The 72,089-nt window shown below is 38.2% G+C and overlaps 1 protein-coding gene and 2 long non-coding RNA genes across 3 annotated transcripts; 1 reads left to right on the forward strand and 2 right to left on the reverse strand.

Moving 5' to 3' along the window:
* Positions 1–29,887: 29,887 nt before the first annotated feature.
* LOC117279519 (uncharacterized) lies at positions 29,888–34,278 on the reverse strand. Its single transcript, XR_011415361.1, has 2 exons — positions 34,130–34,278; positions 29,888–30,216 (listed from the first exon to the last, which is right to left on the reverse strand). It is a non-coding gene; the product is annotated as an uncharacterized lncRNA (long non-coding RNA).
* A 570-nt stretch (positions 34,279–34,848) lies between these two features.
* LOC117279520 (uncharacterized) lies at positions 34,849–39,665 on the forward strand. The gene is made up of 3 exons (XR_011415753.1): positions 34,849–36,883; positions 37,228–37,295; positions 39,410–39,665. It is a non-coding gene; the product is annotated as an uncharacterized lncRNA (long non-coding RNA).
* Positions 39,666–47,526: 7,861 nt separating this feature from the next.
* On the reverse strand, positions 47,527–58,432 carry LOC104107812 (phosphoenolpyruvate carboxylase 4). Its single transcript, XM_009616716.4, has 20 exons — positions 58,143–58,432; positions 56,861–57,024; positions 56,526–56,640; positions 56,355–56,432; positions 56,185–56,253; positions 56,024–56,102; positions 55,862–55,938; positions 55,686–55,781; positions 55,228–55,369; positions 54,268–54,399; positions 53,429–53,496; positions 53,045–53,290; positions 52,528–52,653; positions 52,284–52,385; positions 52,068–52,214; positions 50,775–50,873; positions 50,518–50,606; positions 49,528–49,654; positions 49,246–49,452; positions 47,527–48,582 (listed from the first exon to the last, which is right to left on the reverse strand). Exons 1-20 carry the CDS (start codon positions 58,296–58,298, stop codon positions 47,758–47,760), a joined length of 3,144 nt encoding a protein of 1,047 aa, XP_009615011.1. The 5' UTR covers positions 58,299–58,432; the 3' UTR covers positions 47,527–47,757.
* Between the last annotated feature and the right edge of the window lie 13,657 nt (positions 58,433–72,089).

The following is a 72,089-nucleotide window of genomic DNA, read 5'->3' on the forward strand; positions in this document are numbered from 1 at the left end:
ATAGGGGCATCATGTGTCGACTTGTGAGCATGGCTTTGGTTCAGCCATGCAAGCAAGGGTCCGTTGGCCTAAAGGTGCAGGTGTGGGCGACACTGCACTACTTCGGAATGGAAGCGTGCTGCAAGAGGGCTATGTATGGGCATGGCACGAAAGAGGCGCATGACAATGGCCAAGGACTAAAGGTTGCCTTACTCGGGCGAGGCACGAGCTAGTCGCGGATGCACTAGACGAGTGTAAGCTTGAGGATTGGGCTGTGCACGCGGGAGCGATGCTCAGTCTCGGGCTAAGGACAAGACATGTCCTAAGCCAAGTCCCCAGGGCGCGCAAGGATTGAGATCCTAAGATGGAGCGTCACGACATGCGTATGGCCAAGGACCTAGGCATCTTATGGGCGGCACAAGTTGGGGCGAGCCCCCAACCGACAGGCACAGGATCGTGCTTGGGAAATCCTGGGACGGATAGGAAGGCTGGCCCGCAGCGAGGGAAACTACGGGTGCCGCACGGGCGAGCAGGTGCCGCTACCCAATGTAAGGAAATGGGCCCGTGACACTTGGTATCAGAGCTAATTAAGGCCATACTATGCCATGGCACAACGTCAAGGCAAAGGGTGGATATGGCTAGTGCATTTTGGATGTCAGTGCCGAGATCACGTCAAAGCAGAGATTGATGTTCATATGCCAACAAAGATCGAGAACCAGATACTAATGGTCGACGAAAGGAATGGGTGATTCCATTGTCTTTCGTCAGTCTAAGGTCCTATTGAATGAGGTGATATGCCGATGAGTCGGATGGCCAAGAGAATGCCATGTTTGCCAGCTCACGCAACTATATTACGAAAGAGTAGGCCATGGACCATAAACTTGGGCATGATCATAGCGGAGATCTTGCCAAGGATGCATGTAACGCATCAAGCTGAGTGTCTTTCCTTCGGGAGAAGACTTTGGGTTGCCTGAGGGCATTGCTAAGGTTAGGAAAAGAATTTGAAGCTATAGCGAAGCAGCGGAATGGGACGAGTCCCAAGTTTGGAAGGTGTCATCATTCTTGAAAGGGGTATGTCGAATGATCGGGGACCGAGAGTGTCCAAGTGCGTGGCACACCGAACCGGGAAGCCGTGCTAGCAGGACCAAGAGAGTACCTGTCTATAGGGCAAGTATTGAAGTACTACCGGGAACATTGGCTACTTGCTGAGGAAGTGACGGCCGGAGAACAAAGAACTCTGTTCGGAAAGGCGGCGATGCTATGACTTTGGGAATGTAGTACTCACCGAGGGTCGTCTCAAGAGCTGGCCGAGTGCCAAGTAAGACGACAGTGCTAAAATGTATCCTCCACATTTAGTGTGGGAGGATCCCGCCTATGCAAGAGGCATATGGGCGAAGTCGTGGGTCTGGAAGCGAACACATCTTCAAGGTAGTGGGAAAAGAGAGCCGCGGGAGCATAATGCTACGTGAGCTATGCCAAAGGCGTTTGAAGGCCAAGTGAGCGAATGAGCTACTAGGGCTGCTCCGAAGAGGGCGTCTTAATGCTACGGGAGCGAAAGGCTACGGGAGCCATGCCAAAGGCATCTTAGGGCTACGCGAGCGAAAGGCTGCGGGAGCTATGCCAAAGAGGGCATCTTGAGGCTACGGAAGCGGATGGCTACGGGAGCGACGTCAAAATAGCACATTGATGTGCTAACCTGTGAAGGAAAGCTTCAGATGGACATGAAGGCCGTAAGGGTCATGGTGTGATTTGACTAGTGTGGGTCAATCACAAAGTTAGACACCAGAGGGTGCAAGTGCGGAGGCACTTTCCAAGTGAACACCGAATAGAGGTGATGTGCAGAGGCACGCTTGGAAGATACTTGGGAGGAGGAGTGCATGGGGAACGACTCCTTTTTGAGAAAGGACTTCGAGGAAGTCCAACCCACAGGACAAAGGGAGCTTAAATGGGCATACCTGAGGGGGCAGACTCCGGGATGTCTTAAGCCATGATGTGTCATCGGGGCGATGACATTATGAGTGTGGGAGGATGTTACAACCCAGAATTTGGGGTTGTAATTTCGGCCAAGAACTGGTGAGAAAGGAGCCTTCTGATGGTCTGACGTAGAACAGTCTACTCGGGCAACTTGGGCTTTTTAATTTTAAGCATATATAAGGGGGGTATAGGTGATGAAAGCTCTGACCTGCCTCCCCCATACGCGCTGCCACCGAGCCGTATAGAACGAGCTGCCTTGGGGGCGAACCCCAAGGGCCTGCCTAGATGACTCAAGGGAGTGTCAAAGGTATCCATACGAGTTTGGGAACTCGTATGGGCTGCGCAACGCCTTAGGGCCTGCGTTGGGCATCAAAAGGGCAGTGGAGGCTGCTATTGTGGAACGGCCAGCCCCGCGGGCTGCCGAGTGTTGGAAAGAGACCTCCACGCCGATTGGATACTTGACGCACCTGTCATAGGGGCATCATGTGTCGACTTGTGAGCATGGCTTTGGTTCAGCCATGCAAGCAAGGGTCCGTTGGCCTAAAGGTGCAGGTGTGGGCGACACTGCACTACTTCGGAATGGAAGCGTGCTACAAGAGGGCTATGTATGGGCCTGGCACGAAAGAGGCGCATGACAATGGCCAAGGACTAAAGGTTGCCTTACTCGGGCGAGGCACGAGCTAGTCGCGGATGCACTAGACGAGTGTAAGCTTGAGGATTGGGCTGTGCAAGCGGGAGCGATGCTCAGTCTCGGGCTAAGGACAAGACATGTCCTAAGCCAAGTCCCCAGGGCACGCAAGGATTGAGATCCTAAGATGGAGCGCCACAACATGCCTATGGCCAAGGACCTAGGCATCTTATGGGCGGCACAAGTTGGGGCAAGCCCCCAACCGACAGGCACAGGATCGTGCTTGGGAAATCATGGGACGGATAGGAAGGCTGGCCCGCAGCGAGGGGAACTGCGGGCGCCGCACGGGCGAGCAGGTGCCGCTACCCAATGTAAGGAAATGGGCCCGTGACATAATGACTATTGCATGTATAAGCAAATCAAATCACATACTCTTCTTAAAAATTAACATGTTCTTTTAATCTTATCTTATTTGTATTATCATGGTATAAATCAAATCACAGGTGTTCGATTAATCAAAGAACAAACATTCACCACTACAACTTACAAGCTTAATTAAGAGTAGGGGTATTATGGAAAACCAAAAAATTGAACCAAACTGAAAATCGACTCAAACCGAAAAAATCGATATTCTTTTGGTTTGATTTGATTTTGCTTTTTAATTTTAAAAACCAACAGTTTGATTTTGGTTTTAAGCAAAAACAAATCGAAAATCAAACCAAATCGACTATATAAATACCTATTTAAAAATTATAATTACACATATATAAGTATATTTTGATGTAAATCTTATAAAATTTTATATTATATTAATCTTTTGCACTATTGGTTTGTAATCTAGTTCTTTGTCTTTATAGTAATTTATATATTTGCCTTACTTTCTAGTTTGATTTGAAGTCCTTCTTTTGATAAGTCCAAGAATATATTTCTATGTTAAAAATAACTAATGTTTAATTGAGTGATTAAATTATTCATTACTTTTTAATTCAATTCTCATAGAGATACCCTCGTAAATGATAATTTTTCTCAATGAGTAAGTGGCTTGGTAGTATTATCCTAGAATATAGTCGGTAGAATATATTTTTGATAGTGTTTGTAACATATTTTAGAAAAAAAAATCGATTAAGAACTGAAAAAATCAATAAACCAATAAAGCGCGAACCGATGAAAAAATCGGATCAATTGATTTAGTTTGGTTCCCATATTTGAAAAATTAACTTAATTGGTTTTATGTTCTTTTAGGAAAATACCCACCTATATGGAACCGTGAGTACTCCTAATTAAAAAAGTCACTAAATGTCATTGTCAAAGCGTGACACGTATTGTCCGCGTCGGGAAAACATAACTTACGAATTTATCATTTAGGTAATGACACAACAAGTCCAATAGCGTCAATATCATATGAACTTATGCTATGTTTTGTATATTATTTCACATTTCTATCTCTTTTTTATGTGGGTATATTTCTCTAAAATGTTATATGCACTCTTTCTTCGAAAGTTACCACTTTTGAAGCCAACACGCTCACCAGGCCGCTCTTCGTCATGAACGTCACATTATACACCTCCTGCCGTGACCTGAAAAGTGTGTTTCAAAGTTATGACAGGGGCGACTACGGACATTACACACTAACATCTTATCATATAATAGGGAAGGTTGATGCATCAAAACCCTACTCTTAGCATGGGACAAACACTAACATCAATTACAAGATTATACTTCAACTACAACGTCTTGTTGAACCCTAGTGTGCGATATAGTGGGCCCTCCCCTAAGCTTATTCCTTTACCCCTTTTAGATTTAGTGCATGCCTGCAAATAGGTAGATAATTGCAAGAAATGTGTCCTCACTGCTTGACAGTACTATCATATTTGGTTCCCTTCAGTGTCTTTTCAGTTTGAACTTCATTCAGCATAAACCCCAATGAAATCTAAACACACTGTCCAAAGTTCAATATTATTAACTGAAAAAAGCATAATGTTAATGGGAACTATAATTTTGGTCCAGCATCATGGTTATGTCATTGTTTTGTTTCTTTTGTCCTCTTTCTTCTGTTGGAAAAATATTGGTTACGAGGAATAAGAATTAGCTTTAAGCGTGTCAAGTACGTTGTCGTTAAGAATATTCCGTCCACACTGTGATAAATAAAATTAGACGTATCCCCCAGGATTCAACAAGCTCTTCCAGTTATTAAACTTGAAACGAAACTAGTAGAAAACTCAAGAAAGAAACCCAGCATATAGGAGGAAAAGATGATTCAAAAAGTTGTATTAGAAAAGTATCTTTAGCTTTCCAAAGACCATGTTTATATACTCCAACGGCTAGTTTGACTTTATTAATTGTAAAATAACTTACTAAATAATAAGTAAATGTAAATAATATTTCAAAGAGAAATGATTTTCCAAGTCAAGATGAACATTACCTTTTTAGATATCACTAATTTTCCAACAATCCCCCAAATATCTCAAAAGGGATATAAAAAAATAAATAGTGAATAAAGAAAGAAAGAAAGAGAGTATAATTTGTTGGGTTTTTGGTATAATAAAATTCATTTGATGTCTTATAGACTATGAACCGGATATAAATAAAATAAAATTTAACTTACAGAATAGTTGGTGAAGTTTACAACTTTTATGAACTAAACAATTCTTATTGTAAGCTTAGGAATCTTATTTATCATATTACACCCCCACAATTTCTGCTGTTATCGCGGTTTTGCGCTAATAGGCCATGCGCGCGCCTGGTATTCATGAATGCTCTAGAAATTTTGCCACAAATTTTATAGGAACGGCCCCACTCCATACTCATATATATCCATCTATCAAGTGTATTCTGCTGCACAATATACCACCTACAATAGGCTATGGATTATTGGATTAAAAATTTAATAACCCAACCTCACATTCCTTGCGGTCTTTCATTACATACACACACCATAGGAAGAGACATAATTTATTGTGCATATTTGATTAAATAATGATTTGTTATTACCCATATGAACCTACTTCATAGGATCTCCAATCACATAGGTTGGGTTACCATCATTGTTGATACATCTCAAATTGGCAAAAGTCTCAACTCTTCGATATTTCACTTATAAGTCAAAGGATCGGCCAAATCCTCTTTTGAATACACATAATATGTATACAACTTTTCTCTCTAAGTAATTGATTTATCACATTATATCTCAAGAGAATGTGTCTATTCTTCCCATTGAAAGATTTATTTTCTTACAATGGCTATTGCGCCTTGGCAATCACAATTCATCGACACAAATATTGTCAGCTTAATTCCTAGTGAAATATTCACCAAGAGGTTGCTTAATCAGCCTCACTGCCAGGCAATTTTAATACCATAACACCCTACCAAAAGGTAATCATACAATCATCAATGAACTTTTTCTCATTTGAATCAAAGATGCAATATCATCATTGTGTCCTTCTAATATAGTGAAAAATTCACATACAAAATACTAACTCATAGTACTTCTCAAGTAAGGTATAAATTCATCTCAAATGCAGTGTAACTTGATTTCCATACAAGTGCCTTTTGAAAAATCTTTCAACACATATAAGTATTTATTTTCTTTTGATATCTTCCATATTCAAATACCAAAATAAAGTTTTCTGAACATAGCAATTTTAACTTCTACTGAAATATCTTAAATTAATTTAGAACATGCCATAATTCAATAATTTCTTCACCCAAATTACTAAGAGACCCAACACAGGCTAATATTTTAGAGCAAGAAATATAATATATTTTTGATCTTCCAATATAAATTTTCACTACAAAAAATCTCAATTTTGTAAGGTCTCGTTATAATTTTAACAAACAAATTTTCTTAAGTTTTTCCTTCTTAGGAACATGATATATAACTCTGGACACCACGGACCCCCACATTTTTAAAAATTTCAGGTTAAGGAGATAATCTTTTCACAAATCATAAAAAGTTCTACTCTATAAATAACAAGCTAATAATATAGCTTCACCCTGAAGATTATTCTTCTATTTAGCTATATCTTTAAATTCAGAAGAATATACATAGACATACCACTAATTTTGATGTTTTCTAGCGTGATCATTAAGTATTCATCGACCATTGACATATATATGATAGTTATGCTAAAACAAATTAGGCAAATAAATTTTACCTCATAAAAAATATTTCTATGCCATAACTTTTCATGGTGGTAGACAGATAGATTATAAATTTTATCGAAAAAAATATTTAGATATGGGGAACTTACTTAAGGTTCCTACTTTCCATGATATATGCCATGACATTACCAGTGTGCCATCGAATGAACTAAAAGAAGTAAGATATGCCTTTATGAACATGAATTACACTGTATTTCACGATTATTCACTTGCAAAAAGATTTGCAGAATCTACCTTTCATGATCCTTATTATATGTATGTAAATTATTGTTGAGTTGAATCATCCATTTTATCTTAATCTATCAAATTGATCACACGGGTTATGCTGAAGTTGAATACATTAATTCTCGAAGAAAATACAGTGAGGTACGGATGCAAATAGAAAACATAAAAGAATATTTTCTTGAGAGCTTTTAGAATAAAGTGGGTTCTTAAGTAAATATAATTTTTTACCCCTAATTGAATTACATAACTACACAAAATCTACACTTACATAGAATTAGGTACATTTAAATACTAGAAAAGGGTAGTTTAATTTTGTTGTGCATTTTGTCCTCCAAAATGTAATAGGCTATCAAATTGAAGCAGCAACTTGCGAAGAGTGCAGTCCAAAATAGAACCAACAATATACGATACTAATATAATAATAGTATTTATTCACATATCATCTACTACTCTCGAGATTCTAGAATTGATGGAGAAAGCTTATGTTTCTTTCGCTTTAGCCATTTTGAATAGCATGTAACAACCATTAGAATCGATATTTCTACAAGCACAATGTAGAAATATCCTTAAGATTGTTGGAAATATATTCGTTATGGAAAATAAGAATTAGCTTGAGGTTAAGGATATTTTGCCCACATCGTGATAAATAAAATTAGGCGTATTCCCCGGGATTCAACAAGTTATAACGACCCGACCGATCGTTTTGAGCATTTGTACTTCGCTCGGTAGTTTAAGGGCATGAGTAGCTCCGTATGATGTATTATGACTTGTGTGAATCGTCAGTTTTGATTTTCAGGTTATTCGAAATTGATTTGGAAGAATGAATTTTATGTTTGAAGCTTTAAGTCGAAAGGGTTGACCAGTTTGACTTTCATGAATTTGACCCCGGAACGGAGTTACGATATTTTTGTTAGGTCCGGATGGTGATTTTGGACTCAGGCATATGCCCGGACTCGTATTTGGATATTTCTAAAACGTTTCGGCGCTAATTGGCGAAAGTTAGAAATTTAAAGGTTTGGAAAGTTCATAAGTTTGACTGGAAGTTGACTTTGATGAAATCGGGTTCAGATTATTGTTTCGAGAATTGAAATAGATTCATTATGTCATTTGAGATTTGTGTGCAAAATTTGGGTTCATTCCGGATTGATTTCATATGTTTCGGCGCGAGTTTTGGAAGTTGGAAGTTTAAAATTTATTTAAGTTTGAATTGAGGTACGATTCGTCATTTCAATATTGTTATGTGTGATTCGAGACTTCAAGTATGTCCTTGTTATGTTATGGGACTTGTTGGTATATTTAAACGGGATTCCGAGGGGCTCGGGTGAGTTTCAGACAAGGTTCAGATCATTTTCGTCTCATGTTGCATTACTGAAGAGGAGCTGGTTCTGGTGTTGCGCACCTGTGATTGGTTTTGCGCAGGTGCGGTGGCTGCAGAAGCTAGGGAATTGGCGCACCTGCGAAGAAGGTTAGGCTGGGGAACCATCGCATATGTGGAGTAAGAAGCGCACCTGCGTGCGCACAGAAGCGTGATCGTTGGATCAAAAGCGAAGTCCTGGCCTGGGAGCAGAGTCCGTAGGTGCGGAAGTTGGGCGCAGAAGCACGACCGCAGAAGCAGAGAAATGACCACAAGAGCGGTGGCTGCTAAGTTTTAGCCTGTTCGCAGAAGCGAAGGTTGGGTCGCACATGCGATTCCGCAGAAGCGGGAGTTTGTTCGCAAATGCGAAAATTGCTGGACAGAAGCTATAAACTCGAGGTTTTAGGTCTTTTATCATATTTTGAGATTTGGGGCTCGGATTGAGGCGACTTTTGAAACGATTTTTATCACATGCATTGGGGTAAGTGTTCTACACTCGGTTTTGATTATATTTCACGAATCTATCTTCATTTTGGAAATTGGTTGATGAATTCAAAAGAGAAATTGGGGATTTTTATCTAAAGTTTCATAGAGTGATTTTTTGAGTTGTGAACATTGATTTTCGGTCGGATTTGAGTGAAACTAGTATGATTGGACTCGTAACTGAATGGGTTATCGGATTTTATGAGTTTGGTTGAGTTATGAAGTGCAGATCCGGGTTTGACTTTTTGATTGACTTTGGGATTTTGATTAAATATTCGACCTTTATCATTTAAAATTGTTTCCTTAGGCATGATTTGATATTCTTGAGCTGTTTTTGGCTAGTTTTGAGTCGTTCGGAGGTCGGTACGCGCAGGATGGCATTTTTGGAGTATCACTTGGCTTGCTCGGTATTGGGTTTAGCTTGTTCGAGGTAAGTAACACTTCTAAACTTGGTGCTGAGGGTATGAACTCCTGAATATACGTTATATATGTTTGGTGTTGAGGTGATGCACATGCTAGGTGACAGGTGTGTAGGCGTGCACCGTGTGAATTGTGACTCCGTTATTTCTGCGGTACTGTGTAATTACCTAATCTTATCAATAACCATGAAATCTCTACGTGCTAGAGTAATTGAGTTATGACCCATGTTAGAAACCATGTCTAGGCTACATGCTTATCCTATTGGGACCCACTAAGGTCATTTTTGTTGTTGAGTTATTTGCTTAGATTGCAACTACATACTCAGTCATACGCATTCATTTGCATATCATACATCAGTCTCTGTCATCATTTATTGATACATCACATTATTATTTTGGGCTGATTTTCATGACATTATAAGCCCGAGAGACTGGAGAGATTGATGACTGAGTGAGGCCGATGGCCTGATTGTGAGGATATTTATGGGATCAGGTTGCACGCCGCAGCATGTTGCTTTGATTCATGCCATGATTGGCTTATTATAGCGCTTTGGCTAGAATTGCCCCTCCGGAGTCTGCACATTCACAGTGAGCGTAGATACCTACTGAGTGCGAGTGCCGAGCGCGAGTGCTGAGTGATTGTGAGGACTGAGTGATTGGGAGGACTGAGTGAATAGGAGGACTAAGTGAATTGATACTTTGGGAGTATGCATATGGTTTTATCATTGAGTTGCATTGCATTCGACATGCACACTTGACATATAGGCATAGAGATGTATTTTTCTCATAATGTACTGTATTCCGTCATTCATGACTTCACATACACATTGACAGGTAGGCCTAGAGATGTATTTTCCTCATGCCATTCGAAAATGAAACATTTACCTGTTGAAAGCTTTGGGAAAAATCACAATTTTACAAACTTACTCATATTTTTGGTGATTTCTATAAATGATTTGGGTTTTCACTGATATACTTGAAAAATATGCCTATTTTTCCGGAACTATGAATGAGCTGACATTTTATCTCTGAATTATTTCTTTTAGCACTTTTATTATGTCGTTATGAACTGTTGTTGGCTATTAGTGTTAGACTCCGACTTTTTTTTCAGCTCGTCACTACTTTCAACCTAAGGTTAGGTTTGTTATTTATTGAGTATATGGGGTCGGTTGTACTCAAACTACACTTATGCACCTTGCGTTAGGGGTTCTTATCGGGCGGATAATACGCTTAACGGTTTGGCTTATCGGTTATCGATTTTTAAATGTACTAATCTGTTAGCCAACCAATAAGATAGCGGGCGGTTCGGTATTGGATTAGTAATTATCGGACAGTTATCAAGCGGTGGATCAGTTAAATCTAAGACTAAGTGACAATGAAAATTAAAATTACATATAGTTCAACTTCAACCGGTAAAATTAAAATAACAGCTTCTAGTATGAAAGTCATCCTCATATTTGTATCGTAGGACATCATTCTTATTTAAAAGTACATGCTTTTTACTTTAATGGAATAATCATTTTTCCAGACCATCTTATTTCATATTTTTTAATTGTATTGTTTGAAATTTGGACATATATAAAGCTAAAAATTGTACCATACATTGTTAGCTAAAATAAAATATTTTTGCAGAATCAAAAGAGGCTGAATAAAGAGTGGAAGCCTCGTTTCAGATCATAATACATATCGTTTGGTGGGTAAAGAATATGTAGGATTCATTTTTATGCTTTGAATTACAATTATATAAACCTCACTTGTTTTTAAAGGTATTTTTTAATGAGATTAAATCTTGTAACATAGAAAAAAATTTAATTACTTTTCACAATATGCTGTAAAACTTTATTTAATAAGAATTAAGAATAAGGGAGAAATAGTATAGCGAGAAATACCCTCCATAAATGCACAACAAGACACACTAGGTTGATGTAACACATGTATATAAGAAATTTAAATAATTCTTAATGGGTTAACCATTTATCCGATAAGAAAATTGAGTAATCCGCCCCTAAACCATTAAGTCGTTAATTATAAAATCTCAATCCGTTCACCATCCATTACCCCGAGAACCCGATACCAATAAGCCAATAAGCCATCGGTTCGATTTGGTTAATGGTTATGGTTCGGTTTTGAATATCCCTACCTTGCGTGCAGATGTTGGATGCAGATGTTGCTACGTAGGACAGGAGTTGGATCTGAAGATGTACCTGCGTTCCAGTTATGACTATCACTAGTCCTTGGTAGCATTAGATTCGAATTCTGTTCATTTACATTTCAAACAGAAGTTGTAATTATTATAGTTTAGTCTTATAAAAATCTAAATCTTAGAAGCTCATAATTTGTACTACCAGTCCTTGGGAATTCTTTGTATAATAGTTCAGTTGTATTATCATTTGTTCTCTTAATAAATCTCATTTGAACTGGTTTATTATTAACTGGCTTACCTAGCGGGTTGGATTAGGTGCCATCACGGCTAGTTGGATTTTGGGTCGTGACAAGTTGGTATCAAATCTCTAGGTTCATAGGTTCTACGAGTCATGAGCAAGTGTCTAGTAGAGTTTTGCGGATCGATATGATGACGTCCATACCTATCTTCGAGAGGCTACAGGGTATTTAGGATAAACTTTCCATCTTTCTTTCCTTATCGTGTGGTATTGATTCAGCTTGAAGCGTAACTCTTTGAATTCCTTCCACACATTCGTATGGGCATGTGAGCGCTCGATATCGGTTATACATTGACGACTTGTGATTCTATGGATGAGGTACGAGATGTGATTTCTGTGTGTTGATGATGGGCATGGCTTGAGAACTTGAGGCCGGGTTTTGACTGTAGCTTGAGCACGGGGATTTAGGTTGTGTGAGCACGTGCTTTTGGACTTATAAGTTTGGTAGCGTTCCTATTAGTGGAATTTGTGGCTCGATGAGTGGTTGGATGGCTATGTGATGAGAAAGATGTGGTTGCGGGATGTGTTTAGATGGTTTGAGTGTGACGAGAAGGGTTTGCTTGAGATATAAAAAGGACTATTGGGTGCTTGAATTCTGTCTTGATGTGATGTATAGTCTCGAGTTATGAGTGTACTGAAGGATCTTTTCATGTTGTTTAATTGTGAAACGAAGTATATTTTCATGTCTTGTTGATGGGTTCAGACTCAGGAAGATTAATTGATGGCATAGTAGTTGTGGCTGTGAAAGGGTATAGAGAAATGTCAGTTTGAGGCTAAGTAGGTGGGTTATAATCTGCGGGGTAATCTACGGGTATGTGATCCTTATGATGTTTGGTGGAGTCTTTCTTTCCTACCAGTGGATTATATTTGTGCGATTTGAGTTCAGATCGGTTGTAATGGTTGACCTGACCATCACGAGGAGGAATGCGAGCTTAGAAGATGATTTGAGGTATTATATAGTTTGTGTAACATGAGCTTATGAAGGACTTAGTTGAATCTCACTGCGGTATTATGACAATAATAGAGTATGGTCATTGTGAGTTATCAAGTATTTTGACCTATAGCTTTGAGCCAAGTGGGGGAGTCTACTATCAACGATTTGATTGTATGGTTACGTGTTTTCTTGGTTTTGGTCTGAGGCATACTTATGGATCAGTCATGACTTGCATAGGCTGGTTTTGAGGATGGCATAAGCACGGAAATTTCTGGACGCGTGGTGTATTATACTCTATAGGTATATAGGAATCATGGAATGATTGAGTTGTTATTCATGAAGGATGTAGTGCACATGGAGTAGGAAATTGCTCGATTGCATTAAGGCGGGGTTACTTCTTTGGGTGTAGTCGTGCTAATGGGGCACATATCGTTCGTCCCATTTAGGCCGTGCAATTGAGATTTGAGCAGAGTGGATGACTCTCGAGAAGGTTCTAATGGGCTCAGGATTTATATATGGCAATTAAGAATTTTTTAGACTTGTATATGGCTAGAATCTGAGATTTGCATCGGATAGTATCGGGACTTACGGTATTTCTATATCATTGTGGACTATACATTTCAGTATCAGGAAGGTGAAGGAAATGTCTTTAGATTCACAGAAGGTCTCTTCGGAGGAGTGGGTGCCTCGGTTGTGGTACTTTTGGGGTGCTTAAGAGGGAAAGCAATGACTTATGGGCCTTAGGGCGGTGTGGTTTTATGCTAGAATTTCTTGTGGTGAGCTGTGGGTAAGGATCGTTGTGTTCTGGAAAGGAGAATTGTCAACTTGATGGTAATTCAGAAGGAACTCAGAAAAATAGGGCAGCTTGATAGTAGGTTGGATCAATGTGGTAATGGTATGCTTGGTTCTTTTTGTTCTCATGATGTAGTGAGTCTCTATAGGTATTTTGTGGCAGTACTCTTGGGTTTGGCGACTCGCGTGGCTTGATTGAATTAGATAAATTCAGTTCTGACGGCTTGATTGTGTGTAAATGGATTTCAAAGTGCTCTCGAGGATTTCTACCACGGTTCGAGGTGTATATTTCCTACTGGTGTGAGAAACATGTTGCATATTGTAATTTTCTTCTGGATGAGATCAAATGGAAGGTTCCTAGCTAATTGAGTATGTAGTTTTTTTGTGACTCAGAGTTGATTATGAAATTCTTGTACTTTTCATATGATGACATATTAGATGCGGTGTGTTGTGTAGGATTGAAATTTGCATGTGCAAGGTCACGGTTTAGTTTTGAAGGGAAGGTCATGAATTCTTAGTCAACATGGACGGTTTCAGATGTCTAGATGAATGTTATTACTACTTGGTATTGCATGAGAAGGGTGTGCATTTTAGAAGGCACATTGTGTTTTGACTTACGAATGCTCCATTGGTATTGCGGTGCTCGCCTGGTTGATCGACTGCTGATATTCAGATTTTGCTATGTGGCATCGAAGAATTATAGAAGTATTCCTCATGGGATGATTATGTATAAGAGATGTGTTAGACATTCGGGCGGTGGAGTTCGGATCGGATATGGTGATTCGTGTATTCTATGGATTTGGAGACTAGGAGTTCTTAGAAGCAGATTATTTCATGGTTGTGGAATGTGAAAATATGGCCAAAGCTAGGCAGATGATGGTATGTATTATGGTTAGATTGTTGTGGACTTTTGGAGGGCTATTTGTCCATTCGGGGATGACCGGAGTTGATTTGGGGGCTCATTGGTAGGCCTAATGAGGATGTGTATTCTATATCGGGTCGGATTGGTTGACTTCGTAGTGCTATTATTGAGGGTTGTGCCATTCGGTTAGAATTGATCTCATTCGTATCTAGTATGTTCTATGTGTTACTCTTCTATGCTGCGAGGGGTGGTGATTTGTTGGTTATATGCACCCCCGATGCGGTTTTGTTTGGGCCTTGTAGCGGAATTTAAACGAGATAGTTATTGGGGTGTTGAATGGTTGGTTGCTCCTGGGTTATGTCATCTTCGGGCTGTGGTATATTGTGGTATTTGCTTCTCCATGGTTATAGTCATATGCTTTGTGTACTTGATGTCAAATTGCGTGTGGTTGTTGATTTAGAGCATCGTGGCTTGAGGTATTTCATATGGACCAGTGTTTGGATGGGGTCACGCATTGCAGCGAAATTATGTTGAGATATGATCCTTTGTGTTAGATTAGAGTATTTTGATTCTACTATGTATGATGGGTTCATAGCATTGCGGTTGTGGTGGTAGTTGTTGAGTTTGCGGGACAACTCTCTCATTTGAGTCATTTTCCATTTTGAGTACATTTGAATTGTTGCTTATTGGTGCACGGATTGCACAGGTTGTGATTCTAGATAGTATTGGTATGGCATGTCAATAGAATAGTTGTGCTTGATAAGGTAAGGGCATTGGACCTAGAATGGGTGCTATCGGATTTGATTGCAGTATATTTGGAAGGATAATGTCGCTGATCGGCTTAGAAATTGACTATAGTTCTTGTCGGGGGAGAGGAAGATCCATGACTTGTTGATCTGATGAATGGTTATGAGTTCTGCATGTTTCTTTCATCATTTGCAGTGTATAAGGTTTTAGAATGAGGTTTTGTTTGATATGGGGTTTATTACCAGTATCGGGTTTATTTTTAAGCAGCTACGGTGATTTGAAATTATTGCTATGAGTATTTGAGTTATGTGGTATATCATGTGATTGAGTCTTGGGTTATGGTTATGGCTTGATACAGCTTGTTCAGACTTATGCAGTGTGTAGATGTGAGATTCGGGTCTTATAAAAAATTTCGGATGTTGGAAATTAGATTCTAAGATTTATGGTCTAAGGTTGAATTAAGGATCTTCAGTAAGGTTGTGTCATCAGGCTTATATGGATCAGGGTGATATGGGATCACCCCCAGGTTTGTGCATCGTAAAGTTACGACAGTTTGATGGCTTTGGAATGATCTTGGCACGTTCGACGACGAACATATGTTTAAGTGGGGGAGAATGTAACGACCCGACCGGTCGTTTTAAGAATTTTCACGTCGATCGGTAGTTTGAGGGCATGAGTAGCTCCGTATGATGTATTTATGACTTGTGTGAATCGTCGGTTTTGGTTTTCAGGTTATTCGAAATTGATTTAGAAGAATGAATTTCATGTTTGAAGCTTTAAGTTGAAAGGGTTGACCAAGTTTGACTTTCATGAATTTGACACTAGAATGGGGTTTCAATGTTTACGTTAGGTCCGGATGGTATTTTGGACTCAGGCCTATGCCCGGATTTGCATTTGGATATTTCTAAAAGGTTTTGGCACTAATTGGAGAAAGTTGGAAATTTGAAGGTTTGGAAAGTTCATAAGTTTGACCGGGAGCTTATGATGAAATTGGGTTCGGATTGTGGTTCGAGGAATTGAAATAGCTTCATTATGTCATTTGAGGCTTGTGTGCAAAATTTGGGTTAATTCCGGATTGATTTGATATGTTTCGGCGCGAGTTTTGGAAGTTAAAAGTTCAAAATTTATTTAAGTTTGAATTGAGACGCGATTCGTCGTTTCGATGTTGTTATGTGTGATTCGAGGCCTTGAGTAGGTCCGTGTTATATTATGGGACTTGTTGGTATATTTGGACGGGGTCTCGAGGGGCTCGGGTGAGTTTCAAATCATTTTTGTCTCATGTTGCATTGCTGAAGAGGAGCTGGTTCTGGTGTTGTGTACCTGCGATTGGTTATGCACATGTGCGGTGGCCGCAGAAGCGAGGGAATTAGCGCACCTGCGAAGAAGGTTAGGCTGGGGAACCATCGCGGATGCGGAGTAGGAAGCGCACCTGCGTGCGCGTAGAAGCGTGATCGTTGGCGCAGAAGCGAAGTCCTGGCCTGGGAGCAGAGTTTGCAGGTGTGGAAGTTGGGCGCAAAATGCGCGACCGCAGAAGCGGAGAAATGACCACAAAGGTGGTGGCTGCTAAGTTTGGGCATGTTCGCAGAAGGGAAGGCTGGGTCGCACATGCGATTCTAAAGAAGCGGGAGTTTGTTTGCAAATGCAAAAATTGCTAGGCAGAAGCTATAAAATCGAGGTTTTGGTTCTTTTATCATATTTTGAGATTTGGGGCTCGGATTGAGGCAATTTTCATCACATGGATTGGGATAAGTGTTCTACACTCAGTTTTGATTATATTTCGCGAATCTATCTTAATTTTTGACAATTGGTTGATGAAATCAAAAGAGAAATTGGGGATTTTTGTCTAAAGTTTCATAGAGTGAATTTTTGAGTTTTGATCATCGATTTGGTATCGAATTTGAGTGAAACTAGTATAGTTGGACTCGTAATTTAATGGGTTATCGTATTTTATGAGTTTTGTCGGGTTCTAAGGTGCGGGCCCGGGTTTGACTTTTTGGTTAACTTTGGTGTTTTGATTAAAGATTCGACCTTTATCATTTGAAATTGTTTCCTTATGCATGATTTGATGTTCTTGAGTTGCTTTCGGATAGTTTCAAATTGTTCGGAGGTCGGTACGCGCGGGATGGCATTTTTGGAGCATCGCTTGGCTTGCTCGGTATTGGATTTGGCTTGTTCGAGGTAAGTAATACTTCTAAAGTTGGTGCTGAAGGTATGAACCCCTGAATATGCGTGATATGTGTTTGGTGTTGAGGTGACGCACATGCTAGGTGACGGGCGTGTGGGCGTGCATCATGTGAATTGTGACTCAGTTACTTCTGTGGTACTGTGTAGTTACCTAATCTTATCTATAACCATGAAATCTCTACATGCTAGAGTAATTGAGATGTGATCCATGTTAAAAACCATATCTAGGCTACATGCTTATCCTGTTGGGACCCACTGAGGTCATTTCTATTGTTGAGTTATTTTTTTACATTGAAACTACATATTCAGTCATACGCATTTATTTGCATATCATATCTCATTCTGTGTTACCATTTATTGATACATCACATCATTATTTTGGATTGATTTTCATGACATTGTGAGCCCGAGAGCTTGGAGAGATTGATAACTGAGTGAGGTCGAGGGCCTGATTGTGAGGATATTTATGGGATCGGGTTGCACGCCACAACATGTTTATTTGATTCATGCCATGATTGGCTTATTATAGCGCTTGGGTTGGAATTGCCCCTCCGGAGTCTGCACATCCGCAGTGAGCGCAGGTACCTACTGAGTGCAAATGCAAGTGCCGAGCGCGAGTGCTAAGTGACTGTGAGGGTTGAGTGATTGGGAGGACTGAGTGACTAGGAGGACTGAGTGAATTGATACTCTGGGAGTATGCATATGGTTTTATTACTGAGTTGCATTGCATTCGACATGCACACTTGACATACAAGCATAGAGATGCATTTTCCTCATGATGTACGGTATTGCGTCATTTATGACTTCACATACACATTGACAGGTAGGCCTAGAGATGTATTTTCCTCATGCCATTAGAAAATGTAACATTTACCTATTAAAAGCTTTGGAAAAAATCACAGTTTTACAAACTTAATCATATTTTTGGTGATTTCGATAAAAGATTTGAGTTCACTTATATACTTAAAAAGCATGCCTATTTTTCCGGAACTATGAACGAACTGATATTTTATCTCTGAATTATTTCTTTTAGTACTTTTATTATGTTGTTATGAACTATTGTTGGCTATTGATGTTGGACTCCGACTTTTGTTCCAGCTCGTCACTACTTTCAACCTAAGGTTAGGTTTATTACTTATTGAGTACGTGAGGCCGGTTGTACTCATACTACACTTATGCACCTTGCGTGCAGATGTTGGATGTTGATGTTGCTGCGTACGACAAGAGTTGGATCTGAAGAAGTACTCGCGTTTTAGTTATGGCTATCACTTGTCCTTGGTAGCATTAGATTCGAATTCTGTTCATTTACATTTCAAACAGAAGTTGTAATTATTTCAGTTCATTCTTGTAAAAATCTAAATCTTAGAAGCTCATGATTTGTACTACCAATCCTTGAGAATTTTTTGTATAATAGTTCAGTTGTATTATCATTTCTTCTCTTAATAAATCTCATTTGAATTGGTTTATTGTTAATTGGCTTACCTAGAGGGTTGGATTAGGTATCATCATGGCTAGTTAGATTTTGGGTCGTGACACAAGCTCTTCCAGTTATTAAACTATGAACAGAACTAGTAGAAAACTCAAGAAAGAAACCCAACATATAGGAGAAAAAGATGATTCAGAAAGTTGTATTAGAAAAGTGTGTATGTATTTAGCTCTCCAAAGACCATATTTATATAGGCGTTGCTCCAACGGCTAGGTAACGGCTAGTTTGACTCTATTAATTATAAAATAACTTACTAAATAATAAATAAATGTAAATAATATTTCAAAGAGAAAAGATTTTTCAAGTCAAGATGAACATTACCTTTTGAGATATCACTAATTTTCTTTATATATATATATATATATATATATATATATATATATATATATATATATATATATGATTTCGATTTGTAGTAGGGGATATAAGAACTTGCAGCTTAAAAATTATAATTCCTGGCCTGGCAACAAAGATCATTATAATATTTGTGACCATTATGCCAAGAGAAAAATCTTCTCCTTTTAAGATTTAGAGTTATAGATCAGTTGGGGATTATCTGATTATCTCCATTTCCTTCTTTTGCCAGAAACTGAATGACTGAATGGTGGAAAGTTAATTGCCTGTTGGGGTCAGAAACAAGAATTCAAGAAAAGAAATGGCTTCCCACAACCCTATTATGTAAAGCACTCTGTAATTTTATCGTACATGTACATGCATGAAAGATGAAACACTTGGAAAGGAGAAGAATTTAGGGGCGATTTAGAGTATCATATATGGGTTCACATGGACCCAATAACTTTTATTAAAATTTACTAAATATTTATAAATATATATATTTGACTGCGAACCTAGTTATTATTATATACTCTTTACGTTTCAATTTATGTGAACTTATTTGACTGGGTACGGAATTTAAGAAAAGAAAGAAGACTTTTGAACTTGTGATGCAAAATGAGGCACGTATATTTTGCATGACTATAAATCATTGCATAAAGGTAAATTGTTTTCAAATAAAAAAATGAGTCATTCTTTTTTATATGGACTAAAAAAAAATAAGTTCATATAAATTAAAACGGATGGAGTATTATATTAACTTAAGATCAACTAATAAAATTAAGTCTTGAATCGGCGTGTTCACCAGAAAAACATCAGTAGTCACTCTATGAGTAGGGTACATTCCTTGAGGAAAGACTGGAAAAAGAAAGCTGTACAGCACCAAGTTTTTTACCAAAATGAAAGCGTTCTAATGCTGCTTGACAATTTCTCAATTATACGTTGTTTTTTTAAAGATGATTGAACCTCACTCATTTTTGCTGGAGATAGAATCTTTTTAAAGAACATATTGTTGGGCTATGGGCTAAAAATTGTCATAATTTTATGCAGTAGCGGCTCAACGGATTTCGTGGTCTAAGGCGAAATCATATTGAGAGGCCCTTAAATTTATTTTATAAAATATTTACACTAACAACAAAATTTGCTTGTTAATCACTTAAGACAAAAAAGTGAATTTCAAAAAAATAAAAATAAAAAATAGGAAGAAGAGTACAAAAAATAAAGTGGACTATCGGATGTCGAAGTCCAAACTCAAAGTGAAAATTTTGATTTGGCTTTCATCACAGACAAGAAAAAGAAATAAACTTACATAGCATAATAGCTTAAGTTTTGATCATTGACGGAGTCAAAAACATTTACTCCTTCTGATAAATTTAAATGATAATTATAGTTCATTCTATTAAGTAGCACTTAATGGTGAATATCTAAAATAAATTGTAAATAACCTAATATAATATATCGAATTACACTACAAGAAAACCGGTGCATGAATGCTTTTGTGTTCATGCAGTTTCAGCGTACATTGTAAAAGAAATTCATTATGTTGTCAATATATATAACTTAATTCCTATACAAAAAGGAAAAAAAATTAAAATTAAAGAATGAAGCAAATATACTAATTAATGAGGGAGGAAATAATCATAATTTATAAATTTATTGGTATAAAATAACCTCAATCGAGTAACAAAAAAATATATTGTAAAATGTTTCTTTATACTAATTATTTATATAAATTATATACTCTATAGTAATAATAAGAATTTAAAATAAAAGTAGGGCCTTCAAATTTTAGGGGCCTAAGGCAACCGCCTCACTAGCCAAAGCCTTAGAGCCGTCCCTGATTATACGTGAGCCTAATCAATATTAAGAAATCCTTCGAAGGCCGTCACGTGTCATCAATTTGATTTCAACACAGAATGAAGACGAGGTCGACTACTCAATGGAGGACGAAGGCAAGGTCGAGGGCTCAACGAAGGTCGAAGATGAGGACGAGTACTCCCTTTAGTACAATAATGGTTAGATTTAGAAATAAGACCTTACAGAGAATATTTCAGTAAATATTCCTCCCATTTGTACTATTAGGGTTTTTGTGGCCCATCTGCCCCTATAAATAGAAAGATATGTAGCTATAGGGGGGATTGGACACTCATTGTGAAAAATAACACATTGACATTCTCTGAAAATTCTTGTTTTATCATACACATACAAAATATACCTTTTTTCATATCTTTATCTATCTTTTCTCCCACAATCCAAGAAGAATGTGAATATTCAAAGGTTTATCACCCTCTATCTTTGTCAGAAGGAATATCAAAGAATCTCACACTTTTCTGGTGACTCACATGTATTTATTTACATAAATATCATTCATTATTATTTAATGTTATTTAATTCTACCTCCTTTATTTTTGGATCATTGAATATAGAATTATTGTTGCCATTTATTGCTACTCAAATAGTATCCATGATATCTCGCTAGAAAATCGACTAATCTATCTTTTGGATATTAATATTGGCTAAGATTAACTCTATTTTATTAGAAAATATGATTGTTTAAACATATATCTAAATTTTGGGTCAAACAGTTTGGCACCGTGTGTGGAGATTTTCTCAGCCAATTTTGTAGCTTTCATTAAATCACAACTCACGTGACTTGTTAACCTAACAAACCACCAAGTTTTATCTCTTTTCTCTGTGTGTACAAAAGTCTCCATGGCAGGTAACCAACGAAACGGCACCAAAGCAGCATATAATGTTCCCCTTGACCTCATGAAAGCTATCAACAAAGACTATGACACCCATGATGAGGAGATAAACGCCCACGGCCTCTCCCATATGATAAAGTTCACCTCCACCTTTCTGCAACACAACAAAACCAAATGGGAAACGAGCCTCCACGTCCACGGGAGAGGGGGCGCCGCCCACTATGAAAAAGCTCCTTGAAGCATGACTAACTGATACTCTAGTCAGCGTGCTCAGTAAACAAGCTCCATGCACGGCCATTGAAATCATGAGAGTCCATGCAACACAATGCGGGAACGAACAGGACGACCAACCAGACCCTACGACTTCAAGTAAAACTCACAATGTTACAGACAATGCAGGTGACAATGTCCTCGCTGCCATGCTGAAATAAATTGAGGAAATGAAAAATGAAAAAAAGGCATTCAGAGACCAAATGAAAGAGCACCAGGAACGGTTAGATAAAATACCAGGTGCTCCCAAATTGTTACCAAAAAGAGATGCTGGCAGTTTTGTAGAACAGTCGTATAGAGAAGAAGCGACTCCACATGACATACCAAAGACCTTCAAGATGCCCCCATATCTCAGAATTTATGACAGAATGACCGATACCGAAGACCATGTAACCCACTACGTCACCTCGTGAAAGTCAACGACCTCACCAAAGAGCAGGTGTCCTCCATCTTACTGAAAATGTTCGTGTGAGACTCTCACTGGAAGAGCTTTGACGTGGTACTCACAACTGCCAGCTTATTCCATAGAAATGTTTGAAGATATGGACGATAAGTTCATAACGGCGCACGTCGGGGCCAAGAAAGTTGAAACGAGAGTGAACGATATCTTTGCCATCAAACAATCCCCAAGAGAGGGATTGAGGGACTTCCTCCCCCGATTCAGCAGAGTGAGGATGACTTTGCCAACGCCTATTACGCCGAGGTCAGAGTAGATGATGACCTTAATGGACCAACTCGACGACTCACCTCGGTACAAATCGAGCCCAGAAAAGAACGCAGATATAGCACAAGGAGGGACTATCCAATATCAAGGCCCGGTAGGGAACGACACCAGCCCTATGTTAGGAAACCCGTCCCTTATTTTTGCTATGAAGACGCACTACTAAATAATCTAATTTTAGCGACGGATAAATTCTGTAGCTAAACAGAAAAATCCGTCGCTAATCTCATTTAGCGACAAATTATCAAGAAATTCTGCTAGCTACGGGCGATTTAGCGACAGATTAGCGACAACATTCGTAGCTAATTCTAATTTTTTTTGTAGTGACGGCCCATCTAGGCCAAGATCAGGCACTCACGAGAATGATCGAGGTATGCCCCTTTACTATCTACTCACAATTTTTGTGTATCTTCTACAGAGGTAGTTTACACTCTTGAGAAGCTCGAAATGAAGGTAATGTGGCCACCAAAGATGAGGTCTGATCCAAGTACCAGGAAATCTGATGCCCTCTGCGAGTTCCACCAAGAACGTGGACACAAAACAGAAGATTACATTGCCCTAAGACTAGAGGTAGAAAACTTTCAGCAGCAAGGGAACCTCAAAGAACTACTCAACGACAAAGGAAGAAACACCTTAGCAAGAGGTCGAGAACATCCAGGCCCACCAAAGCCACATTTACCAGCTCGTACCATCAATATGATTATTGGTGGTAGTGATGAAACCTCTATCAACGACCTCAAATTCACTGCCACCCACAAGCTCAAAAGATCGATCACCCATGAATGGTATGACAGACTCGAAGAAAGTATCATCTTCGATGAGTCAGATGCCAATGGTTTGACTTTCCCTCATAACGATGCACTTGTTATTACTTTACGAATTTTAGATACTAATGTTAAAAGAATTATGGTAGATGACAGAAGTGGAACGTGCATCATCCATCCTCGAGTCCTCGCATAGATGAGACTCGAGGATACGATAATGCCATGTTAGACTAACCGATTTTTACAATACAATTGAACGGACTTCAGGAGAAATTACACTCCCCATTCTTGCTAGTGGAGTAACTCTAGAGATAACATTCCATATCATGGACCCGGATAGCGCATATAACGCCATTATGGGATGACCATGGATACACCTCATGAGAGTCGTCCCCTCTAGATTATACCAAGTGATCAAATTCCCAACACCTTGGGGAATATTCTACATACGAGGGGAATAACGTACATCCTGGGAGTGCTACCGAATTGTCATGGACGACACGACAACTCAATAAAAGAAAGATAAGGAAAAAGATGCATATAAATCAGCAGGGTCGAGGTCGCTATAAGGCAAAGCCAAGGAAGTCATTATGGACCCCGAGATGGTCAAAGCCACTAAATCAACCATAGAAGACCTCGACCCTATCCAACTAGATCACAATGACCTTAGAAAAATGGCCTACATCGGCTACAAACTCTGAGATCCAAGAAAATTTAGTCAATTCTTAGTAACTAACGTAGATTTATTTTCCTTTAGTCATGCAGATATGATAGGCATCCCCAAAGAAATAGCCACACATAAGCTGAATGTCGACCCCTTCTACCCCCGGTAAGGAAGGTCAGACTTTCAACCCCACCATCAATGAGACCGTCCACAAAGAAGTAAAACAATTATTGGAAAATGGCTATATCAGGGAATCGAAGTACCACGAATGTATTGCCAATGTAGTGATGTTTAAAAAGCAAAAAAAGGAAATGGAGGAAGTTCGTGGACTTCACATACTTGAACAAAGGATGCCCGAAAGATTTATTCCCATTGCCACATATAGACCAACTCATAGATGCGACGGCTGGCCACGAGATGTTAAGTTTCCCGGATGCCTATTCAGGAGAAGACCAAGAGAAAACTGCGTCCATCACCCACTGGGGAACATATTGTTATAGGTTCATGCCATTTAGGTTGAAGAACGCATGGGCTATCTATCAAAGGTTGGTCACAAAAATGTTCAAAGATCAACTCGGCAAAACCATAGAGGTATATATCGACATCATGTTGGTCAAGTCCGTGAAGGCAGAGGATCATATCGACCACCTAAAGGAAGCTTTCGATATACTAAGAAAGTATGAAATGAAACTAAACCCCGAGAAATGCTTGTTTAGTGTAGCCTTGGGAAAATATTTGGGCGTTTTGGTATCACAGCGAGGGATTGAGTTCAACCCAGATCAAATTAAGGCTATCGACGAGATACCAGAGCAATTGACTACTAAGAAGCAAGTCCAGAGACTGATCGGTCGAATTTTTGCCCTATCCATATTCATCTCGTGATCGTTTGATAGGTGTCACAAGTTCTTTAGCGTTCTCAAAAAGGACAACGGCCTCGAGTAGACGCCCGAGTGCATAAAAGCATTACAATAACTAAAGGAGTACATGTCTTGACCGCCCTTGCTCTCAAAGCAGGGAGAGCCTTCTCATTTACCTTGCCATCTCCGAAGTAGTAGTAAGTACGCTCCTAGTTCGGAAAAATAAAGGTACATAATCTCCTATTTATTATATCAATAAAACACTTGTCGATGCCGAGACGAGATACCCACACCTTAGGAAACTGGGCCTGGCTCTGGTCATAGTTTCGCGAAAGCTCATACTATACTTTTAGTGCCACCCAATCTCGGTCGTCGCCATTTTCCCTTTAAGAAGCATAATGCTCAAACCCGATTTTTCGGGGAGGTTGGCTAAGTGGGCCATTGAATTAAGTGAGCACGACACCCCTTATCAGCTTCGTACAACAATAAAGTCACAAGTTCTCACCAACTTTGTCGTAGACTTTAGCGCAAAACTAATGCATGAGGCCGAGAAGGAAGGCGCCCAAGTTTCTCTTCAAACACAGGACCTCTGGGTCCTATACACCAATGGCGCATCCAATGCTTCCGATTCAGACAGGGACTCGTGCTCGAGGTTACCACCGATAAAATAATTTGTCAATCCATATGGTGCCCGGATATGATTAACAATGAGGCCTTAATTGTGGGGTTATGACTAGCACTCAAATATGGGGTGAAGCGGTTAAATTTCCATTGTGATTCTCAGCTCGTAGTCAACGAATTACTACCCAAGCGGTTAAATATGGGGTGAAGCGGTTAAACCAAGTTGTGCAAATTACTACCCAATTTCAACGAATGCCAACTCGACCAAGTTTCACGAACGCAGAACATTGAAGTAGACGACCTTGCTAAATTGGCCGCCGCCACCAAAAGCATAACAGTCGGGGACAAGAGCGTAGTTTATCTCCTCAACTTAGCATTAGACCAAATCGAGGTAAAATCTGTAAATTTAACTTGGGACTAGCACAATTGTACTATTACTTATTTGTAGGACGACATCCTCCCAAGCGACAAAAAAGAAGTTAAAAAGCTAAGGATGCAAGCCAATAGATACAACCTCCTCCACAATGACTTAAACAAAACAACATACGGTGACCCCTTGGCAAAATTCTTAGGCCCAAACCAAACCCAATGCGTTCTCGAGGAAATCCACGAAGGTCATTGCAGCACTCATTCTAGCGATTGAGCACTCGTTAGGTGCCTCATACGGGCCGGGTATTATTGCCCCACCATGAAGAAAGATGCCTCAGAATTCGTGAAGAAGTGCGAGCAGTGTCAGAAGTACGCCCCCAATAATCCACCAAGCAGGCGAACACCTCCACTCTGTCACCTCTCCATGGCCATTATTAAATAGGGAATGGACATCGTGGGCCCACTTCCGCCGGAACGAGGTAATGTAAGTTTTCTTTTAGTTTTAACTGTCTATTTCTCTAAGTGGATGGAAGCAGGGGCATTCTCCCAAGTTGGTGAGCAAGAGGTAAACCTTCATATGGAAAAACATCATCTTTCTATTCGGCCTACCTAAAGAAATAAGTTGTGACAACAGGCCCCAGTTCACGGGATTATGTGAAATCAATTTTCATTGCGTATTTTTCATTTGGCCAATTATTTATCTGTCCAAATTTCATGACAGATTTGAGCTCAAGATCCTCGTCAATATTAATAATATTGAGCGCTACATTATATTAACAATATCGTCGACGATCATTTTATATCGGTTCTACTATTATTCAATAAAGACATAACTTATTGAGATCTCTTTATCTTATTATTTTCAGGTACCTGAGCCTCTCCCATGAGGTCTTATGAAGTGTTATGTCGTGGTGCTCTTCTAGAGCACTTGCCTCCTTATTATGACCATCTTGAACATTTGCTCCTCTCCTTTTTCAAGGAGTTTTATCTTTGGAACCGATTAGTCTATTATGCTTTATGCATGCCATGGACTCTATTCATTATAGACTTTATTTTATTTGGAGCATTAGCAGCTGAATATGACATTTAGCTTTGGGTCAGCAAATACGCCCGACAATATTTTGCAAATGAATTATCACTTGAACTTCAAGTTCACATTTTCTCGTACGAGGATCTCGATGTACTCATAATAATTCATTACATGCATTACTTTTTCAGCTGCCCATTTTCTCCCCCTATTGTTGGGATCACCAACACATATTCCTAGCCTTATTTGGGGATCCATCTTTGTGCAATGTGGTGGAACAATTAAATCATATAGCACATTCATATTTGTAGATGAAAATTATTTGGTTCCTAACCCTGAACCGATTGTGATAGGGAGAACTTATCATAACTTGGCTAGATGCTTACAAGTGCTGTTGTATATTAAATAATACATCAAATACCAAATTTTATTTTGGCAATTTTGTTCTCATAACCAATGGTTTAGATATAATTGGAGGCATACAATTTCTACTAAACCAACTTGGATTTAAACCAGTATTATCAAGATAAATCATCATAATTTATATTCTGGAACTGTGCTCTAATAATTTGAGCAATCAATCTTGCAAAAGCCAAACTACAAGTTGATAACAAATGCACATGTGACCATAAAATAGATGCATCTATGAAAATCATATAATAGTAAACGGTCCACATGGAAGGTGACTTGGCCCATATATTTATCACCTTTTATTCATTCCAGAAATCAAGGGATTCAATCCCTAACCTTAACTGGTATATCATGAGAATAAGCAGCACAAGAGAATTCTTGAAGAATCTTATATTTCTTCAATATATGCCAATGTAATTCTCAATTAATTTTTTCGCATCATAATTGAACCGAGATGGTCAACCGGTCATGCCAACTAATATTTATTTCAGTAAACCTCTAGTTTACTTGTGGCTTGTGATTGCATCATCATGCTTATACTTGTGTAGTACAAATAAAAGAAAAGTCAGGTAACCTTTCATATTTACCCGGTATGATTATAGTAATATAAAGATATTCAATCTTCTTTTCATTTATAGTCTCAATATGCCAACCACTTTGGCTAATATATTTGTAAATCAAAATATTTCTTTTGAGACTTACTACAATATTAATGTTATGAACAATTTCATTCATCCGGGTAGTAACAAATTAGTTCTTTCAGAGCTCTTAACTGTTTTTGTACTACAAGATCTTTTGTCACACCATCCATATAATGAATGTCTCCTTCACAAAGAGAATCATATCATAATAATTGTAATGTTCAAAATCATCACAAGCAAAATAATTTTTTTTGCTTTAATTTTGCTTTTAATAACTTTCATAAGGCATGACAAAATATATTTTGGCGTATCATATGCATGCGACCAATAATATATTTATGTAACTACACAATAATATTCATTATCTTTCTTTGTCTCAAACCTCCCTTAGAGGTGAGTTGTAGTATTTATCCAACTATGCACAAGTACATTATTATGCATAATCTTTATCATATATATATTTTCACATTCACTTTCAGGAATGAGTATGCAATCTCAATGTTTATCACAAGTCACATTCTCTTCAAAGAATTTCTCCCTTTTTATAATTATCATAGTGATAACTATTATTATTTTGGCCTTTCGCACACCCACATTCATTGGTCAACCACTTGTCTTTATTTAGACTTATCATGCACTGCTATCACATTCACTTCAAGAATGGAGCAAATCAAGTAGGACAAGCTTCATGCTTTTTCATGAAAATTACATTATTTTTTTCTTTAGTTATTATTATTATCAATATGGTGCATTAGGACTCAAACCCAATGCCTTACCCATATAAAGGCATGCTAGGCCATAATGCGTTGGAACTTGAATCCAACGTCTTTTCATCAACATAGTGCGTTGGGACATGAACCCATTGTCTTACCCTCAAACTTTGGCATAATGGGCCAAAATTCACTAGGACTCGCACTCGAGCCTTTAAAATATTATTACTTCATAATTATAGGCATAAGTAAATTAACTTTCAAGAAGACATATATAACTATTTCAATCTTTAAACAGTTCCTCTGCAACAAAAATGCTAATTAGGATATATGCCATTTTGTTTTCAAATGATACAATCACTTTTACATTTTAAGAAATTAATTAGGAGAAAGGTACAGATAACCTATAACCACTTATATTTCAAAGACTATAAGAACTTCACCAAAAAAATCCAATACGGAGGAATGAGCCTTATGTTTCCAGCAAAAATATTTAAGGCTTAATGCATAACTGTAACTATTATAAATTATAACTATAATGAGTTTATATTGATTGTATATTCGAATGCCAAATTTGCAAGGTACTGTAAAATCGCCTACATATTTGATAATTTTGCTTTCAATGAAATACATCATGTGATTGTAAAAATATTATTACTAAATTACCTTAATAATTATCTATCATAGTATGTAAAAGGTCAGAACATATATATACGTTAGAATATTATCTTTGTCCTATAAGAGATGTAGCAAATAAAGACATACCTTTCCAGTTCTTTATTTCACTGGATACAATTAAAAAAAAATATTTTTACTAAACACTGCACATAAAGTTAATGCAAAGATATGAAAATATAAATGGGTTTAGATGGATGTAAAACTTATCTTTGTATTATCATCCAAGACATTTTTCATTGTACTTGATCTCATTGCCTGCTTATAACTTACATAGTCTTGACATAGAAGATTATGAAATGAGCAATTCGTGCTGATAACATGTTATAAAATAAAAGCAATTTAGTAAAACATGAACAAGAAATGGAGATAGAGAGAAGGAAGAGATTTTCTTCTTTAATTGTGTGTATTTTCCTATCTATTACAAGGCATTTATATAGACATGAAAAGTGAAGAAAAATATGTCATTGAATATGTCATTAAGCATAGAAATATGTCATTGAATATGTCATTAAGCATTTGAAAAGATCATGGAGGAAGAGTAGACATCCACCATAATTTGATTTTTCTTATAATACCATTAATATTATACCAAATGACTTCAGTTCACTTACCGTTGGAGCAACATATTTTCTAGTGAGAAGGCATAGAGCTGGAATGGATAGCAGAGTAAACCCTTGACACTTTTCTTCTTGGACTTGTACTTTCTTTTTCTTGAGAAAAGGTAAGTGTTCTTGAACTTAGACTTTCTTGAACCACCACAACTGCAACAGCATCACCTAGGCCAGCAATCACATATGGATCATAGCCATATAATGCACAACTTGTTCTAACATAAATTAGTCCCAAATACCATCCAAGCCTTTCATGTTAATATGTAAAAAAAAAAAAGGGCAGCCCGGTGCACTAGTCTCCCACTATGCGTGGGGTCCGGGAAAGGGCCAGACCATAAGGGTCTATCGTACACAGTCTTACCCTGCATTTATGCAAGAGGTTATTTTCACGTCTCGAACTCGTGACCTCCTGGTCACATGACAGCAACTTTACCAGTTATGCCAATGATCCCCTTAATATGTAACCATGACATAATACATAATATTGAATCAGATAACAATGCTGTAATAAATCCTTTCCAAACAACCATAGAGCAGAATACCCATAACTCAAGTATTTGCAATCAAGGAAAATGTTCAAAAGATAGTTCATTCAGTTATCTCTACCATTTTCATCACATATTAAAGTATGAAATTTTGTATTGCAACAGTCCCGTCGAGATATTCATATTTTATCTACATTTCATTGGTTCAAGAACTGCAGTCTTAAAGAAATAAAGGCGAAATAATAAGAACAGCCTTAAAGAAATAAGAAGAGCACTCTTTGCCACATTGGAGTGAGATATTCATACTTTATACTACCATTTATTGGTTCAACTCCATTTTATATCTTACAACACACCTTAGCCAGAGAGGAGATAATTTTTCCAAGATTGTTCTTAATACAAATGCTATGGAATAAGTCAACACGGAAATTGTAAGGATTATAGAGAAGCAGCTCGGAGAAAATAAAAAAATTGAGACAACTAGAATGACCACATAAAACAATGAAGAAAAGCAAGAACTAACACAACTACAACTCTATAATTAGATTTCAATATATTTAATGATTATTAGGTGCATCACCTAACAGAGGAACTCATGAATAAAATTTGTAAATTAGGACTACTACATATTTCTCTCAACTTTTCCAACAAATATGAATAATTTAAAAAATTATAGAAACAAGATTACCTCCATGATTGGAGTTAATTGTATAACATATTGGATTAATGAGAGGATGAAGTATGATGAGGGAAAATGTTAATTTTAGCCCACCATTTTGATTAACATGAAGACCATGATTGCCACCAAGGTCATTGCGAGCTTTGAAGCTCTTTTCTTGGCCACATGAAGCCTCATTACTACTCTATCAGCTTCTAAAGGGGAAAAGGAAAAAAGAAGAAAAGAAAAGTGGGAACTTTAAGTGAATATTGCATAGAGTTGATAGGTAATGTAGATTCAGTGAAGGAGATATAGTCTTCTATATCATAGCTTGACATTGGTAATAACAAGTAACATCAAGATGCTTTTTTATTTTTTGGCATGGATTGTGCAAACTCTCTTAGCTCAAAGTAGATGATAAACCTATACACGCATGCATAAATACATAACAAAGAGGTTATGCAAGTGACTTGAATCAATTTATTTCAATCAAGTTGCAGGGAATATTGGAAGTCTTCCCATGTCATCGGCCAAACTCAATGACGATTACTGCAAATGAGACTCAAAATCATGAAGTAACTTTGAGAATAGATGAATCTAAATGTCTCTCCGTGTTATCAATACACTTTTTTATCTCAGGTAATTTAGAGTTATACAGGAAGATAAACAGCTTTACATGTCAACAAAATTATGTTATTTTTACGATAGACGATACAACTCATATTTTTATATTTAAAATGCTTAGTTTTTAACCTGCAATAAACTATTCATAATGAAATGAGTGAAGATGAAATAAGCTGCAGAGATAAAAACTTAAAAGAGATTTTGAAACTACAAGTAAAATGGTACACTACATGCCAGCATCATGATTATGTGCCTCCCAACTGTATGACAATCTCTAATCTCTTTTTGTATTACCTTTGTATCTCCTGCACTTCTCACATCTTTCATTAATTCATCAGTTTTTCTAACTTGACATTAACTATGTTAATAGACGGTTGTGTAGAGAATTCTCAAGCAAATAATTCTTTCAGAGAGCCTGCAATTTCATTTCATTCAATTAGGGATTATAGAAAAAAAAATAAGCAACACCAGAATTTAGTCAACACTAACTAATAGGAATTATATTCTCTGAGTGTCTAAGACAATCTTTCATCAATTCCACTACTCATCCCACTAAAGAAAAAGAAAAAGAAGAAAGAACCAAAATACTAAATGGGAAGTGTGTAATATGATATAATTTTGCAACAACCAGTTGAAATATCTAAAGAAGGACATGGTACTTGCTGATTAAACTTTTCATTTAACATTTTGTGCTCAAATTTGAAATTATCTAAATTATCAGGGGCTTTTTTAGACTCTTTTATTGATAAAAGTCTAGAATACATGAATTTTTTTTATTAAGTGATAAAAGAATTCTCAGGCCAACAATCTCTCTTGCTGATTATTTCCTTTTTATGGACTTTTATACTGCCACTAAGGTAAAATTAGTCAAAAAATACAGCAGCAAGTGCATGATATTTCTAGTCTCCTTTTCTTAAACTTTCAGAGCCTCACATTTGCTTTCAAGAATAAATGAGGTCAAGACTCTAGCACCAAGGGTTCTGAATCCTAAAAAGGAATCTTGTTGTTCTTAACAATCATACAAACATTTCCATGTTAATGGTTCGTTATTCAACTTCATAACTAGCAATTTATAAACTAATAACACCAAATAATAACTTTCAAAACAATAAAATATGTTTGGCTAAGCTTATAAGCTGGTCAAACTAGCTTATAAGCGCTTTTCGGCTTATCTACGCGTTTGGTAAAGTTAAAAGTGCTTATAAGCCAAGTGCTTATAAGTCAAAAATAAGCCAAAAGCCATAAGTTGGTCACCCCCAGCTTATGAATTTTTAGCTTATAAGCACTTTAAGTTTGACCAAGATTTTTACTATTTTATCCTTAAAATATTCTTTTTTAGAACAAACTCCTACATCGATAATCATTGCCTCAAGTATTTTTTCAACCTAACCCCCCCGCCCCCCCCCCGCCTCTTCAAGTCAGCAATTCTCATTGACTATTTAAGATAAGCGAATCCTTTATTCCTTTGCATATTTGTATCAATGTAATTGTGTATTAATCTTTGAACTGAATGTAATAAATGAGGACATATCAATTTTTTGGTGTATTTCTTTCTAAGTGTTGTGGTGATGAAGACAATGTTTGTTTCTCTTCAAATATTTTGTCCTATTTAGGTTCATTTTTTACTGAGAAACTTTTGTCAATTTATTAATTATTATAACTTATGATTATATGCTTATCATAAAATAAATTATATTTATCATAAAAATTATCTTATCTAAGCACAGTTGTATTTAAAATAAAACGACAAATAGAATATTTTGTATTTGAATCGATCTAAAATCTAAAATTTTGAAGAAATTACGCCTTTATAAGTGTAAACAATTATAAGGTTATTTAAGTCATTTTAACAGAAAAAGAGCTTATCAGCACTTTTTTATCAAATAATGCAGCAGCTTATTATTGATTTCAGCACTTGTATCCAAACACGTAACTGCTTATTTATTAAATCAGTTTCAGCACTTAAAAGTATTTTTCAACACCTAATGGTTATCAGCTACTTCAAATCAGCTAATCCAAACGGGCTCTAAATCACAGATATTACATTGAATAAGTTCACAAATGACCACGGTGATACTCGTGGCCTGATTTAATTGGTTTCACCACAAAAAATTGCACTTGAAGAGAGCAGACAAAAATACACATCTACAAATCAAACATTAAGATTCTAGGAGCAAAGTGATGCTGAGTAGATCTTTATCAAATTGAGAAATCAAGAAAGGAAAATCCAAATTCATCAAAATCTTCATTTAAATATTAATGCCAAATAAAAGTTAAGTATTGTCTGTAGATAAAGAAATTGGTTACTGACCTAAAAAATGTCTTAGTGGAGTGAAGAAGATAACTGTTCTTCTATGTGATTTTCAAGCCCTAGCGTTTCTCCAGCTGAGAGAGAGAGAGAGACGAGGGAGATGACGCGAGGTAGAGAGTGAATGTTGGGCGAATGTAGTAGAGTAGCCTAAGAGCCCGTTTGGACATAATAATTGTTTCATTTTTTTTTGTAAATTTTTCACTTTTTTTCCCAAATCAGTGTTTGGCCATAAAATCTTCAATTTTCACTTGAATATGAATTTTAGAATTTTTCAAAAATTTTAAAAATTCCAAAAGGATATTTTTTAAAATTTTTACTCACATCACTAACAAAAATTCAAAAATAACCCAAAATTATATTCATTTCCAAACAAACCTATAATTTTCAAATACCATTTTAATTTGAAAAATAAATTCACTTTTGTTTTTGAAATTTTACAATTCTTATGTCCAAACGCCCACTAAAAATTAAAATCGGGTTTCTCAGTAAAGAAAGAACGTGGGAAAAATTTTGGGGGAATATGAAAAATAAATAAAATGTGGCTTCCCGGCATAACTTTTACTGGCCATTCATTCTTTGCTGTCTATTACTAATTTTCCGGTATATTTTGTGCTTAAAATAATAAATTAGCGACAATTCATCTATTGCCGCTAAATATTAGTCGGTAAAAGCAATTTTTGTGGTTGTGACTCCGCCTGTTCGAGCATCTCTTGCTTCTCAACAACCTCCCCCTTGAGAGCCTCCATTTGAAATCGGCACTCGTCCAGCTGACTTTGTAGTTGAACCACCTGATACATTGGGCCTCCACACCCTTGCTCAGTTCGAGCTCCTCCCCCTTCCTCTTAAACGCCCCCTCAAGAATGCTGAACATTTCCCACGGCCACCACTAACTCCTCATCTTTATTTTTCAGCTCCTCCCTCACGACCGATACATTACCCTCCCCACGGACCCGCTTCTGAGCCTTCCGTTATTTGTCGCACAACTCCTGGTATTTGCCCTTCAGCCTCTGATAAATATCTTTCCTTTTCTTCTCCCTCCGCACGCTTTTAATCTCCAGTATAATAGTCTACAAAATAAGGAAAAGCAAGAGTTAGAGCCTAGAAGCAGCCAATGCAAAGGAAGAAGAACGAGGAATGAAAACACTTACCCGGAGGGCAAGGGAAGCAATGCTCTTCGATAGGGTGATGTCAGTCATGGTCTTGAGAGTCACCCGCTCGGCTTAAGAGCAGAGAGGACCAAGAGCGTTGACCACATCCTCGGTATTCTTTATCAGATACGATCATTGGGAATCATGATAGTCCTTGAACCCCCCCCCAACCAGTCCATATCTCGAGCTAGGTGGTTCGTTCGTCAATCATCGTCAGGTCGTCAGGGTCCATGTTAAAACCCAATTCGTCACCCTCGTTGACGATGCCTTTGCCTCTGTCCCCATCGACAGGAAAAGCATCCCCTGCCGATCTGGAAAAAGAAGCCTTCTCTTTCCCCTTTGGCGCAAAATCATCACAAATTATCCCCTCCGCAGCTCTATCCTCCTCGGGGCGCAAAATCATGTATGCATTAGCCTCTTCTGGCTAAGGGGCCTTAGAAATCATGTAACGACCCGACCAGTTATTTTGAAAATTAACGTCATGTTCGGCAGTATAAGGTCTCGAGAAGCTTCGTATATATGTTATGACTTGCGTGTATGGCCGAGTTCAGTTTTCGGATGATTCGGGATCAATTTGGGAGGATGATTCTTGTTTTTGAAGCTTAAGCGGCAAGAGTTGATCAGAATTTGACTTTTGTGTAGACGACTCCAAAATGGCATTTTAATGATTCAAATAGCTTCGTATGGTGATTTTGGACTTAGGTGTGCGTCCGAATTTGAATTTAGAGGTCTGTAGGATAATTTAAAACATTTCGACGAAAATTGGAAAGTTAAAATTTTGGAAGGTTGAGAGGTTTGACTGAGAGTTGACTTTGGTGTTATCGGGGCTGAAATGCAATTTCGAGAGTTGGATTAGCTCTGTTATGTCATTTGAAACTTGCATGCAAAATTTGACGTCATTCAGGGTTGATTTGATATGTTTCAGCGCGAGTTTTGGAAGTTAGAAAATTTGGAAATTCATAAGTTCAATTCGTGGTGTGATTCGTAGTTTCAACGTTGTTTGATGTGATTTGAGATCTCGAGCGGGTCCGTGTTATGTAATGGAACTTATTGGGATGTTTCGACGGGCGTGTTTTGGATGGGCTACGGGCCATTTTCTCATGCTTTGGATGGTTGTTCTGATATCTGGTGTCCCCTTCTACGCGATCGCAAAGTTCAAGCCGTGTTCGCATAGGTTGTGCTGGGACTGACCATTTTACTTCTTCGCGTTCGTAGTGTGTGGTCCGCGATCGCGTATGTGTGAGTTTTGTTTCTTCGCGTTCGCATGGGCAGTTCCGCATTCGCGTAGCACAACTCATCAGCTGGTATATTTTTTTTTTTTTGCGATCGCAAATTCTGGTCCGCGATCGCGTAGTACATTCTTGGGGCATCAGTTGTTTCCTTCTTTGCGATCGTATCCATTTATTCGCGATTGCGTAGTGCAATTTCTGGGCAGTGGTCATTTCCTTCTTCGCGATCGCAATTGCATTTTGGCGATCGCGGTGTGTAAATCGCTGGGCAGCAGAATATATTTCCAAAATCGTGGGGTTTGTCCATTTTTCATCTTTTGAGCTAGAGACCTCGGACTTGAGCGATTTTTGAGGGGTTCTTCACGTGGTTGATTAGGGTAAGTGATCATTACCCGATTTTAATTTTATTTCATGGTTTTATCTTTGTTTTCATCATTAAATTAGAGAATTAAGTTGGAAATTTGGGGAAATATGTAAAATCTTTCAAAAGTGTAAAATGATGATTTGAAGGACGAATTTATGTCAGAATTTGATAATTTTAGTATGGTTAAACTTGTATCGGAATGGGTGTTCGAGTTTTGTGAATTTTATCGGGTTCCAAGGTGTGAGCCCGGGGGTTAACCTTTGGGTTGACCTTTTAGTTCTTGTTAAAGATTGAAGCTTTATTATCCGGAATTATTTTTTATGAGTTTTATTTATGATTTGAAGTTATTTTGACTAGATTTGAGCCGTCCGGAGGTTATTTCACTCGAGAAGGTCATTTTAGAGTATCGGTCTAGATTCTTTGAGGTAAGTATCTCGCCTAACTTTGTGTGGGGGAAACTACCCCTTAGGATTTGTCCTTGGTGCTAATTGTGTCATGTGAAGGCCGAGTACGTGAGGTGATGAGTACGTGCTCGGGGTTATTTGTGGAAATTTGACCGTTTAGGGCTCTTAGGTTCTTATGTTCATTAGATATGAAGTTGCTTGTCATGTTAAATCCCCCATTTACTAAATTCACCCTTACGTGTCTTACTTGGAATTAATTGCTTCATGTTCTACCCTTATTGCCGATTAAACTCTTATGTGCCTTAACTGATGTTATTGCCTCTTTTATTGCCATGCTATCATTTCCGTAATTATTTTTCCTTGATTGAAATTATTATTATCTTTTCCGTAATTGCCTATCATTAGTTGAAGTTGTTATTATCTTTTCCATAATATGCTATCCTTAATTGAATTTGTCATATGTCTTCTGTAATTGCTCAACCCTAAATGAAGTTTTGTCATCCCTTATCATTGTTGACTTGTCCTTATTTGGAATCATTAATTCATGTTATCTCTCTTATCATTGCATTGTGCTTTTATGGAATCATTGCTATACATTATCTCTTGCTTGTTGAGCTATTCTTGTTGAGACCATTATTCTCTTTTGTGTCATTCTTTGTGAGTTCATTCTTCTGTTTTCTTTGTATTCTGAAGCTACTGAGTTGATTTTCTTGACGTATTCTCGTGTTATCGTCATTGTTGCTGTTGTATTCAGTGTTGTTGAGCCGAGGGCTATGTGTGGTTGTGATATTGAAACTGTTTTGAGGAAATGTTGTGGCATGTGGGCACATATTATGAAAGTCATTTATTTGAGTTATTATGTTTTTGGCATACGTGTTTTGTTGAGAGAATTGTTATATTATTTGTACGAGGTTTCTGCCGTGCAGTTGTTATTGTGTTTGCACGGGTTTTCTGCCATGTGGTTGTTATTGTGTTTGCACGAGGTTTCTTCAGTGCGGTTGTTATTATGTTGCACGAGGTTTATGTCGTGCTGTTGTTATTATTGATACGCATGCGGTGGTATAAGGTCTGGGTGTTGAAACGCATGCGGTGTGATAAGGTGGGCTTGAAACGTGTGGCTAGTAGGAGAACTACTAGAAGCCATGCGGTGTGATAAGGTGGGTTAAAACGCTGGATGCTATTTCGGAAAAATAATTTTCAAAACTAAATATAAAGACTCTCACGGTGATATAAGAAAAGTTGTGATTCATTTTACGACTTAAGACTACGAGGCGGTACCTCGGGAGGGCTCTTGTTGTCATTTCCCCTTTTCTGTGCACTTGTCTTTGATTGTTGTTTTCCTTAGCATACTACTAATTGTTTTCCTCCGTGATGCATTGTTTTCTCAATTCTATGTAGCTAATCTTGTTGTGTTGGTCGCTGCTTCAAACTTCATTGCTGCCTTTATTACACTGTACATTTCGTGGTGATCGTTTCTAATGTGTCATTTATTGTATCTGCTCTTATTTGTTGACTTGAATTGTGGTAGAACAATTGCACAAGCATACACGTAGTTAAATTACCCATACCGATTTTAGAAGATAAATCCTGACGTCATTGACCATCATACATACTCTTGTCTACTTGCCTTCTATGTGAGGATTGTCTATTGGCACGTGAGTCGTCCATGCAGTTATGAATTGTAATATGGGCACAATATGTCAAGTGATTAGGGTTCATGAATTGGGACCCGTGAGCTGTGATTATGAGGTTCGGTACCTCATGGAAATACTTGAATAGATCTGGTGTGAAAGCGGTTGTTCTTATTGAGTTGTTGCTGGTTTTTCCTTTATTTTGATTTCACCGGAATTAGACTGTGTCCGGCTAACTCTACTAACATTATTACCCGACTGCTTCCTGTTAAATATTATTGCTATTGGTGTCCCGTTGCAACTATTGTTTGGTATTCCTTATCCTGCTTAGTTGTATATTGATATTATTTTTCTCTATTAGTTCACCTTCATACTTGTTCGGGTTGTTTTGCCTGGTAGGTGTCTTGACTGTCCCTCGTCATTACTCCACCGAGGTTAGTCTTGATACTTATTGGGTATCGATGTGGTGTACTCATACTACGCTTCTGCGTATTTTTTGTGCAGATCCAGGTGCCACGATTGTTGTTAATTATTAGCTGGTTGGTCGAGCTGTGGAGACTCAAGGTAAACCTGTCGTCGCGTTCGCAGGCCTCAGAGTCACCTTATGATATTTTCATTGTACTATTTAATTTTATCCCGAACGGTTGCATTTAGGAATTTTTCTAGCAAACTCAGTAGAGCTTATAACTTGTACTACCGGCTTTGGGAATTGTAATTGTGTATAATATTTTTATCTAGTATATATCATTCGATGGTTGAATTTTTCTATTTATTTAGTAAGTGTTAGGCTTACCTAGTCTTAGAGACTAGGTGTCGTCACGACATCCTATGAAGGGAATTTGGGGTCGTGACAAGTCACCCCGACATCATCCCCGATGTGTATCGTCGCTATTTACTATATCAGGATCTCGCCCTCTAATGAGTCTATAGTTGAGTGAACTCCACCTACATCCACGACCTTCCTCTTGCGGGGCCTCAGGTCCCTATCATGTAGAGAAACCTCATCATCTTCGTTGATGAATGAAAAAGCAGGAGGAGAGGGCGCAACAGCTGAGACGGGGGCAGAGGCGGAAGGCGCAGTGAACCCTCTCCTCCTGAACGAGGGTACAAGCCCCCTGTTCCTTCTTGTATCCCCCTGGCTGAACCTAGAAAAAAGCATAAGAATTGAGAGCAACGGCACAAGCCAGTATGAATATGAGAACTACCAGAAGAAGGAAATTACCTGTCGAGGGGAGGGCCGGTTTGAACTTTTGAAAGAAGCTCAGATAGTCACAAATCCCCATGGTATATGGGAGAACCTTCTTGACCCAGTCAGCAAGACGTGCAGCCAAATGAGGAGGACAACTGGTGGCTGTAGGAGAAGAAGGATTACTCGACCAATTTGGAATGAACAAAGTACTTAAAAGGGTAAAAGCAAAAAACACAAACACTTATGTATATGGTTCCAGGCCTCAGGGAAACCACTGACATTAGCCACAACGGACTCAGTCTTGAAAAAGAAGTAGTCAAGCCAGAACTACCGACTACTTTTATTGTCCATCTTCACCACCAAGCATTTTTCCCCACGATGTCGAAGGTTCAACATCGTCTCTCTATAGAACCTAGGCGCGAACAGATGCACCAAGTGTCGTACCGTGACCTCGACCCCGGTAAGTTCGGCAAACTTTGACAGCATATTGATAACCTTGTAAACATAGGGGGCGAGCTGAGCAGGGCAAACATTGTAATGGCGGCAAAACTGCTCCACCAACGGGAGGAGGGGAGACGAGTAGCCGATGGCGAACGGGTAGGCATAGAGAGCGCAATACCAGGACAGTGAATGAGCACTCCGTCCTCACCAACGGGGATTAATTCTACATGGTTGGAAAGTCCAGACATGGTTTTGAATTCAGCCAAGTGCCTAGATGTCATTGACGATTGAAATTTTACGGTCACCACATCCGGCGGCTGTTGAAAATCGGATCTAGCATCAGGGTTGCGGGGGATGATCTCCTCCACTGAAGGAAGAGCTTCATCTTTTGCGGCATCGACGGCATCCTCCCCGTGAACAGGGAATACAACAGCCCAAAGAATGGCGTGGTTATCTTCATCAACATTAGAAGGAATATTAGCCATAGCTATGAAATTTATAGGAAGCCAAGATATAGAAGATGGGAGTATGAAAGGAAGTTAAATATCAGAAGGCAAAGAAGATTAAAGAAAAACAAAGGAACTTATGTAGAGCAAAGATGATTCCAAAGGACGTAAAATTTGAATAATGATGGAACAATCCCTATTTATAGATATGGAGGCACCGAACCCGAAATGGTTCATCATAATTGGCGCTAGAATCGAAATGGCAAAGCCAATCAAGGGTTGCACGTGAATCGGTGGCGGAGCCACATTGAAGCAAGGGGTGTCAAGTGACACCCCTTTGCCAAAAAATTATACTATTTTGCTAGATAAATTTTTTTATTTTATGTATATTTACTATACGTTGACTTCTCTTGACTTTTTGATGTATCTAATTATTTATATTTTGATACCCCTTGATGAAAATTCTAGATCCGCCACTGGCGTGAATCAACGCAACGCGTCAGGAATCAGTGTCATCATGATGCATGACGTCATGACGTCACTTCTTTTCTTGGACCAGACGGTTCTAGCAAATCACCCGGAAAAATTAGGGATATGAAATATGCAGTCCACATAGAGCCATGTCGCATGTTTGTCATAACGACCACAATCGTTGTTATCAGTTCATTGAACTCACCCACGAAGACAACCTCAACAAGAGGAGGGACTAATTGTATGGGCTAAAAATATTCATAATTATATGTGAGCCTAATCAATATTAAGACATCAATTTGATTTTAACAGAGGATGAAATCGAGGTCGAATACTCAATGGATGATGAAAGCGAGGTCGAGGACTCAACAGAGGTCGAAGACGATGAGGAGTACTCCCTTTAGCAAAGCAGTAATGACTAGTTTTAGAAATAAGACCTTACAGAGAATATTCCTGTGAATATTCCTCACATCTGTACTATTAGTGTTTTTGTGGCCCATGTGCCCATATAAATAGAAAGATATGTAGCTATAAAGGGATTGGACACTCATTATGAAAAATAACACATTGACATTCTCTGAAGATTCTTGCTTTATCATACATATACAAAATACACATTTTCTTCATATCTTTATCTATCTTTTCTCCCACGATCCAAGGAGGATCCGAATATTCAAAGGCTTATCACCATCTATCTTTGTCAGAAGGAATATCAAAGAATCTCACCCTTTTCGGGTGACTCACATGCATTTACTTATATTAATGATATTCATTATTATTTACTGTTATTTAATGCTTCCTCCTTTATTTTTAGATCATTGAATATATAATTATTATTGTCATTTATTGCTACTCAAATAGTATCCATGATATCTCGCTACAAAATCGGCTAATATATCTTTTGGATATTAATATTGGCTAAGATTAACTCTATTTTATTAAAAAATCTGATTGTTTAAACTTAGATCTAAATTTTGGGTCAAACAGTCATGCCCATGTTGTCCAGCCAAAAGCCCAATGACCTAATCCTATTCTCTTTTGATTTTCATTCCTATTCGGAATTGGATTCGATTTTTATTCCTATTTAGAGTTGGTTTTATTTTTAAGAGAAAGCACCACTTATTATCTATTAAAAGAGAAACCTTGGAAAATTGTTCTATGCTCATTGGTATAAGTCTTTGAAAGACTTTAGCACATAAGAGTGGTTTTTGAGAGAACTTTCATCAAGAGAGAAGAGAGAAGAAAAAGTATTTGTGTTGCTACAGATTTTGTTCCAACCAGCCAACTTCAAATCATATTTTCAGATTTCTTAATCGTTGGATCGGGCTGAAATTTTGATTGAGTATTCTTAACATCTTGGTCATCGATTTGCATGGTGGCCCGTAGAATCCGATTTGGAGCCCCGAACAACAACTCTATTTTGTGACTTCTCCTCTTTCTTCAATTAATTTGTTGTTGTTATTGCTGCTATTGTTGCTCCGTGTTTGGTACTTGTTGTGTAGCCAATTTAGAAAACTTTTATAACTTTCTTATTATTATAATGTAGATTTTTGGATCTTTGTGATCCCGTGGTTTATACCTTCGATTTGAAGGGTTTTCCATGTTAAAAATTGGTATTTTTTTATCTTCTTTATTGTTAGGTTTGCCTCTTCCTCGACATAATAGAGGTATCAGATCCTTGGTTATTTATCTAGATTTTTATGTAATGAAGGCGAATGTGAGTAAGATGGTATGATTAAATGGGAGCAATTATAATGTTTGGAGAAGCAAGATGAAAGATTTGTTATTCGTGAAGAAGATGCATCTATTCGTTTTTGCATCTCATAAACTCGAGAGTATATCTGATGAAGATTGGGATTTTGAGTATTAGCAAGTATGTGGATATATACGACAATGGGTTGAATATAATGTTCACAATAATATTGTGAATGAGACACATCTGAGATCGTTGTGAAAAAAACCTAAAGACTCTTTATGCTTCAAAAACTGGGAACAACAAGTTGTTCCTACTAAAGCAATTGATGACCTTTAAATACAAGGAGGGCAGCCCTATCCTTGATCACATAAATGATTTTCAGGGCATCCTTCATCAGCCTTTTGGAATGGGAGTTAATTTTGATGATGAGATACAAGGACTTTGGCTTCTTAATACTCTGCCATAATCTTGGGAAACTCTTCGTATTTCTTTGATAAATTCAGCTCCTGGTGGTAAGGTGACCATGGAATATACCAAGAGTGGTGTGTTGAATGAGGAAGTAAGGAGAAAATTACAGGGTTCGTCCTCTCAAATAGATATCTTGGTTATAGAAAACTGGGGGAGAGATAGAACAAGAGTTTCGAGGTATAGAGGTAAAAGCAGAAGTAATTCAAGGTCCAAATACCATAATATTATGTGCAGCCATTGTGGTAATAAAGGACATATCAAAAGATTCTGCCACAAGTTGAAGCAAGACACCATAGAAGGAAAGAAAGTTGAAAATACCGAGAACAATGTTGTTGTTATTGTTCGAGATGACCTTCTTTTGCTTATGATGAAAATGTCATCAATTTGGTATCCCATGAGACGAGCTGGATAGTAGATTCTGGAGCTACCTTATATGTCACACCAAGAAAAGATTTTTTCTCATCTTATACTCATGTTGACTCTGGAGTGTTAAATATGGGCAATGCCAGTGAGGTTAAGGTGTTTGGTATTGGCATAGTTTATTTGAAAACTAATAATGGTTCAACGTTAGTTCTGTAGAATGTCAAGCATGCTCCAAACTTTCCTTTCAATTTGATCTCTGCAGGAAGATTAGATGATGAAGGTTACCATAATTCCCTCTTTAATGGCCAATGGAAGCTCACCAAGGGCTCATTAGTAGTGGCTCAAGGAGTCAAGTCTTCTCATTTATATGTGACACATGACTCTATTCTTAATGACTCCATAAACCTGGTGAAAAGTGACACTTTATCAGAATTGTAGAGCAAAAGACTGAGTCATATGAGCGAGAGAGAGGGTTACGTATTTGGCTAAGAAAATTTTACTTCATGGAGTGAAACAAGAAAAGCTGAAAAGGTGTGTCCATTGAATAGCTAGCAAACATAAAAGGGTTTTTTTTCATAGCCATCCTCCTTCAAGAAAGCCCGAATTATTGGAGTTAGTACACTCTGATTTGTGTGGTTCTTTTAAAGTAAAGTCAAAAGATGGTGCACTTTACTTTTTGACCTTCATTGATGATCATTCTCGCAAGCTTTGGTGTATCCTTTTAAATCCAAAGATCAAGCACTTGGCGTGTTTAAGGAATTTCAGGCCTTAGCTGAGAGACAGACAGGAAAGAAATTAAAATGCATTCGCATTGACAATGGTGGTGAATATTGTGGTCCCTTTGATAACTATTTCAAAGAACAAGGAATTCGTCATAAAAAAACTCCGCCCGAGACACCTCAATTGAATGGTTTGGAAGAGAGGATGAATAGAACTCTAGTTGAGAGAGTTAGATGCTTGCTTTCAGAGGCTAAACTTACAAATACATTTTGGGAGGAATCACTTAATATTATTTCTTATGTTATCAATTTGTCTCCTGATGTTGCTTTGGATGTTGATGTCCCGAATAGAGTTTGGTCTGCCAAAGATGTTTCTTATGATCACCTGAGAGTTTTTGGGTGTAAAGCTTGTATGCATATTCCTAAAGATGAGAGATCGAAGCTGGATGTCTATGTTATCAATTTGTCTCCTGATGTTGCTTTGGATGTTGATGTCCCGAACAGAGTTTGGTCTGCCAAAGATGTTTCTTATGATCACCTGAGAGTTTTTGGGTGCAAAGCTTGTGTGCATATTCCTAAAGATGAGAGATCGAAGCTAGATGTCAAAACTAAGCAGTGATGTGATATTCTTTGAAGACCAGACCATTGAAGATATTGACAAAGCTGGGAAGATACATTCTCAGAATAATGAGAGCTTAGTTGATATTGATCTAGTTTCTATTGGTAAGGCACCTATTGCACATAAAAGAACCCAAGAAAATAATGAAGATAGTGATTAAGATCAAAATGATCATCATGGTGTAGATGTTATAGATGCTCCAGTTGATGAAGTTGTGGTTCATCATCAACCAATTTTTGCTTAGGTAACTACTTTGAATGCTCCTGAAGCCTCTCTTAGAAGATCTACAAGGGAGAAGCAAAAATCAATGCGCTATCCTCCTTATGAGTATGTACTTTTGATTGACATGGGAGAACCTGAGAGTTATGATAAAGCCATGCAAGATACTCACAAAGATTAGTGAATAGAAGCTATAGAAGATAAGATGAAATCACTCCATGAGAATAGCACATATGAGTTAGTGAAATTGCCGAAAGTTAAGAGAGCTTTATCAAACAAATGAATATCCAGTGTAAAGCAAGATAACCATACATCTGCGCCTAGGTACAAGGTGAGGTTAGTTGTTAAAGGTTTTGGCCAGAAAAAGGGAGTTGACTTTGATGAAATTTTCTCCCATGTTGTAAAGATGTCTTCTATTCGTGTGGTTCTAGGTTTAGCTGCGAGTCTAGATTTAGAGATTGAGCAAATGGATGTAAAGACTATTTTTTTTCATGCTGATTTAGATGAGAAGATTTATATGAAGCAGCCTGAGGATTTCTTAGTTAAGCATGAGTTTTGCAGAAAACTGGCAGGCAAAAGCCTGTCAATAGTACCTCTACTAGAAGACATATTTGGCCCCTTGGCTGGAGGGGGAGTTTGTTGGGATCATGCACATGTTTTCCAGCCAAGGCCCAATGGTCTAATCCTATTCTCTTTTGGTTTCCATTCCTATTCGGAATTGGATTCGATTTTTATTCCTATTTAGAGCTAGTTTTGGCTTTAAAAGAAAGCACCATTCATTATCTATAAATAGAGCATCTTGGAGTTTTATACTCTTTGGTATAAGTCTTGGAAAGACTTTAGCATGTACGAGTGGTTTGTGAGAGAGCTTTCATCAAGAGAGAAGAGAAAAAAAATGTTTGTATTGCTGCAGATTTTGTTCCAACCAACCAACTTCAAATCACTTTTACTAATTCATTAACTGTTGGATCGGGCTGACATTTTGACCGAGTGTTCGTAAAATCTTAGTCTTTGGTTTGAACGGTGAAGATCGGATTTAGAGGTCTGTAGCATCCGATTTCGAGCCCCGAATAGCCGCTCTATTTTGTGACTTCTCCTCTTTCTTCAATTGATTTGTTGCTATTGTTACTCCGTGTTTGGCACTTATTGTGTAGCCAATTTGGAGAACCTTTGTACCCATCTTATTATTATAGTGGAGCCTTTTGGACCTTTGTGATCCCGTGATTTTTACCTTCGATTTGAAGGGTTTTTCACGTTAAAATTTGATATTCTTTATCTTCTTTATTTTCGGGTTTACCTCTTCCTCGACATAACACATAGAATTAAAAAAAAAGGAGAGAAATGGCCAAAGGAACTGATAGTTGTGTATTGTGATTTGTATATGAGATCATCTTAGATTCCACTCCTGGTGGTGGAGGGAAACACTTGCATTTTATGGATTTTTCTTCTCAGAAGATCAACCTTGTTCTCTACTTCCTTTTGGTTAATCATTTTGGCATCCAAAAGCCACTGACCCAACTAATCTAAATTCACGTTGCAAGTTGGTCCATTAAGGGCTGGGCTCGAACCAAAATTAAGAATTGAGGATACCAACACTAAACCAAGAACTTCATAATGATTAAGGGCAATATCAAGGGAGTGCCGTAGAGGCAAGTGAAATTGGTGAACAGTCGCGTCAGAGGCAAGTGAAATTGGTGAGCAATATGGTAGGCAAATATCACAGGAGCGCCGTAGAGGCAAGTGAAATTGATGAGCAGTTATCATAGATAAATATCATGGGAGCACCAAGGGCTATCACATACCTAACATGTGAAAGCCTTGTACTACATAAATCAGCTTCTCCCATCACTTTCTTGAAAATATATTGAATCTAACACTTCTCTTCTGCCCAAACCTGGTTGAAGACTAGTTATGAGATGTAAAAATAGTAGAGACACATATACTCCAACCACTTGTAATCTTCATTCGTAAATAGTAATACATATAAAAATTGAAGAAAAAGAAAAGCCATTTCATTTGATAAAAAGCCCTTTGCTATTTAATCATTCAAATGCTTAACCACAACATATACCATAGAGAATATGTAGGCAGCGAAAACAATACTACTGATAGGTTATAGAAGGATAATTAAGCACAGATTTTATCTACATTTTCCATAAGCACTGTATGTATTCTGTATCAATCACTTAAAGGGGAGGTCTATAGCTAAACTTCTTGGCCTTTAGCCAGTGTTCCTCATCCCCGCAGCAATACCATTTATCGTAATGAGCAAGGCATCTCTAAGCTTAGTGTTGTCTTCATCACGCCTCAACCTCTTTAATATCTCCACCTGCAGGATATTCATTGGATTCAGATATGGAAGCCTGCTCTCGATCAACCTCCTCAAACTACGGTTGTTTGCTGATAGCTTCTCATGACCAGTAACCAATAGGACATAGTTTCCTGTCGTCAAGAGCTCCCTCCGCAGGTCTGCACCAAGTTCTCTTCGTGTTTCAGATACTAGAACATCATCATAATGCTTCGCTATAGGAATGTCAGCTTTCCCCAAAACCATCTCTATAAGATCAACAGTGGACTGGAAGAAAGGCCATTCTCTGTACATTGCTCGTAAGTCTTCTGTATGTCCCTTGTCACAAACACCCTTCAAGCCTGCTCCAACTCCAAGCCAAGCAGGGAGGACAAATCTTGTTTGGGTCCAAGCAAATACCCATGGAATTGCACGGAGTTGCCCAATTCCTCCTGTACTCTTTCTCCTTGTTGGACGGCTACCAATGTTGAGAAATCCTAGCTCAGCCTGAGGTGTTGCTTCATGGAAGTAAGCGAGGAACTCAGGGTTTTCATATACTGTGCTTCTATAACTCCTGCAACTTAAATTTGATATGTCGTCCATCAGATTACGCCATTTTTGTTCCCTTGGAGGCTGGGGGGGGCGTAATGTAGCAAGTAGAACAGCCGTGGTGTAAATCTCTAGCTGACGAACAGCCATTTGGGGTAGTCCAAATTTTGCCTGCACCATTTCTCCTTGTTCCGTAGATCTAAGAGTACCCTGATAAATTCAGAAATAAATTAATTAGAAACCGAGTGCATGCAGAGGTGAATATTTTGGCTTTTCTGATAACAAATGCTGAGTATTACTTATCATTCTCAAACTGTTTTATTATTTAAGGAACAAAAACTTCCAAATGATTAGAGGTTAAGAATCAGCAGATAATGTCCATAAGTTGGGACCATTTTTTTAATAATCCAATCAAATTATTGTTATGCATGATAGGTTAGAGAGCAGATTGGCCAGTTAAAAAGGAAGTCATTAGACGAAGAGGAAGCAAGACATGCACCAAAGAAATTAGTGGCAATTCTGACTAGAAGGTACCATCCAGAGAAGTACAATGAATTTTGTAATAGGGTGGTGAACACACACACATCCATCTTTTGCTCCCGCTTCATTATGAAAATACTAGATGATTCAGATTAAAAACAATTTCTACCCAAATACACTCTCCTTATTATGACATTAAGGTGGAGTAGCCAGTTGCTGCCAGCCTGCCACACAGTTGGTGACAGGACCTATATAGGTATGACAATCCTGATTTTGAATTCACCCAGAATATAATTCAAAGAAACCTTCAGACACTTAGCATGCAAAATGTAAACAGAATGTACATGCGAGTAACATATTAGGAGTTTCAAGATGATTTAACTAAAAACAAACCATAACAGAGCCGGGTGGCTGGGACTGAATTGCAAGGTAAGTAGGACCACCACCACGGCCAATGCTTCCTCCACGCCCATGGAACAGAGTGACTTTAATGCCATATTCATTACATGCAGCTACAACATCTTCTTGAGCTTTGTAAAGCTCCCATGCTGCAGTGAAACGGCCAGCATCTTTGCCAGAGTCAGAATAACCAACCATCACCTGTGCACACCAACCATGAGCTGAAGCCAAAAGTGAAACTTTTTTGGATAGTGTAATGCATTATGGCATACATACCTCCTGATGTCCATCGTGGTTCTTTATGATGTGCTCCCTATACCAGTCGATTGAGAGTAATCTTCTGATCACCGAGCCAGCTTCTCTCAAGTCTTTCACGGTCTCGAACAGAGGAACCACCCGCAGTCTGTTGAAATACATGAAATATTTAGCATTATGTTCATAATCTTATAAGCAGCATTATGTTCATAATCTTATAAGCGTTACCTCTATTCAATCATATTAGCATTACCTCTGTTCATAATCATATAAGCATTACCCTTAGAACGGTCTGGTTGCGTGAGCTACAACTAATTTTGCGAACTCATCTCAACTGGTTTCAATGCAAAAGTGTTACTAGGTACTTGGATATTAATTTAGCAAGTTGCCTTAGATGAAAACAAGAAACCGATAAAAAAAAAAATAATAAATAAATTGCACCCTGCAGTCATGGCTGCATAAGTGGAATTTCAAGTATGACAACAGCATTTGTGGAAACTGGGATCCTTTGCACTTTCTAGGCACGATTTCCACAAATAACTATGAGGCGCATGAGAAAATATCTATGAAAATAATTTTGTTGATTTAGCACCCCCACAATAATTTTATTTTCCTTGGAACCTGATCACACAATTTTCTAGGAACCACAATAGGAGAACCGCTGAAACTAGCTGTCGTGAAGCATTAAGCCTATAATGCAAGAAAGAATTAGATGAGAGGACATAAAATTATATCCAACCACCTAAAGGGGAAAAAAGGTGGCCCAGTAGACATGTGTACTTGTCTGAATGCAGTTGAAAAATTACCACCTTCTATAAGATGGAAATTATGCAAGCATCAAAAAGATGGGAAAAGATAACCAAAGTGTGTGATGACAATTCATTGGCTTAACATTAGCCAGACTGGATTAATCTGGGTCATAAATAGCCATACACATGCACATAAGTTTTTGGGTAAGTTAAGAAGAAAGTTCTGTTATTTTATCTGCAACAGAAAAGATAGCAGTCTTACGTTCCACCGGGACAAGGTCTGCCTAGCTCCCCAGCAACAGCAAGGCGTGCATCCTTCTGTAAAAGCTCTACAGCTAGGACATCACTGGCCTGCCAAATGAAGATAAATCAAAATATAGTAGATAATAGAAAATGGAAACTAGACGGTAGTTAAAAACTTAATATCAAGTATCCTTTATGCAGATTTAGTTGAACCACTCCACCACTGCGAAATGAAGTCTATACTCTATATTTAATCCATGTGGAATATGATCATACATTTGAAGCCATGGAAATAACATAAGCTCCAAGTGAATCACTTCCTAATTCAGCTGCCACTTTGAACGTGTCCAAGACTTCTTTGACATCAGGCGGAACCTATAAAAGAAAGATTAAAAGAAATCATCAAATCCAAGACGAAGAATAGGAAGCAGCAACCTAATAAAGGAACTCAGGCCACTGGATTTTGACAGCTAATTTAATTGCAACACGTATACGATTCAACTCAAGTGGTAAAAACTTAGATACACATCAGTTAATTTATTCAAAGATATCATCATATGTGTTTTGAACTTTTGATACTCACTATCTGATATTACTTCCCTTCCAAGAATCAGTTATCAATTTTTTTATTAATATATTAAAAGATATAATGATGTGGTTTTGATAATAATCCATGAATCAGTTATCTATTTACCTCTTTTTTCTGCCTTATATACCACCAAATACTCAATTCAAGGCTATCCATTTGCCCTCCTCTAGTAATCAAGAAAGGATAATAAAGTCGGACCAGTATATGAGTAAGTTTTGGGTTTCTTCTCCAGAGACAGAACATTTAGGTATAACCTGCACGAGAAAAGAAAAAGCAAGCACTACTGCCTAGCTACTGGGGCCTTCTCAGAGAAATGGACAGCAAATGTAGCTGCTGCAGGGATACAGGGACATCCATTTGGTATGCCTGCTGAATAAAGACCTAGGCCTTTTGATGAAATCATTAATTGACCATCTCTGCTTCATAGCATAAGGTGGATATTATTTTAGAGCTTGGTTACATCAGTTAATTATGTTAAATGGCAGTGGCATTCACTATTAAAAACTATTGTCATATGAATGCAGGAATTTCCTCGAATATTATATTTGACACGCCAATATATGTAGTGGAAAACAGAAAAGAAAAAGCCAATTTCAAAAATAGATTGGAACACAATTAAGGGCCTCCTACAACATTTTAATCACAAGATATGATGATTCATGATGTATATTACTCATTTTATGGATGTTATCAGTTATAGCTTGTTATCAGTTATAGCTTGAAGGTTCCCATATTAATCGCAGATAGAGGGATGAAGCGCTTTCAGCAATTGACAGGGTAGAATTACGGCTGTCAGCACTAACCAGTCATAAAGGTACTTCCCCTGCCTACATGTTTGAGCAGGTAAGCTATCTCTAGTATTAAATGGGTTCTACTATATCATTCTTTTCCTCTTGTGAACGGTCAGATTAGATCAATTAAACAAACCTGAAGATAAGTAAGCAATACAGTTAAAATAGGATAGAAATACATTATCTTACCTCTATAGTAGGAGGAACCAAAGGCCTTTTCCCCTTTAGCTCTTTAATCAGAAAGTCCAGCTTTTGTTCTTCATCCCACTCACTATAGGTACCCATGTCTAAGTATTTCGTGATTGCATCAAGTGCCTCAGAGTGCCTACCAGATTCCTGATTCATTGAATTGAATATAAGCATATATTTCACTAGAACTCACCAATAACATGTAAAATCATATACCTGACGAAGGTCAAGCTTCATTAAGACCATCCCAAATGTAGCAACTCGCCTGATTAGGTCAGCAAGCCGCCCATCAGCTAGAACCCCAGACCCACATGATTGCTACAATGCACCCAATGTATACATTTATTAGAACTAAAAGGAGTTGTCCTGAGTATAAATAGATTTTTTCTTCTTCTGGAATTTTAAATAATAATTAGAAGGTGCAGAAACAGATTTTGGAACTAAGAGGAATGACTTGTACCAGTGAATCATAGCACAATAGTAGTGGTTCCAAAAGCTGATCTGATGTTTCATAATAATCCCAAGGATCATGGTCACACGGAAGATCTTCAAGAAGAAGCTCCAGCCGCTTCCGTGTCTTGAGGAGCTGAATTTAGAAAAGACAAGTTTATATCATCAAACAATATGGCATAAAGAACAAAAAGAAAAGCACTAGTTGAACATTCAATTTTAAGGTCTATAATAACTTCCAAACTTCCAACTTTTGCATATGGAACATGGAAAAGGCACAATATTGATATAATTCCTCATTGTGAATTAATCAATCAACTTTCATCCCACCAATTATTCATTAAACAATGAAGTTATTACATTTCAAGAAAAGAAAACTGTCAAACCCCACAATTTTCTTCTTATGTATAAGCAGTATTCTGTGCTATAATTTATGAGATATATTCCATCACCTATCAACACATCTGAAATCTGCCTATAATCATCCTATTTTTTAAACCAATTTTCAAGTACTCCAGTTAGGATACCTTTTCTTTTACATCCCCAAGGACAATTCTATAGGGAGCAATCCCAGGTCTCTGCGATGAGCTTGGTTCCAGTAGCTTTTGGAAGCTGGCCCTTCCTACCTGAGAGTCGGCAAAAATTTTCCTCTGAGCCAGAAGCTGACTAGCAGCACGTGGTGTTATATTTCCATTTCCATTTCCATATGCCTTTTCAGTATTTTTGATAGAATCACCAGCAAGGGGACCCACTTTTGAAGTACTCTGACTATCCTGTAAAGATTTCAAATACATGAGATACAGAGTATCACTCAGAGTTACAAACAATAAGCAAGATACTAATTTGTGAAGATAGAGGGGCATAGACAGACAAGAATGACAACTGTAATGAAATCATAAAACCAGCTTAACCTGATTTTTGAGTGGTATGAATTCTGTCCCAGGAAGAGCCAGTCTAGGATAGTGGGACTCGACATTTTCTGTGAAAGATCATGTGTTTTTCTTTATCAGTAACTATCTAACATTGTTTTTATATTGAAAAAGAACATAGGAAAGAAAATACAGAATATGCAGCAAATTGCTTAAACAAACATTAGAAACCATAATAAACAGATGTCAGTTTGAGGCATTGATAATGTATGACAACATCGACCAGATAGTGGGATCTGCTTTTACAGCGATTGGATCTTCAAGGATCTTATTACAGTGACACCTAAGAAATTGGTAACTTGAAATTTAAAATAAAAGAAGATATGAAACATTTTTGCTTTCTATAGTATTAGATTAGAGATATCCAATATTCCAATTTATTGCAGCAAAAACGTTGAAGCCCCTTGAAGGCACGGCAAAGAACCAACCTCATAAGTACATGTTCATGATTTCCCAAACCCCATTTGCCAATCGAGGGGAAATCAACACAAACTTCACCTATTAAGTACGGCGAAAGAAAAATAAACATAAAGGAGAAGTCACGAGAAGACTAAAGAGAAATTATGCAGCATGAAGTATCGAAATAATGAATTTTAACTTAAGAACACCGTGAATAATAACCAAGCAGGTATGAAGATATTCGAACATTCTGAAGGCATTATTAAATCAGATGATGCAAGTTAAAGTTGTCAGTATGACATCAAATGGACAATGAATCTGCTAAAATAACACTGTTGAGTTAGAGACGAAAATAGAAAGGAGCAAAGGCCTGACCAGACAGACATAACTAAAGTGCAGATGTCCAACCAGCAAAATGCTACCTGTGCAAGAGGGCAGATCAGCTCCGGTTGGAAGCTGTGTAGGGAAAGGTGGAGCATGTTGTCCTTGATGTTTTGATTGACTCCAATTTGAGGAATGATTCCAAGACTCAAGGTGATCCTCAGAAGTATTTCCTGGAAGGGATTCCAAGAGACCATCAAAAAAGATATATAGCTGGATGCTAATTCCGTAATAGTTCGTAAATGGCCTAATTGCTTGAGAATGTCATAAAAATAAGGTGAATACACATCGGAAAAGGCCTCCAACTGTTCTAAAACTTAAGCTAGAATATTTTGTATCTGGCATACAGCTAATTTTATGATTGATAACACATCCCTTGTCAAGATTATTTTTTTTGGATTGATAGCACATGGCAAGTAATTAAATAATTGACTGAGACATACACGTTCTACAGTAAGATTAGCATCTTAAAAAACATGAAAAGCAATTAAGAGCTGACCTATAAACAATAGGAATAAGATAGAATCCATGCTAAATAAATAAAGAACATATGTTATATCTTACACATTTGGCGGGGTAAAAAGAGCTCAATCAACAGGGAACATTTAGAATTGTATGTAGAATTTAAAAGGAAAAAAGAAAAGACAGTACCATCAGGTACCTTCCCTTTCTTGATAATTTCAATCGAGCTTTCTAGGATATACATAGCTGATAAAAAATCGTTTACCAACCAATCAAGTAAAACAATCATTTCTCTGAGACAGAAGATATCCAGAACATCAACTTTCAAGAAAATGATTCCAAACAAATGGAATAATTAACAAAGTATTAGATCTCTTCAAGAAGAGGCCAGACTTATACAACTGTAGGTCACAACTGATTAAAGATTACCAAATTCATTTGTCACTCACTGACCTAATCATATGGTTGCAAACCAAATGTCCTAGCAAGAGGCATGACCCTAAGGAACAAAGCTCCAAAAGAATTTTGAGATAACAAACCTTTTTCTAAGATTTCATGTGCCAATCTTGCAAATCTTTCACTGCATTGATTCATGGAAAGTTCAAATCTGAGGCTATCTATTTCTCGTACATAAAGATCAATAGCCATCCACCTGGAGAGAAGAGAGACATCTTTTGTGACCTGAAATAACAGAAAATACATATGTTAATTTTGCAGATGGAATCAAAAAAACTCTTACTTCTCGTAAAAAATGATCGTTTGCTGAAATTATACTAGGAACTTTCATCATTGTTTATGAGAAAGGAAACATAATGCAAGTGGAAGCATGACTTTATGGAGACATAGATTCTATTTAAAGTGGATCTTGAACCAAAAAATAAATATAAATAAATAAATAAATGTACCAACTCCATATTCACCAGAGTATATAAAAATAATTGAGTTCACAAAAGACAGAAAAAAAGTCTTTTGCATGGATGAGCATATTAAACGTAACCTTTGCTGTGACATTTGGATTTCCATCTCGATCGCCCCCCATCCAAGATCCGAATCTTATTGGTGTGCATGTCAATGGTAGAGGCCTTCCAGTATGCTAAAAGGAGGAGGCGCAACCAATTATAACATGTTGTATAGCTTCATTATGATAGTGTGAAAGATCAGATGATAGAAAACCTTTTTTAAAGCATTGCTGACTCGACGTAAATAATGGGGTACAGCTTTCCACAGCGTCTGTTCCACAATATGTAAACCTGAAAAGTTTTAACTTGTTGTCACTTGTCATACTAGAATGAAAAGGTTTCGAAATCAGGATCTGTACAAATCTCCGAAAATTACCAGCCCTGGCTTCGTCAACTGGAGTAGGTTTGTGCCGCCTGAGCTCATCCGTTTGCCATATAGAAGTCATCTCTCTCACCTACAAGAACCCAAAACACTATTGGGTCAGTGAAGGTGTTCAATATGTGGCTTCAATATCCAAAGCATGAAATGGCACCCACCAGATCTTCAATTAGCATCTCTCTATCTTCAATCCCAAGATCAGGCCTGTCATTATATTCCAAAAGGTGCTACACAAAATAAAGATTCACAGAGCAACGGTCAAAGTTGGTTTACTATAATATATAATCGTACTTTTTTTAATGAAAAAATTCTGGAAAAGAAAACGCACAGCAATTCTGATGTGTTTGTATTGTAAGGTACGACGGTTGATTTGTGTCGGATGTGCAGTGAGAACAATCTCAACAGCCTGCGATAGGGAGAAAACTTGTGTAATCAAAAGAATGCCTGATCAAAAGACTTCTACGTGTAGTACTCCGATAAATTGGATAAACAAGCAGACCTGCTTGCAGACAGTGTCATAAAGCTGATCTGGAGGAACACCACTCTGCGAGAGGTGGTTGAAAATGTCATCGCAAGATTTTGACAACTGTGCTTCTCCTCGCGCCTTGCGTACCCTACAAGCATGAGTCAGTTATTTAATAGATTTAAGTGGTTCCTACACCTACCTATTGAAAGGCAAAATAAAAGCTGTTAAAGCTATCAGAATTTGCAACATTCAACAATCAGATTAATAACATAACTACCAGAACTATGATATGCAACCCATAGAGCACTTGATAGGAGAACACACCTACACTGAAGTAACTGAACAAAAGGGAAATGACGGCTGCTCACCTATGATGTGTTTCTGCAATTCCCATCAAATTAAGATAATGGCTAAATGTACGCGCAATGGCAAGAGCTTCCTCTAGCGTCATTTTTGACAATTCTGATGCCAGTTGTTTCTCCAGAAGCTCTGCTGTATCCTCAATTCCCGCCATTCTCATGTTACAGGCACCCTAAAGTTACAACAAAACTTCCAATTAGTATAATTACACATATCTGAACACTAGAAATTGTAGATTCTACACTTATCACAGCCCTTTGAACAAAGAAACCAACCCATTGAGAGATCAAAAAGGAACCATAAAAAGATGTTCAAAACCAAACAAATGTTTGGAAAATATACCCACATTTAAGCAAACTTCCGCATTGTGTTAATTGTTTAATATAGGTCTTAAAACGGATTTCAAAAGCAGGGGCGGATCTAGTGTACAACTTATGGGTTCATCTGAACCTGGTAGCTTTGGTTCAAACCCTAAATATATACTAGAAAATCTACCAAATATGTACAAATGATAGATTTTGAACCCAATAAATCAAATGGCGCTGTCGTGGAATCTTGAACTTGAACCCATAATGTCAAAAATCCTGGATCTGCCTCTGTTCAAAAGATCAGCTATAGGTACTAAAACTTGACATAACGACACATACAAATCATTCAAAGAGTATCATCTCTGACTCAGACACATAAAACAGACGCATCAAAGAGCATGAAGCACTAAACCAACACGATTTGGACCACATGCACATACAAGGGCACAACTGCAAACAGAGAAAAAGCGAACCCAAATAACTTTATACACATAACTATCAACCCATGCAGGGAACAGAGGAAAAAAAACACATGAACTTCTTTTGATAATTCGAAAATCTTGAGGGCCAACAGCACATGGTTAGAAACTCCATGGACAATAGTTAAGCAGGCGGAGCCCAGATTTGAAGCTTACTCGTTCAGAATTTTAGCCTTTTTAAGCTCTTGGGTTCTAAATTAATAATTTGTATGGATTTTTTTAAGATAAATACATAGTCTGAAGTCTGAACGATACATACATAGTCTGAACCAAGGTTACCTGTACCACCACACTTCTCCACTTAAATACACCAAAGAACCAATCACAAAATATTTACTCGACCAAGAGACAAAATCAGGTAATGGCTGAGAAAGTTTTTGTCGCCGTAAAAATAAATAAATAAATAACGTTATTCAATGAACACCTTAAAAAAACAAAAAAACAAAAGTGAGCCCGGGGGGGGGGGGGGAGTGAAAATGTGAAATCTAGAACAAAAAATGGACCTGAGCGAGGACGCGAGTACGTTCAACTTTTTCCATGAATTGAGGACCAACTTCCCTGTTAAGAACATCGTTAAGAAGGCTCTGAAGGAGCCTACAATCATCTTCAAATCCCTGAAATGATATCTCCTCAGCTATATCATCAGTTACGTCCGTCATTGTTACGGTTTGAGCTTAAAACAGAGAAACGTTAATGGCGGAGATTAAGAGGAAAAATGGAGATATTTGGAAGGGCAGAGAGAGAGAGTGTGTGTGTGTGTGAGGAAAAGAGTTTGATTTGAGAAGAAAAAGAAGAGACCCTTGCTTTATGAGAGGATCTGATATTTTCTCTTTTTACCTACCTCAACCTCAACCCCTGATCAACGGAAAATGTGGATGTTTGACAAGTGGCATTTCCTGAGGAATATTCTGCAAATAAATTCTTTTCTATTTCACTTATTTTCACATTTTTTTATTTTTTATTTTTTTTGTTTTTCCAAAAAAGTAAGGGTAGAATGGCTCTTTGTAAATAGTGGTCAATTTGAAACTTTTACCTTTTTTTGGGTATTATTTCACTATCGGCGTAAGTATCAAGTAATTTTATCTATCAAAATTTAGTTAGATAAGAAAAATTACCTTGTATTTTTTATCTCCGCTAAAATTTAAACATAGTCTTGAAGATTGTCCACTTTATTGACCATTATATTATATCTTTCGGTGCACAAATAATTTTTATACTAATTATATTAGTTTTTTTTAGATAACTTATATTTTCTACTTTATTAAACTATCTTTTTTATAAAATTATTGTAATTATTTTTTAGGTGATTTAATAGTATCAGTTTTTTTAAGCGAGTTAAAATTTGATGTATAATAATAATATCTTCACAAATAAAACTTTTCTCCGGTCGAAAATTTATTTTCGGAGTATGAGGACCAAATTTTCTAACTTTTAGCATGAATTTCAGTATCATTTCTTCATTTTCTTTAAAATTATCAATTTCAATTTTTAGTGATTAAAAAATACTTAAAATCGTAATTAAAGGAAAATTTTGTCTGAATCCGTAATATTAGTGACATGTCAAACTGGACAGAAAAAATAACCAACTAACCATACGATGGTCAATTGGCAAGAAATGCATGTTTATCTTCGCTAAATTTTGAGGTCAAAACATTTCTTCCTTTAACACCGTTAGGTTTTATCTTTTCTTTTCCTTTCCTTTTAGGTCCCTAACACTGTTTTTAATAACCAAAAAAATCACTTTTAGCATGCGTTTGGATATAAAAATTATAATTTCTGAAAAAAGATAGTATTTGAAGTTAACTTAAAAAATGTTATTTGAAATTTGAAATTATGTTTGGACATGTATTTTACTTGAAAAAATATTATAGTTTTGTGAGTGGAAAAAAATTCTGAAAATTTTGAAAAAGTGATCAAAACCACTTTTTGATTTTTGAAAAATGAGTTTTTCAAAAATTTCTAAAAACTTAGTAAAATTTTATAGACAAATATATTTTTTTTTTAAATCAAAAAAGAAAAACAAATTATGGACATACGGGGTATTAATTTGTATTTTTGTTGCACAAACATGTAAGACACCAAAAGAGAAACATATACGTGAAAAATAGTTGGCTTTTTTACTTGTGCCAGACCTAAAAGCAACTTCTGAAAACTATGGTTTGAAAGCTGCTTTTCTTGTCTACTAGTTTAGTGTGTAAACTGAGGAATCTACTCATATCACTGATAACTAGGGGACCATTTCACTACCAACAAACATGAAGAAAAATATTATTAATCCAAAGTTTTTTTGTTGTTTAAAATTTTAAAAATATTTGAAAGTTTTATACTCCATTAAATTAAAGAAAAGAATTTAATTCTCAATTTTATGTTAAATCCTCAACCTCTCTCTGCTGCTCGCTTGACCAGCTCTTCTCTGAAGGATGAGCAGAGACATCCTTTAGTAAAGACCTTCATTCGACAATATTTTAAATAACAAAATTTTTATATACATATACAAATAATATTTTCTAAAAGTTTGTACTATACGTGTATACAATATGTAGACACTGCTTGGAAATAATATAAAATATAAACGTCAAACTTGGAAATAGGAGATAAAGCATTAAGACCAATAGTAGTATCAATAGTGTGTTGGCTGATGACGACAAAGTGAAAATTACTACTACTCCAATTAGTTATATTGAAGTTGCCTCATAATATAAGCTTTCAAAAAGGCATAATAATAATAATAATTTACTTAAAAGACTGTCCTAAGACGCAAATAAAGAAAAAGACAAGCAATCTTTTTCATAAAAAGAACACCTCATTGGGCAAAATTCACATCACTTCTAGTGGGATCTTTGCCCCACTGATAGCAATAGTGTCCGAAGTTCCACATATTGTACGACTCATTTTGACCATATCTATAAAGGTTCAAAAAATCAAAGTTGCATCACTTGCAAGTTGCAAGGGGCGGAGGTAGGGAGTGCATAATTTTATAAATACCGAATTATTATATTGAAATCAAAAATTTTGGTATTCGGTATTCGATATTTTGTAATTCGATATGGTATTTGGTTTAAGTTTTAAAAAAAATTAGTATTAGGTATGGTATTTGGTATTTTAAAATAAAATACTGAAATATCAATATCGTATCGAAATATATATTATATTACACAATACATATTTTATTAATTATAACATAAATATAAGAAATCTAAAATTTTACTTTCCTTTATTCTCTAAATTTATCAATTAACTATAAGCAAGTAACAAGATATTTCTCTAAGTTTTCTCTCTCTAGGTTGGTATTTGCTGGTTTTGGACAAAACTTTTGTCAACAAACGTTTTTAGTTTTGTATTTTTGAATACTTTAATTAAGAATATTACCGTCTATGACTCTATGCAATAGTTAGTATTCTAATCTGTAAGTGTTAAGCCTAACCTCGACGAAGTAGTGATGAGGCTATGACAAAACACTCACAATAAAACTGTACAGATAATAAATAAGGGACAACAGAATAGAGAAAGCTGATAAACTAATATGAACTAGACCTGAAGATCAACTAACAGAAGTCCCCAAACTAACACCTCATAATTCTCACACCACAGTACAGAAATAGAACACCACTGCTACAAACAGTTACAAAACATCATACTTTGTTGTTGCGTGCAACCCCATCCCAACATTATCATAATATCTGTTGCGGCGTACAACCCGATCCCAATATCAAATCATTATCGGTTGCGGCGTGCAACCCAATCCCATTATAAATTTATTTTATTTTTGTTGTGGCGCGCAACTTGTTTCCAATATTAATTTACTATCATTAACAACTCAACACAACCAATCACGAAATCTCAACACAAATGGTACTAAACTGTATAGAACACCAAGGATCTACTAGTACAAATAGAGAATAACCAACATATCATATTTACAACCTCAACAGAACATTAACGCAAGAATAGCCAAAGGATTCATACAATTGGATATAACTTAATAAAGTGCCACAAGTAAAGTATAGAAAATAAAGGCAGGAATGAAACAACGAAGATATTCAATTAATATAGGTAAGAATATATAGCAGCTAAGCAGATATTGTTCGAAAATTGAATAAACCAAAATCGGTAACAACTAAATGACATATAACAAATAAGGCATGAATAATAAGTAAGAACATGTAGAAATCAAAACATGTAACGAGATATATCATAGAATAAATGATGACATAAAGTAAATATCCTAACCTGCACGCTTTGATCCATGGCAACGCATGTACACTTGTGACCTCGCATATACATTGTCCCCACACATAATTCACGTAGCAATTAGACCAACTAGTCCTAATTCACTCAAGTTAAAGTTTAACACGACATTTACCTCCTTTCAAAATCATGTCAACAATCAATCACGACTTTGCCTTTCGAACAGGCTTCTAAACCAACCAAATCTAGCCAATTATCAATCAAACAATCCAATACAAGCTTTAGAAACTACCCACGAATGAAAAAGGTTTGATCTTTGATGAAACTGAAAAATTCAAAAAAGTCAACCCCGGGCCCACTTGGTCAAAAACAGAGACTCAAACCAAATCTCGATTACCAATTCACCCCTGAGCCCGGTTATGTAATTTGTTTCAAAATTCGACCTCAATTCGAGGTCTAAATCTCAATTTTACAAAATACCTAAATTCTACTCAAAATACCTAATTTCTACCATGAAATCCTTAGATTTGATATTACAAATTCATGAAAAGTAATTGAAATAGATTTAAAACTAGTTTAAGACGCTTACCAATGAATTTGGAAGAAAATGTTCTTCAATAATTGCCTATAGAGAGCTTAGGGTTGAAAAAGGGTGTAAAATATTCTAAGTCCCGATTTCCCAATCTTTTGCCCAACTGCAAATGTCGCAATTGCGAACACTTGTTTATATGCGATTACCGCAATTGTGAAACACTTATCGCAAAAGAGACCAGTGCAACAAACCCACTGAAGTTGCAAATGCGACATATCCTTCGCAAATGCGAGGCTGACTCCCTAGGCATTGTGTCGCAAATGTGACTCTGAGATCGAAATGAGGTCCCAACTCAGTTCTCAAAAGCAAACAATCATTCGCAAATGTGAAGTACCATCCCTCGGCCCATTTTCGCATTTGCGAACCTGATATCGCAAATGCGAGGCTCGCAATTCCTACTAGGTTCTCGCAATTGCGAGACCTGCAACTGGACATCAGCAATTGTTGGGCACCAGCAGTTCCGAACTATTTCGCAATGCATCTGAAACTCATCTGAGCTGCTCGAGCTCCAAACCGAACATGCACACAAGTGTAATAACATTGTAAAAACTTGCTCTCTACCTCAAATAATCCAAATAACATCGAATAACAAGAATCGATCATCAAAACTCTAAATTCAATCTAAAACTCAACTTTTTGCCAACTTTCACATAATGGGCTCGAGTCATCCTGGACCCCAACCAAACGTGAGTACAAGTCCAAAATATCATACAAACCTACCGAAATCGTAAAAACTTTACGGATCCAAGGTCGTTTACCAAGAATGTTGACGGTGGTCAACCCAAATCTCATTTTAAGTCAAAAATCACATTTTCTTTAAAATACCACGTAAAAACATTCCGAAAAATGATACGGACCCCGCATGCAAATCAATAAACATCAAATGAAGCTACGAGAGGTCTTGGAATACGAAAATTAAGGCTAGTACTCAAAACGACATATCGGGTCATTACAAATATAGCACAAATCTTTAGCATATTCAAGTAAAGCATAGGGTAAATAACGATATAAATATAAAATATTGGACTTGCATCAATACCCCCACACTTAAACATTGCTCATCCTCAAATAAACCAACATTTTACATCATGCTTGAACATTTTAACACATGTTTTGGCACACTACACCAATGAGTATGGTTGATAGTAGCAATTAAACTTTAGCATATGCATTCACACACTCTTCCCTTTAACTCATGCCATACGCCAAAATATTCAAAACAGATACAACATGACATAGCAATGCGAGCCTCAAATACTGACTCAATGTCATAATGCACTCATGGCTTGAACACTCAACATCGTAGAAAAGTCTAATCATGTAACCTCTATCCCTCGTGAAGCCATGTGACCTCATAACAAAATCAAAGAAAGTAAGTTGACTCCACACAGTCGAAACTCATGCTCAAAATATAGTGTAAAGATTTACATACATCAAAGAAATCTCTCACTCTCACAAATAAGTCACATGCATGCAAACGGTACCATAGGCTTGTCCTTTGTATAAACTTCTACTAATCTAGGTGTCACGACCCCAATTTCTCTCTGTAGGATGTCGTGATGGCACCTAGTCTCTAAAACTAGGTAAGCCTAACAAACATGCGGAAATAACTGAAACAGTAATTTAAATATCTCAGAACCCAAAAACTAATATAACTCTGTGTATATACAATAGCCCAAAACCCGGAGAAATACAAGTCACAAACTCTATGCCAATATCAAAGTCACCCTTATACAATTGTCTCTAGTAAAGAAGGAAAAATATAGAAATTGATAGGAGGTGACTCCAAGGCCTGCAGACGCAGGCAGGTGTACCTTGAAGTCTCCAAATGCGAATTCAGCTCACTGGTGTCGGGACTGATAGGAAGTACCTGGATCTGCACAAAAGGATGTGCATAAGCGTAGCATGAGTAGACCATAATGGTACCCAGTAAGTGCCACGTCTAACCTCGGTAGATGAGTGACAAGGTCAGGTTAAGGCCCTACTGGAAATAATAAGAAACAGGACGAAAGATTTAACAATATAATAATAATGACAAGGAAATAAAACAGGTAAGGAGCATACCAAAAGTAAGCTACATAGAATCAAGGCAAATAATACATCACGGAAGGAAACAAGGATTTGACATGTTAAGGAAACAAAACAACCAAAGACAAGTACAGCAAATAGAGAAAGATCACAATGTCATGAAAACTAGCCCGAAACAATGATATGATGTATCAATAAGTAACAACTAAGACTGAGATATGATATGAAATGCATGAACATGACTGATTACAAAATATCAATGAAATCAGTGAGATGACAGCAAGAAACGACCACTAGGGGTCCCAACAGTACTAGCATAAAGCCTAAACATGATATCTAACATGATTGAAACCTCAATTACTTTATCATATGATGAAAACACGGATATCAACAAGATAGAGTCACTTTACGGTGCCATGGAATCAACCGGGTCACAATTCTCACTGTGCACGCCCGCACGCCCGACACTTGGCATGTGCGTCACCTCAATACCAATCACATAACACAAAATTCGGGGTTTCCAACCCTCAGGACCAAGTTTGAAAGTGTTACTTACCTCAAACCGAGCAAATCTCTACTCTGAAATGCCTTTGCCTCACAAATCGGTCTCCAAACGTCCTGAATCTAGCCACAAGTAGTACAATATAGTCAATATAGGCTAAAGGGACCAATTCCACAAGAAAAGTACTATATTATAGCCAAAACTCCGAAATCGGCCTGTACCCGGCCCCCGGGCCAACATCTCAAAATTTGACAAGAGTCACAAAACCCGAAAGCCCATTCACTCACGAGTCTAACCATACCAAATTTACTCAAATTCGATAACAAAATCCCATTCAAAATCTCAAAAGTTTAACTCAAGAACACTTCCTCTACTATTTTCCCACTTTTCCACCCCAAATCACAAATTAGATGATGGAATTACAGACATAATCATGGAATTTAGCCAAAACCAAGTAAGAATCACTTACCCCAATCAACTCCACGAAAATCCCTTCAAGAATCGCCCAAATCAGTGGTCTCTAGCTTAAATAAGAAGAATGGGTTCAAACCCTCATTTTTGAAATTAAATACTGTTGCCCAGATTTCCTTCATCGCGAACGCGATCAACGCTTCGAAAATGCGATGCATTACGAACTATGACCTTCGCGAACGCGACCCATGTCTCGCAAACGCGTAGACCAAAAGGCTGGGGTTCCCCAGCTGCCTCACTCATCTTCGCGAATGCGACACCACTCCCGCATTCGCATGCACAGACAGACCACACCATCACGTTCGTGTCCTCTTCTTCGCTAACATGCAGAACAAAAATTCCCAGATCACAAAACACCCTTCACGAATGCGAGGCTCCTCTCGCGAACGCATAAGAGGAAACCAGAAAAACACAGCAGCAAACATCAGCCATCAACCAAGGTCCAAAAATGATCCATTAACCACCCGAAACTCACCCGAGGCCCCCGGGACCTCAGCCAAACATACCATTAAGTCTCAAAATATCATACGAACTTAATCGAGCCCTCAAATCACCTCAAACAACATCAAGACACGAATTACATACGGATTGAAGCCTAATGAACTTTGAAATTTCCAAATTCTACAAACGACGTAGAAACCTATCAAATCACGTCCGATTGACCTCAAATTTTGCACACAAGTCACAAATGACCCCATGAACCTACTACAACTTCCAGAATTGGAATTCGACCCTGATATCAAAAAGTCAACCCCCCGGTCAAACTTTCTAAAAATTCGACTTTCGCCATTTCAAGCCTAATTCTACTCCCGACCTCTAAATCAAAATCCGGACACGCTCCTAAGTCTAGAATCACCCAATGGAGCTAACGGAACTATCAAACTTCCAATCCAAGGTCGTTTACACATAAGTTGACATTCGGTCGACTTTTCCAGCTTAAGATTTCAATTAAGAGACTAAGTGTCTCAATTCAATCTGAATTCACTTCGGACCCAAACCAACTAACCCGATAAGTCATATAGCAACTGTAGAACACAAAAGAAGCAGAAAATGGGGAAACCGGGCTACAACTCTTAAAACGACCGGCCGGGTCGTTACATCCTCCCCCTCTTAAACAAACGTTCGTCCTCGAATAAGTATATAGACATACCTGAAGTGGTGAAAAGAAGAGGATAACTGCTGCGTATATCTTGCTCGGTCTCCCGAGTCGCCTCCTCGACTGGCTAATCCCTCCACTGGACCTTCACAGAAGCAATATTCTTCGACCTCAACTTTCAAACTTGCCTATCCAAGATCGCCATCGGCTCCTCAACATAAGATAAATCCTTGTCTAACTGGACTGAGCTGAAATCCAACAGGTGAGACGGATCGCCGTGATACTTCCGGAGCATAGAAACATGGAATACTGGATGAACTCCTGCTAGACTAGGAGGCAAGGCAAGCTCATAAGCAACCTCCCCAATACGTCGTAACACCTCAAATGGGCCGATAAACCTCGGGCTCAACTTGTCCTTCTTTCCGAACCTCAAAACACCCTTCATGGTGACACCCGGAGCAGGACCCGCTCTCCAATCATGAATGCAACATCACGAACCTTCCGATCCGCATAACTCTTCTGTCTGGACTGTGCTGTGCGCAGTCTATCCTGAATCACCTTAACCTTTGCTAGAGCATCCTGAACCAAATCTGTACCTAATAATCTAGCCTCGCCCGGCTCGAACTAACCCACTGGAGACCTACACCGCCTACCATACAGAGCCTTATACGGTGCCATCTGGATGCTCGACTGATAACTATTGTTATAGGCAAACTCCACTAGTGGTAAGAACTGATCCCACGCACACCTAAACTCCATCACACACGCACGGAGCATATCTTCTAATATCTAAATAGTGCGCTTGGACTGTCCATCCATCTGAGGTTGAAATATTGTGCTCAACTCCACTCGAGTACCCAACTCATGGTGTACGGCCCTCTAGAACCATGATGTAAACTGCGTACCTCGGTCAGAGATGATAGATACCGGTACACCATGAAGCCTGACGATCTCGCGGATATACACTCGAGCCAGCTACTCGAAAGAATAGGTAGTCATCACAGGAATGAAATGAGCTGACTTGGTCAGCCTTTCACAATCACCCAAACTGCATCAAACTTCTGCTAAGTCCGTGGAAGCCCAACAATGAAATCCATAGTGATCCTCTCCCATTTCCACTCCGGAATCTCTAATTTCTGAAGCAACACACCTGGTCACTGATGCTCATACTTCATCTGCTGGCAATTTAGACACCGAGCCACATACTCCACTATGTCCTTCTTCATTCTCCTCTACCAGTACTGTTGTCTCAAGTCCTTATACATCTTCGCGGCACCTGGATGAATAGAATACCGCGAACTATGAGCCTCCTAGAGAATCAACTCATGCAAACCATCTACATTAGGCACACAAAGCCTGCCCTACATTCTCAATGCATCATCATCCCCAATAGTGACCTCCTTAGCATCACCGTGATGGACCGTGTCCTTAAGGAAAAGCAAGTGGGGGTTATCATATTGACGATCCCTGATACGATCATAAAGGGAAGACCGAGAAACCACACAAGCCAATACTCGACTCGACTCAGAAATATCCAATCTAACAAACCGGTTATCTAAGGCCTGAACATCCAATGCCAATGGTCTCTCTACTGCTAGAAGATATGCTAAGCTCCCTAAACTCTCCGCCCGGTGACTCAAGGCATCGGCCACCACATTGGCCTTCCCGGGATGGTATAAAATGGTGATATCATAGTCCTTAAGAAGCTCCAACTACCTCCGCTGACGCAAGTTAAGATCCTTCTATTTGAACAGATGCTGCAAACTCCGGTGATCGGTGTAAATCTCACAATGGACACCATACAAATAGTGCCGCCAGATCTTCAAGGCATGAACAATAGCTATTAACGCAAGGTTGTAGACAAGATAGTTCTTTTCATGGGGGCTTCAATTGGTGCAAAGCATAAGTAATCACTCTACCTTTCTGCATCAAAACACACCTAATACCGATCCGAGAAGCATCACAATATACTGTATAAGAACCAGAAGTTGATGGTAGAACTAGAACTGGACTCGTGGTAAAGGCAGTCTTGAGCTTCTGAAAGCTCTCCTCACACTCATCCGACCACCTGAAAGGAGCACCCTTTTGGGTCAATTTGGTCAAGGGTGATGGAATAGACAAGAAACCCTACATGAACCGAAGGTAATAACCAGCCAAACCAAGAAAGCTTTGAATCTTTGTAGCTAAGGATGGTTTGGGCAACTCTGAACCGCCTTTATCTTCCTCAGATCTAACTGAATACGCTCACTGGACACCACGTGCCCAAAGAATGCCACTGAACTGAGCCAAAATGACACTTAGAGAACTTAGCATAAAGCTTCTCCTCCCTCAACCGCTGCAACACGATCCACAAATGTTGGGCATACTCTTCCTGGCTACAAGAGTACACCAGGATATCATCAATGAATACAATAATAAACGAGTCGAGATAAGGCTGAAACACATTGTTCATCAGATGCATGAACGTTTTTGGGGCGTTGGTTAGCCCAAAAGACATCACAAGAAACTTATAATGACCATAACGGGTCCTAAAAGTTGTCTTAAGAATATCCGATCCCGAATGTTCAACTGGTGATACCCTGACCTCAAATCAATCTTGGAGAACACCTTTGCTCCCTGAAGCTGGTCAAATAGATCATCAATACGTGGCAAATGATACTTGTTCTTGATTGTGACTTTGTTCAACTGCCTATAATCAATGCACATCCTCATAGTACCATCCTTCTTCTTCACAAATAGAACTGGTGCACCCCAAGGTGACACGCTAGGCCGAATAAACCCCTTATCTAGGAGTTCCTGAAGTTGTTCCTTCAATTCCTTCAACTTCGTCAGTGCCATACGATATAGTGGAATAGAAATGGGCTGAGTTCCCGGCACCAAATCAATACCGATATTAATATCCCTGTCAGGCAGCATGTCTGGCAAGTCTGTAGGAAACACATCCGGGAAATCTCGTACCACCAGAACAGAATTAATAGCAGGGGTCTCTACACTAACATCCCTCACAAAGGCCAGATAAGATAGACAACCCTTCTCAACCATCTGCTGAGCCTTCAAGTATGAGATCACTCTACTGGGAACATAGTCTATAGAGCCGCTCCACTCAACCCTCGGCAACCCCGGCATCGCCAATGTCACAGTCTTAGCGTGAAAGTCTAAAATAGAATGACATGGAGACAACCAATCCATACCCAATATCACATCGAAATCAATCATACTAAGCAGTAAGAGATCAACTCTTGTCTCCAATCCCCCAATAGTCACTACACACGATCGATACACACAGTCCACAATAGTAGTATCGCCTACCGGCATATATACATGAACAGATGAAGCTAAAGACTCATAGGGCATATCCAGATAATGAGCAAAATATGATGATACATATGAATAGGTGGAACCAGGGTCAAATAATACAGAGGCATCTGTGGCAAACTAAGACAATACATGTGATCACAGCATCCGAAGCAATGGCATTTGGTCTGGCAGGAATAGCATAGAATTGGGCCTGACCACCACCTGATCGGCCTCCCCCTCTAGGGCGACCCCTAACTGGCTGAGCTCCACCCCGAGCTGGCTGAGCGGGCGGTGAAGTAACGGGAGCTGAAGTCGTAGGCTGACTCATCTACTGACCTGGACCTCCCGTAAGGCGGGACAATACCTGTTGATGTGACCCATATCTCCACACTCAAAACAACCCCTCCCTACAAATGGCGGTGGGGATTGGAGAGGACCCCGAGCACCAGATTACATGCTAGAAGAACCTGGTGTTGATGAGCTCTGAACTGAAGGTGCATGGGATGAACTCTGAACTGGTAGGGCACTGAAAGATGACTGGCCCTGATGATAACTATATGAACTATAGATGGATGATGCACCACGGTGAACTAGACGACCCGTCTGAGCGTGCCTGTAAGGATGACCCCTATCGTGGTAGAACTGACCCCTAGAAGGAACACTGTTGAATCCAACCTATCCACAATGCCTTTTTCCTTCCCTCTCAACCCGCTCCTAGCTACGAACCATCTCAATTTCACTAGAAATGTCGACAACCTCATCAAAAGTAGCACCAGACACTCTATCTCTAGTCATAAGCAATCGCAGTTGAAAAGTGATGCCATTTATGAACCTCCTAATCCTTTCCCTGTCTGTGGGAACCAACCAGACAGCATGACGGGCCAACTCAGAAAATCTCATCTCATACTACATCATGGACATATCACCCTGACGAAGCTACTAAAACTGCCTACGCAGCTCCTCTCTGCGAGACTAAGGCACAAACTTCTCCCGGAAGAGAACGGAGAACTCCTGCCATGTAATGGCTGCTGCACCGACCAGCCTACGCCTCTCGTAAGCCTCCCACCAATGGAAGGCAGCCCTAGAGAACAGAAAGGTATTGATAGACCCCACTGGTCTATAGAATACCTATTGTACGGAGTATCCTCTAGCACTTATCCAAGAAGCCATGTGCATCCTCTCCCTCTGTACCACTGAAAGATGGAGGATGCAGTCTCCCAAACCTCTCCAATCTACGCTGCTCATCATCAGGCATGACAGGAACCACATAGTCCTAAGTGGCTGCAACAAGATGGGCTGGTGGTACCCCCGGTGTCTGGAGTCCCTATACCACCTCCTCTGGTGTGCGGGCGATGGGAGTCCGAGCACCTCCCCCGGCCTGAGAAGTGGCTGTTGCATCTGGAACAGAGATCGCCTGAGCAAGACTGATGCACGCAGTCAGAATATGAGCTAAGGCCTCCTGAAGGCCTGGAATCACAATGGGCACAGTTGGTGCCTGAGCTGGTCCCACTGGTGCATCCGCAACTGGGACCTGATCCTGAACTGGGGCAACTAGTGGATCTGCAGGTGCTACCCTAGCTATTGTGCGAGCTGCACCTTTGCCCCTACCACGGCCTCTACCGCGACTCCGGCCTCTCGCGGCCCTGACTGGTGGTTGTCCATGCTGCCCAATAGTATGTGTCCTTACCATCTGTGAGCGAATAGAATAACATAAGTTTAATAACCAGAATCAAAAGATTCGCTCGACAAGAATTCAAGAATATGGAATTTCCTAAGGGTTCGGTAGCCTCTCGAAGATAAGTACAGATGTCTCCGTACCGATCCATAAGACTCTACTAAACCTACTCATGACTCGTGAGACCTATGTAACCTAGGCTCTGATACCAACTTATCATGACTCAAAACTAACCGTCGTGATGGCGCCTATCATGGAACTAGGCAAGCCAACTACTCAGCCAGTTCAACCAAATAAAAGCTTTAAAAATTAACGGAAGCAGTTAATATTTAAGAAACCATTAAAAAACAAAATAAAACCACAACTCAATAAGAACCCCTCCCAAAGATCGGGGTGTCACCGAGTACATGAGCATATATGTCAGAATACAGTCTACTACAATGTCTTGAGAATAAAAACTGAAACACAAATAGAGATGAAGAAGGAGAGTCAAGGCCTGCGAATGCCATGCAGCTACCTCGATAGTCTCTGAACTCTGAATCCTCAATCAGCAGCCATCGTGACCAGAAGCGTCTGGATCTACACACGAGGTGCAAGGAGT

Source organism: Nicotiana tomentosiformis, chromosome 4 (assembly GCF_000390325.3).
Source record: "Nicotiana tomentosiformis chromosome 4, ASM39032v3, whole genome shotgun sequence".
Classification (NCBI taxonomy): domain Eukaryota; kingdom Viridiplantae; phylum Streptophyta; class Magnoliopsida; order Solanales; family Solanaceae; genus Nicotiana; species Nicotiana tomentosiformis.

What these genes read in the sequence shown, in the direction of transcription:
- LOC104107812 (XM_009616716.4), bottom strand. Translation starts at nt 58,298, where the DNA reads ATGACGGACGTAACTGATGATATAGCTGAGGAGATATCATTTCAGGGA. An exon ending in ATTGCAGAAACACATCATAG is followed by an intron (nt 56,641 to 56,860) that starts GTGAGCAGCCGT and finishes TCATGCTTGTAG; the next exon opens with GGTACGCAAGGCGCGAGGAG. An exon ending in TCATACCACTCAAAAATCAG is followed by an intron (nt 53,291 to 53,428) that starts GTTAAGCTGGTT and finishes AAATCTTTACAG; the next exon opens with GATAGTCAGAGTACTTCAAA.